The sequence below is a fragment of the Arachis ipaensis genome, chromosome B3 (genome assembly GCF_059453495.1).
Source record: "Arachis ipaensis isolate K30076 ecotype BB chromosome B3, ASM5945349v1, whole genome shotgun sequence".
Taxonomy (NCBI): domain Eukaryota; kingdom Viridiplantae; phylum Streptophyta; class Magnoliopsida; order Fabales; family Fabaceae; genus Arachis; species Arachis ipaensis.
Genome location: NC_142438.1, coordinates 108,736,990 through 108,809,078, shown reverse-complemented (window position 1 = coordinate 108,809,078; position 72,089 = coordinate 108,736,990). Strand labels below are relative to the sequence as shown.

Sequence of the window (72,089 nt, the reverse complement as noted above, 5' to 3'; positions counted from 1 at the left end):
AGCAATTTCTGAAGCCCTTTTGGCCCAGATCCAAGTACAGAACACACAGATTAAAGGCTATAAAGTGGGGGAATGCATCCATTCAAAAGGGAGCTCGCATTTTTATTACTCTCCATGATTTAGATTTAGTTTGAGAGAGGTTCTCTCCTCTCTCTCTTAGGATTAGGATTTAGGACTTCTCTTAGTTTTTAGGAGTGACTCTCGATCCAGGTTTAGTATTTACTTTAATTTATGTTTCTATGCTACTTTTACTTTAATGCTTTTATTCGTATCTATAAATGTTGCCAACTTGACTTATGAACCCTTTCCATGTTATGATTTGAATTAATGATTATTTGAGGTATTTCAGTTATTGATTGCTTTCTCTTTAATTTGTGTTACCATTGTTTTCCATCTGAGGACATTTTTATTCCAGCAATTTTACTTTTTTTCCCCTTTTGGTCTTGGTTAAGAAATTAGTAACTCAACATTATCAAACTCAACATAACTGATAATCGCTATCTTGCTAATTGAGCTGAACTTATATAATCCCAACTTTTTCTTAGGAATTAAATAGGATTTGAAGGTCAAACTAATTAGTCCCTTGACTTTCCTTTACTTTAGTAAAAGTTAACTAAGTGGAATTTAGATTCAACTTTCATTATTGTTGAGAGAGATAACTAAGTTTGACTTCTAATTTCTCTTACTTTGCCAAAAGTTGCTTTACAGTATTTATTTATTTCAATTGCCATCTACTTTACTTGTCATTCAAATCACTTGCTTCTCACCTTTTAAACCCCGATTACAACCTCCATAACCAATAATAAGAACATACTTCCTTGCACTTCCTTGAGAAGACGACCCAAGGTTTGAATACTCGGTTAACAATTTTTAAGGGGTTTGTTACTTGTGACAACCAAAACGGTTGTACGAAGGGATTTCTGTCGGTTTAGAGACTATATCTACAACGCGACTGTTTTTATGAACTTCTTTACTGGCAAAAATCTCGACGTCAAAATGGCGCCGTTGCCGGGGAACTGCTAACGTGTGCCTTATTATTGGTTATTGTAAATATTTTTCTTTTGTTTGTTTCTTTATTTTTGTTTTTCCTTTTTATCTTTATTTGCTACCATGAACTCTCACCCCTCTCGCTTTGAGTTTGGTTCTAACTTTGTTGAAAGAAATAGAAGTTACAGCAGGAATATGCGTCAAGGTCGGACCAATCAAGGATGGATGGAGCCAAGAGGATCTAATCAACCCTTTAGGCAGCAACACCCTCCGAGATATCCTGGACAAAGACCACTCTACCGTGCATACCCAGCTGAAAGATATGGTGGACAACCTTGTAACTACCAACAAGCCCCACCCCGTGCATATAAACCATCCTTTCAACATAACCTCGAACCACCACACTCACGAGCTTCTCTTCACCATTCGCCACCATATGATCCTTCCTTACCCCAGTACCAATCCAATCACTCCCAATCACCACCACTTTCCTATGTATCATGCCCAAGTCCGGCAACCTGAGAAGCAGAGGTTCGCCTAAAGGAAACAGTAAATAAATTTCAAACAACCATTCGACAACTGGAGCAAGTAGTAATTCAATGGGTTTCTAGGCACTCAAATACACAAGGATCAGCCACAGCCCCATGTGAACAGTCTAACGAAGAGCGTAACATAAAGGAGATACCAGAAACTCCAGTGGACAAGACAGAAAATGAATTCGTACTAGAACAAATAGAAGAAGCTGTCATTGTTCAAGAAGAAGAGTTGGTTGAAGATCTAGGAGATGCTGAACCTCCATGGGAATCCAGAACTGAGAAGAACTCCGTCAAGGACGCTACAGTTGATGCTAAGGAGGATATTGTACAATCTCCAAGGCAAGTTATTTATGAAGAATCAGACGGAATAACCCAGGACACAAATTCCCTTGATGATGATAGTCACAAGTCTAGCTCTCTTAGTAATGAACTTGCATCCGCAAGTGAATTCTCTGAGATCGAAGAATCTTTCCCAGATGAATACGAAGATGATGCAGAGGTAGATTTCTCTCAACCTCCAATTTATGACTCGAGTGATGAGGAAGACATAGAAGACTTTGACCAGGGTGATACTACATTTGAAGACTCTTGCAAGGAAGTGGAGAAATTCACAGAAGAACCCAAGGGAGAAGAACTTACAGAACCACCAGAAACACCTACCCCAAGGCCATTGCCACCTAATACAAGCTTCAAGTGGGTACAATCCTTAACCTTTAACTTTACTTATTCACTTGAATATGGTTTGCTTGAAACAGATGGCCAGCTTAGAGCTCTTTGCGGCTTTAAGAGTAAGAGGGAAATGGCTCGTACTCAGAGCTGGTGCACAAGGTTCAATAAGGTTCCACGCTTCACCTCGAAGTACATGGATTGGTATCATGCTCAATTGCATGGATCACAGAGAACGTTTGGTCACCATGGTGAGATTCTACTTTTTAAACCGCCCGGATGGAAACATATAGATCAAGATGGAGACGGATTTAATAGCAAAGCTTGGGATCCTGGAATCTATTCTGACATTCGTCACCCCGGGAGCCTGAAAATCTGTTTGAAGCTACTTAGAAGTTTATATGCTTGGTTTGGGACCCCGGAGGCTATTGGCATTCCAAGCACTGGTGGAGATTTTTGGACGAATTTAAACATAAGCCGCCATAGCAGGAAGCTCCTACAATGTCCAACTTAAGGACTTTAACTAAAAGTGCTAGGTGGGAGACAACCCACCATGGTATGATCGTTCCTTTTGCAATTTTGATTTTATTTCATTTTGTTTGTTTTTGAATTTTATTTTTTTCTTTTATTGAACCTGGAATCATGCATAGAATTCACATTAAGCATTGCATGCTGCATTCAGTTAAAAAAAAAAGGGGATGCACGACGAGACCGCATGTCCCATGCGATCGCGTCATGTGGCGAAAACACTATCCACGCGACCGCGTCATCCACGCGGCCGCGTGACCTGGAGATCAGCGTAAACATCCAACGTCCAGAAAGTTAGGCTGGAATCGTGCGGCCCTTGTGCGTTTTGCACAAATTGACCCACGCGATCGCATGCCCCATGCGATCGCGTCATTTGCACAACACCAATCCCACGCGACCGCATGAGCGACGCGATCGCGTCGCATGGATTGCACATCACCCCAGAAGGAGACAGAGAGTTGCGCTGAAACGGTGCTAGAGTCGTGCGTTTAGCACAATTTCCAGCGACGCGATCGCGCGACCCACGCGATTCTCGTCATCCCCTCTTCCACCCCTCTCATGCAATCGCGTGCCTCACGCGATCTCGTCACTCCCATTTTCACCCCAACCACATGACCGCGTGTCCCACGCGGCCGCGTGGATTCAAAAATATAACACTCTCTGTCACGCGAAACCCTACATTCGCGCAGCCCCCCCAATTCCTCTTCTCCCTCCCTTCTTCCCCAACCCTCAACCACCACCACCCAGCCACCACCGCGCCATCACCCAGACGCCGCCGCCGTCCAGACGCCGCCGCCACCTGCCCCCTTCCTCCCTCCCCTTCTTTCTTCTTCTTTCTTCCTCTCTTCCCCCCTCTCTGCCACTGCCCTCCGCGGACCACCACTCTCCACTCCGCCGGACGCCGCCGCAGCCACCACCCAGCCGCTTTCTTTCCCCGTTCTACTCCTCACGCCTACCAGGTTCCGATGAACGCCGCCTTTCGGTCCTTCACAATTATTTTACAATTTTTTTCTGTTTCTGTTCATAATTAGATAGATAGATATGCATGCTGTAGTGGATTTTAGGTTGTTAGGTAGATTAGGCTGTGGTTAGTGGATTTAGGTCTGTTTACTTGCACTGTTCATGTTTCTGTTTTATCTAAAACTGTAATTCTGCTATTCCTGTGACCTTGTTCATATACTGTGATTTACTGCATTTGCTGCTTGTTAATCTGAATTTCATGTTTCTATTAATTATAGGTAACTGCAGCTAGTTTTTTCTTAATTCATATGAACTGCCTTGTTTGCTATTTATTTTCTGGGACAATCCAATTTTAGCCGGAATGCTGCCCAAATTTTTTGTGAATTGTTTTCATTTATGTTTTGGTTTGAACTCTGTTGTCCTCTGCCTTAACCAAACCGTTTCATGAATGCTATGGCAGACTTTCTTATCCTCTTTGATTTCCTGGTTTATAAACTGCATTTGTGATATTCTGATTCCAACTCTTGCTTCCTTTATATCTATTTGAATCAACATCACCCTGTTTTTCTTGTTCGGTTATGAGTTATTTCTAGTCATAATTGTGAATCCTTGTTACATGGACTATTTTCTTTATGCCACTTACTTTAACCTGCATTTTACTGACCCACTAATTTTAATTTACTAACTTCTTTTTCAAATTCTAACCACACTAACCTTTTCAAAATCTCTTTTCTGATTTTTTTTCACTTTCCTCTAACTTTCTAACCATGGCATAATGACAATTTCTCTATTTAACTTGGATTCTGATACATTTTGGATTGTAAATTCTTCCTTTCAAACTTTTAAACTATTATACAATCCTTAATACACCATTACTTGACTCATTTACCTCATTCTAATTCTCCTTTGCCGCTTTGAGTTTTCTTTGTTTAAATTGCCTATTTACTTCCCTATTTTTATCCATATCCTGGTTTCCCATTTTTCAGGATGTCTGCCTCACAAAGGAAAGGAAAAGGCAAGGCTACTGGCAAGCGCAAGAGAGGAGATTCCTCCCAGTCCATCATTGCCCTCATGCATGATTCCTCATGGCGGGAGAAGAACTTTACACAGCAGGAAAAAGCTGACCAGCTGCTCCCTGCAAATGATTCAATAAAATTTGCAAACCGGTACTGTGAGCTGAAGTATCCGGCATTTGCAAACTCCAGTAATCTATACATGGAGAGAGCTCTGAAGATTCCAGAAGCACTCCAGCATTACACCACTGAGCAAATCAAGCAAAGAGGCTGGTTCTTTCTGGAGAGAACACTGACAGAGGTCAATGCATCTTGGGTCCGGGAATTCTACTGCAACTACTACATCACCACCCTAGATGTAGTAAACCTGAGAGGTAAACAAATTCTGGTTACTGAGGAGGCCATAGAGGACATTCTCCAGCTCCCAGCCAAGTCCGATCAGCCTGATGGTTATTCAAAGGCTGAGGAGGACATGCGCCTGATGCAGTTTGATTGGGATGCTGTAAAGGCCCGGATAGCTCTCGACTCGACTGTTCCTTGGGAGATGGGTCAGGACACCACCATGCCTAGAGGGATCAAGAGGGCGTACTTAAATGATGAGGCTCGGTTATGGCACCAGATCTTGAGTAATTATGTGATGCCGAGTACTCATGAGACGGAGATCCCAGCTGCTATGATCACCCTCCTATGGTGTGTGCTGGAGGGTAAGGACCTTTATCTGCCACGCTTTATCTGGCATTATATGGCCAGGGTCTATGTCCGAGGCACCCTCCCTTTTCCGTATCTGGTTACACAGCTAGGCTGTTGAGCTGACGTGCCATGGGAGGATGCCGATGAGAGACCACCAGCGGCAGACTGCAGGAAGATCATTCCTCACAGCAGAAACTTCCTAGCCTTGGGCTACAGACCACCACCCTTCACTGCTACTGATGAGACAGCCCCACCGTCTGCTGGACCCTCTTCATCCACGGCTGCCCCTGCTGCCACCACTGCACCTCCACCTGCCTTTGAGCCCGTATACCGCCTCGTGCACCGCCTATTCCGACAGCTTGATCAGATGGAGCGCCTGATAAACCCATATTTCATGAGTTCTTTTGTGCTTAACTAGAGTGATTTATTCAACTCTTCACCTACTTATTCACATTAATTGCATGGTTTTACTTTCCCTTCCTTATTATGTCATGTTGTGAAAAACATGTTTCCTAAGCTTTAAAAATTAATTATTTTAATTACCTTTATTTCCATTCGATGCCGTGATTAGTGTGTTGAGTAGTTTCATATTTTCTAAGGCAGAATGACTTAAAGGATGAAAAAGGAAAGATACTAAAATGGGAGGAGAAAGCAAAACGGAGCTTTAAAGAAACTGGTATCCACGCAATCGCATGGATGACGCGATCGCGTGCCAAGCACGAATCAGCAGCGACGCGGCCGCATGACTGACGCGACCGCGCGCCTTAAGCAGAACGCATATGATGCGGTCGCATGACTGACGCGACCGCGTGGCAAGGAAAAGCTCCGAATGACGCGACCGCGTGACCCACGCGGACGCGTGACAGAGGCCACGCACCAGAAATTACAGAATACTTTCCCAGCGAATTCTGAAGCCCTTTTTGGCCCAGATCCAAGTACAGACAGCATAGACCAGAGGTTATAAAGTGTGGGAATGCTTCCATTCAAAGAGAGCTCGCATATTTTTACCTTTCAATGATCTAGATTTAGTTGAGAAGGAGATCTTCTCTCTCCCCCTTTTAGGATTTAGGATTTCTTCTTGTTTTAAGAGTAACTCTGGATCCCAGGTTTAATGTTCTTTTAGTATTACTTCTATTTATTTATTCCAACATTTGAATTGATTATTATAATTTGATTTATGAATTCTCTCATGTTACAGACTATTATTTGAATTAATGATAATTGAGGTATTTTCAGTTTATAATTGTTCTCTTTGATTTAAGTTACCATTGCTTCCCATCTAAGGACCTCTTTATCATTCCAGCAATTTTACTTTTCCCCTTTTGGTTCTGGTTAAGAATTTAGTAACTCAACAGTTGTTAAACTCAACATAATTGATAATCGTTATCTTGCTAATTGAGCTGAACTTAAATAATCCCAACCTTTTCTGAGGAAATAATTAGGATTCGAAAGTTAATTTAATTAGTCCCTTAACTTTCCTTTGCCCTGGTGAAGGTTGACCAAGTGGAGTTTAGATTCAACTTTCATTATTGTTGAGAGAGATAACTAAGTTGGACCTCTAATTTCCCTACCTTGCTAAAAGTTGCTTTACAATTATTATTTATTCTTAATTGCCATTTAATTCACTCGTTATTTAAATTACTTGCTTCTCATCTTCTAAACCCCGATTACAACCTTTATAGCCAATAATAAGAACATACTTCCTCGCAGTTCCTTGAGAAGACGACCCGAGGTTTGAATACTCGGTTAACAATTTTTAAAGGGGTTTGTTACTTGTGACACCCAACACGTTTGTACGAAGGGATTTTTGCCGGTTTAGAAACTATATCTACAACGCAACCGTTTCTATGAATTTCTTTACTGGTAGAAAACCCGACGTCAAAATGGCGCCGTTGCCGAGGAACTCCTAATGTGTGCCTTATTATTGGTTATTGTAAATTTTTTTCTTTTGCTTGTTTATTTACTTTTGTTTTTCCTTTTTTATCTTTATTTGCTACTATGAACTCTCACCCCTCTCACTTTGAGTTTGGTTCTAATATTATTAAAGGAAATAGAAGTTACAGCAGGAATGTGCATCAAGGTCAGACCAATCAAGGATGGATGGAACCAAGAGGATCTAATCAACCCTTTTGGCAGTAACACCCTCCAAGATATCCTGGACAGAGACCATTCTACCATGCATACCCAGCTGAAAGACATGGTGGACAACCTTGTAATTACCAACAAGCCCCACCCCGTGCATATGAACCATCCTTTCAACATAACCTCGAACCACCACACTCACAAGCTTCTCTTCACCATTCGCCATCATATGATCCTTCCTTACCCCAAAACCAATCCAATCGTTCCCAATCATCACCACCTTCCTTTGTATCATGTCCAAGTCTGGCAAACCGCGAAGCAAAGGATCGCCTAAAAGAAACAGTAATTAAATTTCAAACAACCGTTCAACAACTGGAGCAAGCACTAATTCAATGGGCCACCAGGCGCTCAAATATACAAGGATCAACCACAGCTCCATGTGGACAGCCCGACGAAGAGTGTAGCATGAAAGAAATATTAGAGACTCCAGTGGACAAGACAGAGAATGAATTCGTACTAGAACAAGTGGAAGAAGCTGTCATTGTTCAAGAAGAAGAGTTGGTTGAAGATCTAGGCGATGCTGAACTTCCTTGGGAATCCAGAATTGAGGAAAACTCCATCCAAGATGCCACAGTTAATGCTAAGGAGGATACCGTACAATCTCCAAGGCAAGTCATTTACAAAGAATCAGACAGAATAATCCAAGAAGCAAATTTCCTTGATGATGATAGTCACAAGTCTAGTTCTCCTAGTGATGAACTTGCGTCCGCAAGTGAATTCTCTGAGATCGAAGAATCTTCCCCAAGTGAATATGAAGATGATGCGGAGGTAGATTTCTCTCAACCTCCAATATATGACTCGAGTGATGAGGAAGACATAGAAGACTTTGACCAGGATACAGATACAATTGAGGATCTTTGCAATGAAGTGGAAGAATTCACAGAAGAACACAAGGAAACGGAACTTGCAGAACCACCAAAAACACCTATCCCAAGGCCATTACCACCCAATACAAGCTTCAAGTGGGTACAATCCTTAACTTATAATTTTACTTATTCACTTGAATATGGTTTGCTTGAAACAGATGGCCAGCTTAGAGCTCTCTGCGGCTTTAAGAGTAAGAGGAAAATGGCTCGTATTCAGAGCTGGTGCACCAGGTTCAATAAGGTTTCACGCTTCACCTCGAAGTACACGGATTGGTATCATACTCAATTGCATGGATCACAGAGAATGTTTGGTCCCACGGTGAGATTCTACTTTTTAAGCCGCTCGGATGGAGACATGTAGACCAAGACGGAGGTGGATTTAAACGCAAGGCTTGGAATCCTGAGGTTTATTCTGACATTTGTTACCCCAGGAGCCTAAAAATTTGTTTGAAGCTGCTCAGAAGCTTTACATGCCTAGTTTGGGACCCTAGAGGCTATTGGCATTCCAAGCACTGGTGGAGATTTTTGGACGAATTTAAACACAAGCCACCATAACAGGATACTCTTCCAATGTCCAACTTAAGGACTTTAACTAAAAGTGCTAGGTGGGAGACAACCCACCATGGTATGGTCGCCTCTTTTTCAACTTATTTCTTGTTAATTGCTTTCATTTTTCCTTTTTCATTTTAATTTATGAAACCTGGAATCATGCATAGCATTCATGTCCATCACTGCATCTTGCATTTTTCAGTTTCAAAAAAAAAAGGGTTGCACGACGCGACCGCATGTCCCATGCGATCGCGTCATATCACGAAAAACACCACCCATGCGACCGCGTGACCCACGCGGCCGCGTGACCCACGCGGCCGCGTGATATATATATCGGCGTAAGGATCCAACGAATAGAAAGTTGGGCTGGAATCGTGCGGTCCTTGTGCGTTTCGCACAAATTAGCCCACGCGATCGCATGCCCCATGCGATCGTGTCACTTACCCAATACCAATCCCACGCGACCGCGTGAACGACGCGATCGCGTCGCATGGATTGCACATCACCCCAAAAGAAGACAGAGAGTTGCGCTAAAACGGCGCTGGAGTCGTGCGTTTAGCACAACTTTCAGCGACGTGATCGAGCGACCCATGCGATCGCGTCACCCTTCTTTCCCCCCTCTCATGCGATCGCGCACCCCACGCGATCGCGTCACTCCCATTCTCGTCCCAACCACGCAACCGCATGCCCCATGCGGCTGCGTGGATTCGAAAATATAACCCCCCCATCCCGCGAATCCTATCAGTCGCGAGCCCCCCACCCCCAACCCTCTTCTCCCTCTCTGCTCCCTCTCCCTCCAACACCACCCAACACCACCCAACACCACCCAGCCGCCACCGTCGGCCACCCAGACGCCGCCGCCACCCCGTACGCCGCCGCCCCAACCCCCTCCCCTCCCTTCTTCTTCCTTCCTCTTCTCCCCTTCCCCCTCCGCCACTGCCTCCGCGACCACCGCCCCCACCACCGCCACCCAGCCGCGCCCCCTCCCTCTCCGCCACCCAACCACACCCCCTTCTTCTATAACCAACCCAAAACCCTCGCCGCCACTGCCCCCTTTGCCAGCACCGCGTCGCCGTGCACCACCACCGTGCCGGACGCCACCGCAGCCACCTTCTTCCCTGTTCCACCCCTTCCGCTTACCAGGTTCCGCAACACGCAACCTTTTTATCCGTTCGTCACTTTTCTGTATTTTTTATTCCGTTTATGTTCATAATTAGGATAGCTAGACTTGCATGTTGTAGTGGATTTTTAGGTTGTTAGGTAGCTTAGGCTGTGGTTAGTGGATCTAGGTCTGTTTACTTGCACTGTTCTTACTTCTGTTTTATCCTATGTGCAAATCTGTTGCTGCTATAATCATGATTCATATGCTGCTTTCTTGTATGTTGCTGCTGTTTACATTAAGTTTTTCTGTTTATTTTATATCTATGTACATGTAGCTTGCTTTCTTTTAATTCATATGAACTGATCTGATTGCTGTTTATTTTCTGGGACAGTCCAATTTTAGCCGGAATGCTGCCCAAATTTTTTTGAAAATTGTTTTCATTCTTGTTTTGGTTTGGCAACTCTGTTTTACTCTACTTCCCCCAAACCATTTCATGAATGCTAAGGGCCACTTTCTTATCCTCTTTTGCTTTCCTGGTTCATAACATGCATTTGTGATTCACTGATTCCAATTTCTGCTTTCTTTATTTCTATTCGAATCAGCATCACCCTGTTTTCTTTATTCAATTATGAGTACTTCTATTCTTACCTGTGAATCCTTGTTATATGGAATTTTTCTATGCCACTTACCTTCCTAACTCACTAATTTTAATTTCCTAATTTCTTTTTCAAATCCTAACCATACTAACCCTTTTGATCTCTTTTCTGATTATTTTCACTTTCCTCTAACTTTCTAACCATGGCATATTGCTTATTTTCTTTCCATTTAACATTAATTCAATCACATTTCAATTACTCATTTTCCTTATTCTATTTCTCCCTTAGCGCTTTGAGTTTCCTTTGTTTAAATTGCCTATTTGCTTTCCTATTTTATCCATTTCCTGGTTTTCTATTTTTCGGGATGTCTGCATCACAAAGGAAAGGCAAAGGCAAGGCTACTGGCAAGCGCAAGAGAGGAGATTCCTCCCAGTCCATTATTGCTCTAATGCACGATTCATCATGGCGGGAGAAGAACTTCACATAGCAGGAGAAAGCTAACCAGCTGCTTCCTGCAGATGATCCTATAAAATTTGCAAACCGGTACTGTGAACTGAAGTACCCGGCTTTTGCAAACTCCAGAAATCTATACCTGGAATGTACCTTGAAGATTCCAGAAGCCCTCCAGCAGTACACTACTGAGCAAATCAAGCAACGGGACTGGTTCTTTCTGGAGAGACAACTGACAGAGGTGAATGCATCTTGGGTACGGGAATTCTATTGCAACTACTACCTTACTACCCTAGATGCAGTGAACCTGAGGGGAAAGCAAATTCTGGTCACTGAGGAGGCCATAGAGACCATTCTCCAGCTCCCAGCCAAGTCCGATCAGCCAGATGGTTTTGCACAGGCTTAGGAAAACATGGGCCAGATGCAGTTTGACTGGGATGCTGTGAAGGCAAGGATAGCTCTCGACCCTGCTGTTCCTTGGGAGATGGGTCAGAACACCACTATGCCTAGAGGGATCAAGAGAGTGTACTTAAATGATGAAGCTCGGCTATGGCATCAGATCTTGAGTAATTTTGTGATGCCAAGTACTCACGAGACGGAGATCCCGGCTACCATGATTACCCTCCTTTGGTGTGTGCTGGAGGGTAAGAACATTTATCTGCCTCGTTTTATCCGGCATTATATGGCCAGGGCCCACGTCCGAGGCACCCTCCCCTATCCTTACCTGGTTACACGGCTAGGCCGTCAGGCTGATGTGCCTTGGGAGGATGCCGATGAGCGACCACCAGCAGCGGACTGCAGGAAGATCATCCCGCACAGCAGGAACTTCCTTGCCTTGGGCTACAGACCACCACCTGTCACTGCTACTGATGAGACAGCCCCTCCGTCTGCTGGACCCTCTTCATCCACAGCTGCCCCAGCTGCCCTTACTGCCACCACTGTACCTCCACCCACCTCTGAGCCAGTTTATCGCCTCGTACACCGTCTTTTCCACCAGCTTGATCAGATGGAGCGCCGTAACAAGCGCCGGTATGAGAGATTGGAGCGCCGCAGCAGGCGACGCTATTCCCATCTGAAGCTGATGATCAGATAGGGCGCCGACATCCCCTCCGAGCTCGACACCCCTTCAGAGCCATTAGAGGAGGAGGAGGATGAGCACGAGGAGGAGACTCATTCCCAGGCGAAGACTCATCAGCAGGCAGCCACAGAGCAGACTGCCCCGCATCAGAAGGTTATGCCCCAGATTGAGGCTGCAGATCCAGAGATCCCGATCCAGTCAGTCTCCCCTCTACAGCAGCCAGACTCTCAGCCCACCACCGCCACAGAGACCCCAGCTGCCATCCCTACCAGTGATGACACTCCTTCACACCCGGCTTGATTGAGCATCGAGGACGATGCTTAATTTTAAGTGTGGGGAGGTCGCCATCTATGGCGTTTATTTTAGTGAACTACTACATACTTTTTCTTTTATTTTGGATATTTTTCTGTATTTTTCTCTTTTTCTTTTATTGTTATTTTCTGAGTACTTATACATTGCTACTTGTGTATTTTACTCTATTTTCTATATTTTGCATTTTTTGTTCATATTTTAGTTATTTAGCTCATTTTAGTCATTTAGTTTAGTTTGCAATTCTGATTTATTAGTGGATTAATTAGTATAGTTTACCCTTTTTTTTAGCATAAAGATAGTATAGTTTAAATAGAAAAATATAAAAGGAAGTAAACTAGAAACTTTAACAGAATCAAAATAACCCACACCTTGTATATATAGCATTACATGTTAGTTGACAACATTTCATCAAGGAGGAACATTAAAACTTTAAAAGCTACCCTAAATAATTTTTTTCAAGAGAATAATGGAAATTTTTAACTAAACCTGCATACAATATATGAATGATATATGATGCTTGAGTTAGAGAACACACAGCCTGTGAGTCTTGAGCTTAAATTGTATGGTTGCATTCAAACCATAATTTCATTTCTGTGTGTTACATTTCTTTTTATTCTGATGTTCTTTCTTTTGCTTTAATCTATATGTCCAATTATAGAATATAGAATAGATACATACCAAGAGAATGATTGAGGCCATCATTTGATTTTAGCTCACTCATCCCAAATTAGCCTACCTTTTACATCACCCTTGTTAGCCCCCTTGAGCCTTTTAAAACCCCTTTATTCTATTTAGCCAAATTACTAGCCTTAAGCAGAAAAACAAAAGAAAATCCCAAGTGAATCCTTGGTTAGCTTAAGATAGAAAATCATGAATAGAGTTAAATGTGGGAAACCTTCTGGGAACATGGATGATAGAAACAAAAGGTAGAGAAGTTAAAAGGAATAGAATAAAATTTGGGAAGCATGCTCATGAGAAAATCTAAGTGATTCAATTACCATGTGCATAAAAAAAAAGGGTTATTTTTTTCAGCATTTAAATAAAAGGGGATACAAAAAGAAATTCTCCAATGCAAAATAAAAACAATGCACATGGGATAAAAATAAAAAAAAAGTGAAACATGAGCATGTAACAATAAGTGGGAAATTATGGGAAATTAGGTATAGAAATTTTATTAGATATGTATGTTAGGTGAGATCTTAGTCTAATTAGGGATTCGCTTATTAGCTCACTTAAACCTATACATAAATCCTTACCTTTACCTTGGCCCCATTATAACCTTAATTAAGACCTCATGACTTTTTGGTATGACTATATTCTATAATTGTTGATTGGTTAGATGAAAAACAAGGTTATAGAAAGTAAGAATAAAAAGAAAAATAGAGTGAATAAACCCAATAAACACTGAGTGACTAGAGAGTAAACACAAAATTCAGTGAGGGTTCTATAACTCATCAACATATATCTGTGTTTATATTTACTAATTGTTTTGCAAGTTTTTACAATGTTTTCTTTCCCATCTCATTTGCTAAAATGCTTTATTATTTAAGGGTTAGCTATATATATATACATAACTCCTTGAGAATGTGAATTAACTTAGCTACATGTAAGCTTTATATATGAGTAGATGAATTAGAATTGCATGACCCATTAGGTAGATGCATTTAGCATAGGTTGCATTTCATAACATTCCATCTCTTTAACCTTAATTATTTACCTTGGATTTAGCATGAGGACATGCTAGGTGTTTAAGTGTGGGGAGGTTGATAAACCCATATTTCATGAGTTCTTTTGTGCTTAACTAGAGTGATTTATTCAACTCTTCACCTACTTATTCACATTAATTGCATGGTTTTACTTTCCCTTCCTTATTATGTCATGTTGTGAAAAACATGTTTTCTAAGCTTTAAAAATTAATTATTTTAATTACCTTTATTTCCATTCGATGCCGTGATTAGTGTGTTGAGTAGTTTCAGATTTTCTAAGGCAGAATGACTTAAAGGATGAAAAAGGAAACATACTAAAATGGGAGGAGAAAGCAAAATGGAGCTTTAAAGAAACTGGTATCCACGCGATCGCATGGATGACGCGATCGCGTGCCAAGCACGAATCAGCAGCGACGCGGCCGCATGACTGACGCGACCGCGTGGCAAGGAAAAGCTCCGAATGACGCGACCGCGTGACCCACGCGAATGCGTGACAGAGGCCACGCACCAGAAATTACAGAATACGCCCCCAGCGAATTCTGAAGCCCTTTTTGGCCCAGATCCAAGTACAGACAGCATAGACCAGAGGTTATAAAGTGTGGGAATGCTTCCATTCAAAGAGAGCTCGCATATTTTTACCTTTCAATGATCTAGATTTAGTTGAGAGGGAGATCTTCTCTCTCCCCCTTTTAGGATTTAGGATTTCTTCTTGTTTTAAGAGTAACTCTGGATCCCAAGTTTAATGTTCTTTTAGTATTACTTCTATTTATTTATTCCAACATTTGAATTGATTATTATAATTTGATTTATGAATTCTCTCATGTTACAGACTATTATTTGAATTAATGATAATTGAGGTATTTTCAGTTTATGATTGTTCTCTTTGATTTAAGTTACCATTGCTTCCCATCTAAGGACCTCTTTATCATTCCAGCAATTTTACTTTTCGCCTTTTGGTTCTGGTTAAGAATTTAGTAACTCAACAGTTGTTAAACTCAACATAATTGATAATCGTTATCTTGCTAATTGAGCTGAACTTAAATAATCCCAACCTTTTCTGAGGAAATAATTAGGATTCGAAAGTCAATTTAATTAGTCCCTTGACTTTCCTTTGCCCTAGTGAAGGTTGACCAAGTGGAGTTTAGATTCAACTTTCATTATTGTTGAGAGAGATAACTAAGTTGGACCTCTAATTTCCCTACCTTGCTAAAAGTTGCTTTACAGTTATTATTTATTCTTAATTGCCATTTAATTCACTCGTTATTTAAATTACTTGCTTCTCATCTTCTAAACCCCGATTACAACCTTTATAGCCAATAATAAGAACATACTTCCTCGCAGTTCCTTGAGAAGACGACCCGAGGTTTGAATACTTGGTTAATAATTTTTAAAGGGGTTTGTTACTTGTGACACCCAACACGTTTGTACGAAGGGATTTTTGCCGGTTTAGAAACTATATCTACAACGCAACCGTTTCTATGAATTTCTTTACTGGTAGAAAACCCGACGTCAGCGCCGTAACTGGTGCCGGTATGAGAGATTGGAGCGTCGCAGCCAGCGACGCTTTTCGCATATGAAGCTGATGATCCGACAGGGTGGTGACATCCCCTCCGAGCCCGACACACCATCTGAGCCATCAGAGGAGGAGGAGGATGAGTCCGAGGAGGAGACTCATTTCCAGGAGGAGACCCATCAGCAGGCAGACTCAGCGCAGGCTGCACCACATCAGGAGGTTACACATCAGATCGAGGCTGCAGATCCGGAGATCCCGATCCAGTCCGCACCGCCTCTACAGCAGCCAGACCCTCAGCCCACCACCACCACAGAGCCTCCAGCTACCATCCCTACCAGTGATGACACTCCTTCACACCCGGCTTGACTGAGCATCAGGGACGATACTTTATTTTAAGTGTGGGGTGGTCGCCATCTCTGGCGTTTTATTTTGGTGAACCACTATATCTTTTTTTTCTTTTATTTTGGATATTTTTCTGTATTTTTCTTTTTACTATTTTTTTCTGAGTACTTATACATTGCTATTCTTATGTATTTTTACTCTATTTCTGCATTTTGCATTTTTAGTTCATATTTTTAGTTATTTAGTTTAGTTGGCAATTCTGACTTATTAGTGGATTAATTAGTATAGTTTACCCTTTTTAGCATAAGATAGCATAGTTTAAATTGAAAAATATAAAAAGAAAGTAAGTTAGGAAATTGAACATAACAGATTTAAATCCATAAACCTTGTATATATAGCATTACATCAAATAGTTAAGTTGACAATATTTCATCAAGGAGGAACATTAGAACTTTAAAGGCTACCCTAAATAATTTTTTTATGAGAATAATGGGAATTTTTAACTAAACCTGCATAACATGTATGAATGATATATGATGCTTGAGTTAGAGAACACACAGCCTGTGAGTCTTGAGCTTAATTGTATGGTTGCATTCAAACCATAATTTCATTTCTGTGTGTTTCGCTTCTTTTTATTCTGATGTTCTTTACTTTGCTTTAATCTATATGTCCAATTATAGAATATAGATACGTGCCAAAAGAATGATTGAGGCCGTCATTTGATTTTAGCTCACTTACCCCAAAATAACCTGCCTTTCACATCACCCTTGTTAGCCCTCTTGAGCCTTTAAAACCCCTTTTATTCTATTTAGCCACACTACTAGCCTTAAGCAGAAAAACAAAATAAAATCCCAAGTTGAATCCTTGGTTAGCTTAAGATAGAAAAATTATGAATAGATTAAAATGTGGGAAACCTATTGGGAACATGGATGATAGAAACAAAAGGTAGAAAAGTTAAAAGAAATAAAATAAAAATTTGGGAAGCATGCTCATGAGAAATCAAAGTGATTCAATTACCATGTGCAATAAAAAAAAAGGGATACAAAAGAATTCCCCAATGTAAAATAAAAGCAATGCACATGGGATAAAAATAAAATTGAAACATGAGCATGTAACAACGAGTGGGATAATATGGGAAAATTGGTAAAGAAGCTTGTTCTACTAAACATGTATGTTAGGTGAGATCTTAGTCTAATTAAGGATTCACTTATTAGCTCACTTAGCCTTATACATATATCCTTACCTCTACCTTGGCCCCATTACAACCTTAATTAAAGACCTCATGACTTTTGGTATGACTGTACTCTATAATTGTTGATTGGTTAGATGAAGAACAAAGTTATAGAAAGTAAGAATAAAAAAGAAAAGTAGAGTGAATAAACCCAATAAACACTGAGTGACTAGAGGGTAAACACAAAATCCAGTGAGGGTTCAATAGCTCATCAACATATATCTGTGCTTAATTTACTAATTGTTTTGCAAGTTTGTACAATATTTTTATTTCCCATCTCATTTGCTAAAATGCTTTATTATTTAAGGGTTGGCTATATATATATATATATATATATATATATATATATATATATATGACTCCTTGAGAATGTGAATTAATTTGACTACATGTAAGCTTTATATATGAGTGGATAAATTGGAATTGCATGACTCATTTAGGTAGATACATTTAGAATAGGTTGCATTGCATAACATTCCACCACTTTAACCTTATTCTTTACCTTGGATTTAGCATGATGACATGCTATTGTTTAAGTGTGGGGAGGTTGATAAACCCATATTTTATGATATATTTTGTGCTTAATTTGAGTGATTTATTCAATCCTTCACCCACTTATTCATATTAATTGCATGGTTTTACTTTCCCTTCCTTATTATGTGATGTATGTGAAAAACATGTTTCCTATGCTTTAATATTAATTATTTTAATTACCTTTATTTCTATTCGATGCCGTGATTAGTGTGTTGAGTAGTTTCAGATCTTCTAAGGTAGGAATGACTTAAATGATGGAAAGAAAACATACAAAAATGGAAGAAAAGCACCAAACGGAGCTTCTGAAGAAACTGGCATCCACGCGATCGCATGGACGAAGCGATCGCGTGCCAAGCGCGAATCAGCAGCGACGCGGCCGCATGACTGACGCGACCGCGCGCCTTAAGCAGAACGCACATGACGCGATCGCATGACTGACGCGACCGCGTGGCAAGAAAAGCTCCGAATGACGCGACCGCGTGACAGAGTCCACATATCAGAATTTACAGAATACGCCCCCAGTGATTTCTGAAGCCCTTTTGGCCCAGATCCAAGTACAGAACACACAGACTAGAGGCTATAAAGTGGGAGAATGCATCCATTCAAAAGGGAGCTCGCATTTTTATTACTCTCCATGATTTAGATTTAGTTTGAGAGAGGTTCTCTCCTCTCTCTCTTAGGATTAGGATTTAGGACTTCTCTTAGTTTTTAGGAGTGACTCTCGATCCAGGTTTAGTATTTACTTTAATTTATGTTTCTATGCTACTTTTACTTTAATGCTTTTATTCGTATCTATAAATGTTGCCAACTTGACTTATGAACCCTTTCCATGTTATGATTTGAATTAATGATTATTTGAGGTATTTCAGTTATTGATTGCTTTCTCTTTAATTTGTGTTACCATTGTTTTCCATCTGAGGACATTTTTATTCCAGCAATTTTACTTTTTTTCCCCTTTTGGTCTTGGTTAAGAAATCAGTAACTCAACATTATCAAACTCAACATAACTGATAATCGCTATCTTGCTAATTGAGCTGAACTTCAATAATCCCAACTTTTTCTTAGGAATTAAATAGGATTTAAAGGTCAAACTAATTAGTCCCTTGACTTTCCTTTGCTTTAGTAAAGTTAACTAAGTGGAATTTAGATTCAACTTTCATTATTGTTGAGAGAGATAACTAAGTTGGACTTCTAATTTCTCTTACTTTGCCAAAAGTTGCTTTACAGTATTTATTTATTTCAATTGTCATCTACTTTACTTGTCATTCAAATCACTTGCTTCTCACCTTCTAAACCCCGATTACAACCTCCATAACCAATAATAAGAACATACTTCCTTGCAGTTCCTTGAGAAGACGACCCGAGGTTTGAATACTCGGTTAACAATTTTTAAGGGGTTTGTTACTTGTGACAACCAAAATGTTTCTACGAAGGAATTTCTGTCGGTTTAGAGACTATATCTACAACGCGACTGTTTTTATGAACTTCTTTATTGGCAAAAATCCCAACGTCATTTAGCATACTACATTGTTTATGCCATTGTTGTTCTTTTAAAAATGTTGGACTTGTAGTTTTCTTCTTATGAACGGACCCATTCTCTTTTAAGCTTTTTGATAAACTACTATTTTATGGTTTATCTTGTGTTTAATTGAGTGGTTTCATCAAGTCTTTACCTAATTATTCATATGATTTTCATGATTTTACAATCCCTTCCTAGTTTTGTTTTATCATTGAAAACTTGCTTCCTAGAGATCTTTAATTAGTATATTCTAATTCTCCTTTATACCATTCGATGCCGTGATCCATGTGTTAAGTATTTCAGGATTTATAGGGCAGGAATGGCTTAGAGAATGGAGAGGAAGCTTACAAAAATGGAAGAAACACAAGAAACCAAGGAGATAACCAGCGAGCATCGACGCACACGCATGGATCACGCGAGCGCGCGATATGGAGAAATTTGCAGCGATGCGTGCGCGTGCTTGACGCGTACGCGTGACAAGGAAATTCGCCAAATGACGCGCATACGTGACTGACGCGTACGCGTGACATGCGCGATCTGCAGAATTAACAGAAAACGCTGGGGGCGTTTTCGGGCCAAGTTTTGACCTAGTTTTCGGCCCAGAAACACATACTAGAGCCAGGGAACGTGCAGAGACTCAACACACATTCTCATTAGCGTAGTTTTAGGTTTTTAGATCTGAATCTAGAGAGAATATTACTCTTCCTCTAGGTTTTCTTTACATTCATAGTTTATTAGTTTTATGCTTTTGCTTTTGGATATTGAAGAGTGATCACCTCCGTTGAAAATACTATTCTAGTTTGTTTCCTTACTCTTTTATTTATTCCATATTCTTAATTCTTGTTTAGAGTTACAATTGGATTATTTTTATGAATTGTTAATGAAAAGGATTACTTTTATTTTTAATTAAATTGTAGTTATTGTCTATCGTGTCTTTCTTTTATTCCCTATTTAATTCTATGCAAGTAATTTTCATGTCAATGGAGTAGATTCCCAACTTGACATGGGGGTTGATTAAGAGGAGACACTTGAGTTGGAATGCTCAAGTGATTAGTTAAATTGGAAGTTGTTGGCTAATTCTGTATTTACTAACGCTAGACCTTCTCAAGGGAGATGACTAGGATTTGCGAATAAGAGTTAACTCAATCACTTGACTTTCCTTTATTTAGTAAGGGTTAACTAAGTGAAAACAACAACCTCTTTACACTACACTCGAGAAAATTCCATCAAGGATAGAAGTTCCAATTAATCATTCCCCCAGTCAAGGCTTTTTAATTAGAATATATATTTCTCTTTTAAATTACAATTATTTATTTTCTGTCATTCAACTCTCAAAATTCTCGGAAAACTTCTGATTAATAACTTAGCACCCTTTCTAGCAACTCGTTGGGAGACGACCTGGGACTCATACTCCCAGTATTTTTATTCTAAATTTTTGTGACAACCTTTCTAAATTGATGAGGCAGATTTTTACTGGTTAAGAGCTATACTCGCAACGCTGTTCTATTATATTATAATCTCTTAATTGGTCTAACTTTTGCCACGCACCACTTTTCATCTCCATGAATGTTATACTCGATTCTATTTTAATTATTCTTCTACCTCTTGTGAGCGCTACAATCAATCTCAGTTTCCCTTCTCTTGTGAATCTCATGCCTAGTGGATCTTGTTTGTACTGCTTTGATTTAAGATCCTTTCTTTTATAGCTTAACTCCTTTTTAAGTACATCCTAAACTTCTTGAATGTCCTTCTGAGATGGTGATTTTAAGTATACTTTTGGAGTCTTGTTTCGAACTTTTTGAAGTTTTGAATTCTCTTTGAAGAAGTTCTGAACTAAATTTTCTTTTTTGTTGCCTGATGGTAATTGAAGCTATTGTTCAATTTTGACAAAGTTGTTTTAAAGTTGGCATGCACCATTTTAAATAAAGTTTTGGAAAGCTTCCATATTTATCAGAAATCTGTCTGTTTGTAACGTACTACTTATTTCCTATACCAACTTATAAGCAAATTTTTACCTCGGAATTTCTTTTCTAAAAAGAATTCAACTTCCTCTTTCGTCCTTGTTATAAACTTTATACTGCTTGTTTGAATATGGACTTTGAGAATTTTTGAACAAGAATTTGATTTTTATTCCGAGTTTTATGATTGCTTTTGGTTAGGTTGTGCACCTAACTATCTTTCTAAAATATTTGAGGAAATATTTTAGCTCTTAGCCAAACCTGCATACCTTTGTTTTTAAAATTCTACATAATCTACTTCAACATAAAATTGTATTGAAGCAAAGCCACGTTTATGCTTTTGTTACTCTCTTGAAGGATGTTGTTACTTAACCTTTCTTTTAGACTGCGAAGTGGTTTTTCCGCAAGTTTTCGGTTCCTTTATGAACAATGTATTCGGAAGTATTTTTAATCGTGCTCTTGAGTTATGTGAGCTTTGTCTTGGGTTTGAAATATTCTCTTTTGTAAAACTCATACTTCTTCGACTTAGCTTGGATTTGTTTCAAACTAATGCGCTGATTTTCTTCTTATTGGTCCTGTTGGATTCCTCTGATCCAAGGGTTATCTTTGAAGTTGTCAATTAATTTATTTCTAGCAAACACCATTTCTTGAGCATCTTTGTTTACCTGAATTGGATACAGTCTCTCAAATCTATGAGTATTATCTTTGACATTTGTCTCTCCTTTTTAAAATCTTGTATCCTTCTGAATAGACTCGAGAATTGTCTTGATGTCACGTGCGATCTATAGATGTAGTAATGCGATGCGTTAGTTCGTTAAGATGTGATATGTGTGTATGGCAGGTGAAGCGGTAGGTGTACCACGTTATGAGTTGTGGGTGTTTTGTTCCTTGAGAAGAGTCTGCGGGTGTTAGACTTGTGACTGGTTATGGAGTTGTAAAGTGCTTGACGGAGTTGGAAAGCAAAGCTTTGAGGTTGATATGAGATTAATGTGCGGATGTTAAGCACGTCGTATTAACCCCATCCTGTTTTATAGCCTTCGATGCCTTGCCTTACTATCACATGTTTGAACCATGTCATCTTTTGCATTGAGCCTATCTTGTAACGTTTGCTTTGCAATCACACTCCTACCTTTCTATCCTTATGCATACGACAATCAAAGTAATTGAAAACCGTATATATGTATATATGTTGAGATATTTTTGCTTCTTCCTCAAATGTGTTCAAGAGTGAACTGTTATGAAATTTCTTTCGTTTTGTATCAATTTTCGAAGACAAAAATTTTTATAAGGTGTGTAGAATGTAAGACCCAGAACTTTTGAAAAAGGGCTATCATTAGCTAATTTCAAATTCATTATTTCTGTAGCTTTAATTTCAGAAATTTCCTTAATAAAGAAAATTAAAGCAAGTTTTGATTAATTGAATTTGAAATAAATCCAGATTATTATCCAATTTTACAATTATGGAACTATTTTCTATTTTCAAATTATGAAATTAGTAATTGTGAAATAATAAGGATTTTTATATGATTTGGACTAAATAATTAGTATTTTAAAATATTGATACTACTGTTTTGGGAAAATAAAGGATTTAATTATATTATTTCTAATTATTTGATTTGGACATTTTATTAAAAATAATTTGTAAAATTGATGAGCAAATAGTATTTCTATATACAATTAGTGTTGGATTTAATTTGGGTTTCAATTACTATACTATTCCCAATTTTATTTGAAATTACTAATTTGCCCCTAACCCTAATTTTACTCAAAAACCCTAACCCAGTGACCCGATTTCCTTCTCACCCAACCCAGTAGCTACACACACTAATGACCATAGTAGCAATAGCAGCCGTCACCCCTAACCCCCCTCTTCCTCACTCTCAGTGGCACACACACACACACACACACACACACACACACACACACACACACACACACACACACACACACAGAGGAGGGCGCGCCGGCCAAGAAGGTTGCTGTTGCCGCCAGCTGGTCGCCGTCGATTCCATCACTGGCGTTGTTGCCAGCCGTGCCATCAGAGAGAGAGATCAGGAAGAAATGGGGGAAACAGAGGAAGGGACCGCGGAGAAGGGGAGGAGGAGAGGAAGAAATCGCGCCGGCGTGCTGGGCTCCACCGCCGCCATCACGTGATCGCCGTCACCCATGGAGCCACGAACTGCGCCCAGTCGCCGCTGCGTCGTGTCGAGGAGGAAGGCCGAGACTGGGCGACGCTGGGAGAGAAGGAGACGCGTGCTGGATGAGCTGCGTCCAGTCACCGCCGTCGCGCCACTGACCGCCACCGTTCTTCCGTCGCCGTTAATAGGGGTTTTGCCAGGAGAGAGAGGATGCACAAGGAGGAGCCCGATGTGCGTGAAGAAGAAAGGGAGAGGTCCGAGGCTGAGGTGGTTCCCGTCACTACCGTCTGCCTCCGTCGGAACTGTCGCCGTCAGAAAAGGTGTTCATGCCGCCGTAGGTGTCGCTGTCGGAGAAGGGAGCTGCATCTCTGTGATTCTGGCCACTGGAAGTGGTTTTGTGACTTCCGAGACCACCACCAAAGCCTCTGGCTGTTTCTCCCGTCGCCGAAAAACTCTGCCGGTAAGGGTTTTAATTGTGGTTTCTGTCCTTTTTGAATTCCAAAAATACTATAGTCACTGCGTGTTGGTTTCAGTTGTCGTGATCGGAATTTGTCACCGCTGCCGCTTGAGGTGGCTGCCGGGCTACCGCCGAACCAGCTCGGAGTCCGCCGCTGTTTCGGTTCAGCCGTTCTTTCCTAGTTTTGGTAGGTATATGTTTCGAAATGCCTTGCGTTAGTGTCCCATACGTGTATTAAAGCTTTTACGGTATTAATGTTCTTAGGATTTAGTAACTGAGGTTGCTTGTTGTAATTTAGAGCTGTTTATGCTACTGCGAAAATGTATGGGGTGTGCTTTGAAGCTTCCTTTGGTTTTGGGTCGAGACGAAAGGATTTTTCAGAGGCGTTTGGATTATAGTTTCAATTTGTCGAGGTAGGGGCGCTTTTCGAAAACTATATTTTATATATTAAAATTATTACATATGGATACTGATGTGAGACATGTATATTTGGTGATTGTATCAGTCCTATGTATTGTTTGGTTGCCCTGAATGATTGTGAATGTTTGTTTGATTGGATTGTTGTGCGGCTTTGTGAAACGGAAAGTTTTTGAGGTTGTTTCATTTAAAGATTTGAGATCGAGTTAATCCGTTTGGGACTTGATTTGAGTTGAGTTGATTTTCTTGATAATGTGAAAAATAGAATGCACTTTTGGATTCAGCCTGATTTGCTTTAATTAATTTGGTTTTGATAAACGAATTGTTGCTGAACCATTTCTCTAAAGTTTTGGAAATGGGTTAATTGGTTGATAATGATTTGATTTTGAAATGGCTTCCTTGAGATATGAAAACCAGGTGACTGTTGGATTTAACTTGCTCTCGAATTGATTTTTGATCTGAACCATTGAAAAGGATTGTGGAATGGTTTTGTTGGGAACCAAACCGGGTGGTAAAGTCCAAGTTTTAGGCGAGGTGCTGCCGCAATTCCAGTAGAATCTGGGACATTATTGAAAGGTTATCTGGAAAAATTATGAGTTAAAGGCTTCTACTGTTTTATTTGAATTATCAAGAAAGGGATGATTCATGCTTTTGAAATGAATTATTAAAGAGGAAATTGTGATTAGTCTTGTTTTTTAAGAAAAGCATTGTATCTCTTTTGGGAGAGAGTTATTTAGATGAAACTTATGTTTTAAAGCTGTTTTAAATGTGACAAGGGCTATGCCTTTGAATTTGACTTGAGGGTTCTGATTAGAGGAGTTTCAGTGACTTTGAAAGAACCTGAACGTCTATTGACAAGTTTCATTTTAAAAATGTTTTGGGAAAGGTTTTAAGTACTCTTTAAATTTTAAATTTCTACAAGACTAAAACAATTTCGAGCAGTTTGAAACGCTTTAGAATTTATCATGGGGATTGAAGCTGGTTTTACTTAAGTAAAGGAAACGGCTTTGAAAGAAGTAAATGATTACATGACTCGGTTTGACTTAGATCCTATTTTTATTATTCAAATTCAGGAAGCCAATGTTTTAATGATTTTAACTGAATTTGAGAAAATGAGTTATGTTATTCTCCCCTAAAGACTTGAGACTCTGCCGAGGCACTTTTGTTATAAAATTCCGTTGTTGGGTGGATGGTTTTGAATATTTCAAAAGAGATCTTTAACTTGCCATGGTTTTGGAAGTTTTGGAAAGAGAACGCTGAGAGTGGCTTCATTTTAAAAAGGGGACTTACTTTGAGTAAGGGTGGCTTATGAGCCTGAGATGATTTGAGAAATGAGATCTTTAAAGCCAAGGCTGAAAAGAGTTGAAATTTGATTTCAAAGTGAAATGAATTGAGAAAAAGTGATTTATGGCTTGAATGCCGATTTTATGAATTTGATGATGTTGGATGGTGGAAGTGCTATTTTGTTGTGAGCCGAAATGACTGTGTATGATTATGAATTTTGGCTGGTTCCGGATTGAACTATGAGCCGTATGGCTGACTATTAATTATGAATTTAAGCCAGAATGGCTGAGATGAATGTTGATTCATGGCTGAGAATGAATGCATATATGCTGAAATATTGATAATTGTGATTTTGCACTTCCACTATCTGAGATACGGATTTCCCTGGGTAGTAGCAGTGGCTAGCCACCACGTGCTCCAGGTTGAGAGTTGATACTCTGCTGACCCTATGTCGTAAATGTGGCCGGGCACTGTGAAAGTCCCTGATGAGCTCGCTCCCGTGAATATACACCAGTGAGGGTGTTGGATATGGATTATGATTATGATCATGATGATGATCGAGAAATAACTCAAGTTGGGGATGCACGACAGAGGGATAGTCCAATGGTTAGCTACCAGGACTTGTCGGGTTGGCTATATAACCGACAGATGATATCATCAGCCACTAGGACAGGCATGCATCATTTGCATCTATGTGACATTGTTTGGGTGTGCATATTGTACTTGGTTTGTCTTTGTGATTACTTGTGATTAACTGCTAATTGTTCTACTTACTGTAACTGTTTGTTTGTGCTTGAACCTTCCTACTTGTGTTTGTGACTGAAACTCTGTTGGATTGGCTGCTGTTGGATTGTTTGGGCCTAGGGCCGTGATTGAAATGAGATGGACCGATGGTTGGTTTCGGTTTTGTGTTTCTGGTTTGGAAAAAAATAGGAAAGGCTAATTTGGTTCATCATAGATAAACCTTTTCGAAAGGCTTTTGAGTTTTTGAGAATTGAACAGTTCCTCTTTCAGAAAAGATTTCAAACTTTACTTTTATTGTAAACCGTTGTTTTTGAAAAAGAGGAATAAGACGGTTATTAATTACTAGTACAGTTTACCTTCACGTATCCTATTACAGTAATTCCCAAAAACCCTCTACTGAGAACCCTTTCAAGGATGATGTTCTCACCCCCCTACAATTTTTTCCCTTTCAGGATACGGACGCAGAAGTCACGAAGAGCTTATCTAGTTGTTGTCGTGATGTTTTGTATTTCTTTAGTTACTGTTTATTGTTCCCTCGCCTTTATCTTTATACATTATGTAAGAGGGATAGAAATTGTTTTGGTTAATGCTTATAAAGTTTTATATATGTACGTACTCTTTAAGAGTTTTTTTAAGTTGTATGGTATGTATGGATGTATGTTACATAGCAAAGGTATTTTCTTTGGAGCGATGTTGCGGTTTAAAGTTTTAAACAGGCTCGTATTTTAGTATTAAATAGTATAAGAGTCGTCGTAATGTCCGAGCTATCAGAGTCGCGCAACCGGAAGCGTGAGCTATGATAGTTAGGGTGTTACAAAGAATAGTTTTAACTAGGAGCCTTGAGGAAAAAGTTGAACAAAAAGAACTCGAGAGTCGCATCACACGAAACGGTTAAACGTAGAAGAGACAGATAATGGCGTAGAGAAAGTTAATGTACATATGTATATGGAGTTCCAAAAAGATACATGTAGCAAGCTCCAGACTCGACTTGCGAAGTAAAGGCCAACCAGAGTATATATATATATATATACAAACCAAAATAAACCAAAAACATAAATACATATTCTCGTTCTCCAAAGTCATCCTCTAAAAAGGACAATACAAGCTCTATACAAAAGTGAGAGTACTACATATATATACAAAATACAAAACATAATATACCTAAAAGTATATCTTCGCTTTCGCAGAGTCTCTAACACACTCAACGAGGTGCGTCACGTCCTACATCTGAAAAACAACAAAATATGTATGGAATGAGAACCGGTGGTTCTCAATATGGTAAATGTGCTCATATAGATAATATATAAGGTCCTGGGAAGCCAAAGGCATTTCAAAATCTCCAATAATTCAAATTAAATCCTAGAGTTCTTACTAAGCCAGAAATAAGGTGATTATATCTAAGGATTCTAGTTTAACTCTTCCTATTTCATTCTCTGCAAAACCTCTTAATCAACAAGTAGAACAACTTTCGGCGTCTTTTCCACCCACCTGAGGAATCTCTCAGAAACAAACACAAACAAGACAAACAGAAAAAAATACAAATACGAGAAACAGATACAACAAATAGGTCAAGTAGCAATTAATTATAGTTAAGCAAATAAGCAAGTTCAAACAACTGCATACTCAAACAAAATATACAAGTGTATATGATATATGTCTACCCTATGGCCGATGATATCATCTATCAGCTATATAGCCAAATCCAACATGTCCAGTAACGAACCTTGGATAGCCAAACACAACAGCAATAATAGTTAGGTAATTATTCTGGTATTTCTTTTAAAGATAGAAGATAAACTATTTTACTTATATATTATTATATATCTTATTTGTACGTACACCTTTAATGCATGGAATAATCATATATTAACAAATCAAAATACATTTAGAATTTGGATCAAAATAAAATTTTAAAATACGTCTTAAATATCCTTTAAAATTACGTAATAATTTCTTAAGTCTTATAGCGAGAATAGAAATGATACGATAAATTCAGAAGAGGAACTAGGACGTTTGTTTGGAAGATTTTACTATAAAAAAAAAAACATAACTATTTAGTATTTACGAAATCAAATAAAACCATAAAATTTTATATGTAAAATTATTAATTTGGGAGGGACAATTGTACCCTTTTATATATACTATATGAATAAGTTAATTATTTAGAGTTCAATATAATAATTTATATTCAAATAAAATATATAAAAATTTTATTTAATATATTAAATATACATATAATTAGATTTATTATACAATAATATATATATATATATATATATATATATATATATATATATAAAACTTACTTTATCCATTTTAAAATATACGAGAATAATTACTTAATATTTATTGCCCAATTAACCAATTATTTTTACTCCCTATTAATAAAATCTTAACTGCCAATATATGAGGTGTTTTTAAGTAAATACAAAACATATTTTAATTAACAAAGTATGCACTCATTTAAAAAAAAAATGCTACCTATTTTTTAAAATTTAGTCTTTCGTTGATCTTTTAATTTAAATAATATTATTTAATTATTTTTTAAATAATACATTATTAATTAGATTTAATTTAAATCTTATCAACTAAAATTTTTTTAATTTTTTTCAACAAAATAAAGTAATTATTTTCATTTTATTTTTTTTAATTTTCTTTCTCTTTCATACAGTAACGTCACCATGACGCATTCAAGCTCTTTCTTTCCTTGAGTCTCGACATTACTTCAGGTAAGAAAACTCAAATTATTATTATTATTATTATTATTATTATTATTATTATAACGCTAAATATTTTATTAACACATTTAAAACTCATGTCAACATGACAAAGTTTAGTGTTTACATCATAAGATTAAAAATAAAATTTTGACTGTAAACACATTTAAAATTAAATGAACATAAATACATCTAAAATTAAGTATTTACACATATAAATTATATTTATTCTATTATGTGTGCATATTCTGGAAAGAACACAAGTCCTTCAAAATTCAAGGCTGATACTGATTTTTCAGAAAATTTATGGCTGCAGTCTCTACTCCTGCTAATAGTTTAGCACACTCTTTATTGTTACTATGGGTCCTGAAGCACAAGGAGATTTTACCCGTTGGTTATATAAAAATCGAATTTTTGCACTTAAATAATAGAGCTGACGTGGCATACTTCTGAGAGTATTTCTCGAATTATTTCATTTAACTCATTAAATACAAGTTATTATGGTAAATTAATTATAGAAACTAATTGATTTGATTATATATTTAAATATCACACAATTTATTATAATTTATATCAAACAATTAATTGTTAAAAGTGTTTTTCAATTTATTTCTTTTTAATTCATTAAACACAATTCATTATAATAAATTAATTATATCAACTAATTGATTTGATTAGATATTTAAATATTACACAATTTATTATAATTTATATCAATTAATTAATTATAATTCCTTACATCGATTATTTTAATTTGTTAATTTATAAGGTGCATATTAAAGTAGATAATTTGTTATTTATTCTAATTGAATATAATAAACACATATTAAATTAGTTAAGAAAATCATTGTCTCCTAAGAGAGTATTTCGCTATTTGTCTTTTTAATTTATTAAATTTAATCAACTATTTTTTGATTTATTTTTTTGAATTCAATAAATTAAATCAAATCAATTATACTAATTATTTGTATCAACTAATTAATTTAATTAATTCTTAAAAATATTTTTATTTCATATATTTTATTTATTTAAATATATTAATTATAACTAATTCATTATTTAATTTTATTAGGATAAATATTAAATTCTATCTCTAATATAAAAATATAAAATTTTATTCTTTCTATTTTTTTTATTATTATAAAAGATCATATATACTAGAAGAGGATCTCATTTTTTTATCAATTACTCTTTTATTTGGTAGTTTTTACAACAATTTTTTTTTCTTCCTATGAGACGTCGTGACAAGAAGGCAACTATCGACTTATCGTGGATACAAGCCACTAGACCCTCCAACTCCCACTCGGAGCTATATATAATATGTTAACCATGAAGTATTCATGGACCATGGTTGACAAATTCTCAAGTTGGAGTTTATGAAAAGCCTATCTCTGACAATTTTAGCATGGACTATGAACACTGAAAACGTGTTGGGATAGAAATTTAATGGCGAAATATTCAAAATGTTATGGATATAAGATCAATCTACAGAGGATAAGAAAAATCACTTTTGAAATGTTAATCCAAATTATATAAATCTATCGTTGTCACTACCTTTGTTTTATAATTATTTTTTGGTCTCCAAGTTTGTTACAGCTATGAAAGATTTGAATATTTAGGTCATAAATGTGGTTTCAGTAGATACTCTAGATACACTTCCTATTATACATGAACGTGATCTTTTTGGCATGTGTCATAATTGGTGTAAATCGTTTAGCACTTATCCTAGGTCCTACGATTTTCTCCATGCAGATTATCTGTTTTCAAGACTCAAGAAAATGTGTGTATAATTATTTCATTTCTCATTTATCAAAATCAATAGTTTTTCGAATCATATCAACAGACAATAATTATCTGTGTCATTTTGCTAATATATTTATTAGTCTCTTAGGTGCAATTTTCAAGTTGTTGTGGCTGAGATTGATCAGATTCTGAGACCCAGAAGTATGCTTATTGTTCGAGACACTGCTGAGGTAATTAATGAGCTTGAGAGCATGATAAAGTCTATGAATTGGGAGGTTTGCATGACTTACACTAAAGAAAATGAGGACTTTTTAGGTGTTCAAAACTCTACGTGGCAGCCTACAGAAATTGTGACGCTCTAATATGTTGTTTGATTGAGAGAATGGATAGGTGAATTTTGAATTATGGGTTAGAAAAATTCTTGTGTAATTGTACTTCCACATTTATCTATGTATCATAGTAGTTAGACATTCATGTATTTGTTTTTTTTTTTTAATTTGGTTATTGATTTCGATCTCCATTTAGAGGTTGGTGTATTTTGCTATAACATGATGATATAGATAAAGAAATTTCATTACATTCTTAAAAATGTAGAGGTCCTTGCCTTAGAAGCCAAATAATTAAGATTTTGGACTGTTGTATAAGGAAGTAGATAGTATTTATGTAATTGAATATTTCTAAAGGAACAATATATCCGGGAACATAGACTAAAAAAGTTAGAAGAATTAATATTATTAGTATAGAAATTGAAAAATTATTAAATTATACCGTTTAAAAATAAGACCATTTAAATTTATAGTTAAATTTTTTCAATTCATATTTATAATCTAAACTTATCAATAGTTTATAATATGATTTCCAAGTTATAAAATGTGATATTAGTCATTGTTATATATATGAAAAATGTGACTCATTTAATATTTAAATATTTATTTTTTATTAATATTATTATAATAAGATATATATAATTTTATGAGAATGATATAATTTGGATTTTGGTTATCTAAGAATTGACTAAGTGGCTGATATAATTCCACGTCAAGAATCGATGAATGCTAGTAATTGGAATGATAAAAAAAACAGCCAAATAGATATTCGTAAGGATTAATCGCAATTTGAGACTTAATGGAAATATGTCAAATTTTCATGGGTGAGATTGTGGGAACCTATCCACATGAAATGGATGGGGATGGGACATAGTTACCCTCTCTATAAGACCTGTTGAAACAACACGAATATAAAATTACCCATTTTTTCTAATATATATATTTTTGAATTTAGTAACCTTAATTCTTGCCTCCAATTCGAACATTTTTTTCTAGACACATCCTTGGTCTTGATTTTGCATCTCTTTCTCTCTAACTCACTTTCTCTGCCTCTTAAGTTTGTCACTACATCACTCAGTTTCGTTCAAAAAATTATGTTATGTAATTTGTTGGAAGATGTTTTTATATTTTTTTAAATGTTATTTATTATAATGAATATATTATGAATTGTGTTGAATTATATTGAATTAATTGTTTTATAATTATTATATTATAATTTTTTTATTTAAAAGAAAATTCAAAAAATATCTATAGATAACTGTGGGTATTTTGCATTTCTTAAGGGGATAATTAAAGAGGGACTTGCGACGAAAATGGAGAGAGGACAGAAGGTATTTTTTTAAAAAAAATAGGAGCAAAGAATGGGAATGGAAGTTTGCCCTGTCTACACGAGTATCTATTATCATCTCTAACTAACAACGAAAAATCAATTTGAGCCGATTTGAGATGAGACACGTAAACTTCATCTGCATTAAGTCCTAAAATAATGAACCTAATTCGGATTTAGAATCTGGACAATAAACCTAAGTTGATCTTACTCACTTGAGTTAATATTTTGAGTCATTGTTGCAAAACATACTATACTATTAAATATTATTACATTTAAATATTTAATATATATAAAGTTAGATATGCTTACAAGAGATTTTTTAATCAAACTAAAAAATTTTAATTATATTTTTTCTCTTTTAGTCTAAATATTATTTACTAATGTAATAAAACAAACAAATAACTAATAATAATAATAATAATAATTAAAATGTTATCCTAATATATACATGATACTTATATTAAAGATGATTATATATAAAAACATTTTTATTTTTAATAAAATTAATTTATGTGTAAATTAACTAATTTTTATAACATATGATTTATTACATAATTTTTCCTCTTAATATGGGTAAATTAATGAATTTAATATACAAAATATAATTTATATTATTAATATACGAAATAAGCAACTCAAGCTATTATCTAGGACAATAAATATAATATAAATACCCACTTATTTATTAGTATTAAAAATATATATAAATAGTTGAAATATAATTTTTTTGGTAAAAAAATAATAAAAGTTATTAATTAAGTTAATTACGTAATAAAAAAATTATGAATAAGTTTTTAAATAATAATAGAAGAATAAGACTACTATTTTCACATATTATAATAATGTTTATAAAAGAATTTGGATAATAAATCAACCCTTAATAAATTATACATTAATCTTTTCAAAAAAATAAATAAATTATATATTAATCTTGTCAAAAAAATAAATAAATTATACATCAGATATTATTATTTGTGTACTAATATATATATATATTATCGATTATTAAGTTATAATTAATTTCTAACTCCAATTTTTGTTAACTGAAATTTAAATAATTGAAATTATTAAATACCGAATATTTTGCACTTAACTAATTTTGTTTTTGTTATTAAAATTTAAAAAAGGTGAGTTGTTAATCAATTTTAAAGTCAAATTTAATTTGTGTAAAAAAATTTTTTAATTTTATTTTATTAACCAAAATTAATTTTAAAATAAAAAAATTATTTTATACATCATATTATAAGATAGTGTAGTCATTCATTTTTTAACGGTAGTTATTGCCAAATAAACTGGTATAAAAATGGGAGAAAAATACATTTACCAATCTAGGAATAATAATTTTTTTAATAGAATAAATTATATATATATATATATATATATATATATATATATATATATATATATATATATTTGTTAGGATTTGGTTGAATTAGTCCCACATTGCTTAGGATAGCAAATGGAGTGGGTGGCCTAGGTTATAAATATGAGGCTAAGTTCTCCATTTGTTTTTGCACCAGTCAGAAACACTTTAAGCTTGTATCTGATTTTTCTTTTCCTCTGTACTCTTTGATTAGAGAGTGTTGTGAGGTGTAATTAGATATTTGCTTTGAGAGAGTGTGGGTGTACTGGGGTGCCGGTGTTAGAGAGAAAGAAGTCTATGTGTTGTAATAATTTTCACATAGTGATATTCTCTGGTTGTCATTTGACAACGGCCGTGGTTTTTTCTCCGGTAATTGGAGTTTCCACGTTAAATTCTTGTGTTGTGATTGTGTCTATTTTATTTCTCTGTCAAAGGTGTTTTCTCAAGGGGGAATGGTGTCTTATTCCCAACAATATTGAATACCAAAGTTATTATGGTTTGTTTTTTCACACAAATTAATACTCAACGATAGTATTTTAGTAATATTACTAAGGAATATTAATCAATCTAATAGCTTTTGTAAAGAAATAAGTCTATATATAGGTTTAAAAACTTAAAAATCATGTCATAAAATGTGAAATATTAACCAGTAACAACGTTGATCATATTGTTTTGACTTATGAATGAATATGATACCAATAAATAAAGTTGTCACATTTAAATTTTAACAAAGACAAATCTCCATAAGTATTACTATCAATGATAATTGTTCTACTTTCAAGACAAATACTATTTTTTTACCGTATTTTTCAACTCGGCATGCCGAGAACTAATCCACCACGGATTAAAGCTCCATTTATTAAGGGTCTGTAGCTAACCAATGAGTTGTTATATACATAAGCGAGATTCGAAAATACTTCCGTAAGTAGACGAGTGAGATAACTACTCAACCAACTCAAATTAATTAAAATAAATACTAATTATTTTTAATATTTTTAACATTAAAAATCATTAACCTTTGATTTTAATTATAACTTTATAAAATATTTATAGTAATAATTGTTATATATATTTTTTGTTTAATTTTTTAATTAAAACTTCATATATTTTTATATTAATTATTTTGTGCATTGCATGAGAATATGGCCAAATAAAATGGTGTAAGAAATTAAAAGAAAATGTATTTAGCAAATAATAATTTATTTTATAATAGAATAAATTATATATCGAATAACAAAAATTGTTATTGGTTTCTTTTCCCACAAACTAATACTCAACAATGGTGTTCCAATAATGTTATTAAGGAATATCAACTAACTTAATAGCTTTTGTAATGGCATAAGTCTGAGTTTGAAAATTTGAAAATCATATCATAAAATGTGAAATTTTAACAGGTAACAATATTGATGATATTATTTTGACTTCAAGAATGAATATGATGCTAACACATAAAATTGTCGCAGATAAATTCTAACAAAAACAAATTTCCATAAATATTGTTATCAATGAGAAATTATTCTACTTTAAAACAAACTATTTTTTTCTATGGTGTTTTTTTAACTGGACAGATCGAGAACTAATCCACTACGTATAGGGTTGGTAGTGAGGCGGGTTTTTGCCTTATCCGGCTCTACCTGCCGTCCTTAAACTTCTCAGCTACTCGCTCCACCTATACCTGTGAGTAGTAAAATATTGTACCCTAACCCTTTCCTGTGGGTAGTAAAATGTGTACCCTAATCCTTTCCTGTGGGTACCCTCCTAACTCTTACCTGTCCTATAACAATTAAATAATACTTTAAGATTTACATATTCATACATAAATTAAGATAAAAAAATTAAAATTTATACATAAATTAAAGTGCAAACATAAAATTCATATAATGTCAAATAACGTGAAATAAAAAAATTAATGTCTGATCACTACAAATTTAACATAAAGTGTATTAGCATTACTCTAAATGTCATTCTCAATATTATTAAGAGCAACACTTGTTTTGTGCGTCCTCTCTAACATTATTAGCCATGAAATAATCTTAAAGCACCTATATTGAAAAAATTAAAAAACTAAGCAAACCATTCCAATATCAGCAATTAGATCCATTGTATATATATAAATCAACCAAAATCACAAAAGCTCTAATTCTCGATCAACATATATAAACTTCAGTAATTAGAACCTAAATTCAATAACGATTTAAAATAAAAAATACAAAATGAACTTTATGTAATGAGAGCATTCACACCTCAATGAAAAATCAATCATGAAACATATTTATTTTGATATAAAATAATCTTAGAATCAATCATGAAAAATATTAGTACATAATATGGACAGAAATCATTGAAATGTAAATTAGACCCACTGCACATATATAAACAAAATTGTAACACAAATTCACAACTTCACCAATAAAATTACAACACAAACTCACAACTTCACCAAGTAGAGATTCAATGAAATACAGATTTAGTCATTCATAATGTGAGAGAGAGAGAAAATTTTATCTACGGAGAGATAAATAGAGGAGGAAGACAACGACACCATCAGAAGAAAGGGGCTCCGGTGACAGACTCACACAAAGCTGCAGCGACGGCCAAGTGATGAGTCTGTGGAAGAAGAAAAGAAGAACTTAACAAACTCACAATGTGATGGGGGAGAGAGAGAGAGAGAGAGAGAGAGAGAGAGAGAGAGAGAGAGAGAGAGAGAGAGAGAGAGAAGGCGGCGAAATTTACCTAGAGAAAAGGGGCTCAACAGGAGGAAGGCGGCGATGGGCTTAAGGAATTTACCTAGAAGAAAAGGGGCTCAGCAGGAAGGTAGCGACTGGCTCAACAACGACGGTGACGGACTCAGCAGCGACGACGACGAGAGCTGTGAAGGTAGGCAGTAACGGGCTCAGTAGTGAAACGATGGAAGCTGTGACGACAATGAGAGCTGTGAGGTTTTTTGTAGAGAAGCCGAGAAGAAGAAGACTCTGGGTGAGGATGACTGAGTCTCTCTGGCATGGCTATGGAGTATGGACTTAGACTAATAATTGAATCTGTGATGTAAGGCAAATTCTAATCCATAAAAGGTGTTTATATGTATATACTCTGGGGCGGGTACACCTTAAACCTAACCGCGGGGTCAGCCCCGCTCGAACACTCGCCTTGAAAGAAACCTGCCTCGCCTTGGGTCAAGTTATCATTCGTCTTGACTGGGTAGGAATGGGTCGGGTACTCACGGGTTTCGACACTCCTGCAAAGTCTAACCATGTATTGATACTCCATTTATTAAAGGTCAATCGCTTGCCAATGGATTGCTACGCATGCAAAACGAGATTCGAACATCCTAATACTTGCTTAAGCGGATGACTGAGATGGTCACTCAACAAACTCAAATTGATTAAGATAAATATTAATTATTTTTAATAATTATTATTATATAAATTTTTATTTATTTTTTTAATAAAAAATTTTATATAATTTTATATATTATTCCGTACAGGGTACGAGATCATACACTAGGTAATATTAAAAATTCCAAATCAATCAAAAGCGTAAAAAACAACACAAATACATAAAAAAAATCATAGACACATCCAAATATCTATGTAAAGCATTGCATATATATGGTCTAAACTTCAAAGACAGAGATACATCCACAGAAGCCTACCACTACAGCAAAGGCAGAGGATAGCGGCAAAAAATTACCGGCCGTTAATCCAACCGCTGCAGCTAACGGAGATACCAGCCATTGATACTCTGCTGCCGCAACTTCTGCTTGAATAGCGGCCACTACATGAAGAACCGCCAGTAATCAAGATCTTTATCCTAATTAACTCATTTATTCAATCTTATTTTATCCAATAACCAACAATTTCTCCCACAGCTGTAGCTCTAGAAACCTGCAAAAATAGATTGAAAGCACGCGAAACCTTGAAGTCGCTGCTCCACCGTGCGCCATTGCTGCCCATCCATCATCCTCTCTCCAGCATCGACTTCGTGCCTCCTCCACAGTGCGTGAAACCCATACTCTATCCTCCACGGTGTGTAAGAAATCCCTAAGATCTGCTCTACCCTTTGCGTTTATGTGGTTGTGGAGTAGCGTGGCTGCTATCCGTCCTTATCTCCCCGGCGTCGACCTTTCACCTCTCCTTCACAGTCCGTGAAACCCCTGCTTCCCCCACCACGGTGCGTGAAATCCCTAATCTCTTCTCCACTTACTTTCATCCCATTCTTTGATGAGCAGGCACCATATTGTGGAACTCATATTTGGAATTTTTTCAATTATTACTTGTGAACACAATAAACATTGCTGATAATAAATCTAATTGAAACCTGTAGTTAGCAGTATATTCCAAGTGGCATTTCATTCTATTCCTAAAATGCATTTTAATTTAAAGGTTTAACCTCTCCTCAGTCCTCTGTCTTTGATCTTTCTACTTTCTTCCTAAACCTTTAGTTCGTTCTTCTCCATTACTCTTTCTTTCTTGTTTTCACTCTTGATCACTTACAAATTTTGAATACTATTTTTCTCAAAATTTGGCTATATCTTCGTGGTTCAGATTATGATTTCAGATTATTTTGATTCAATTTTTGTCTATATCTTGTATTAGTTGGGGTTAATTGTGGCTTTTTAGAGTTAGGAATTTGAATGTACATTTATCTGGATTTATTGTGTGCTTTGTAATTTCTTTGTCTCTCATATTTTCATTAATGGATTGCTCAAGTGAAGTCTCTATCTTCAAATTGATACTACACCTGTGATTTAGATATTATCTTTGCTTTTGGTTTGTGAGCAATTTTATGTAATTTTAATGGTCACTTTACACTAAATTCCTAACCTTTTGCTAGTGTTTGCTAGAGAACTGTTGGTAATTCATACATTGTGGCTTAGCGAGTTAGGTGTCAAGTAGGCAAAAGTAATACCGTGTCCTTTTTTTCTTGTTAACGTGATATTTAGTTTTTACTTTTTGATTTTGGATTTTAAGTATGTTGATTGATTCTTTACAACTTATTCTGGACACTGTATGGGTTTTTCTTGACTATGTTGTTCTTGATCTTCTCTGCTGAACTGGTTAAATTTGCAAGCAAGCAAAAGATGCGTTAAATATACTTAAGAAGCGTTTGGGCAATAAAAGTCCCAAGATACAACTTTTGGCACTTTTTGTTAGTATTTCTCTTCTACTTTTTTGATAGTCATTGAATGTTTTAATACAATTTGATGTCGTGTGATAGATTATTGTATAGGTTAAAGTAACTTTTGTAAAGGTGTTCATATTTTTTAAACTCTTTTGCTGTTATAAGATATGAAGCATAGAGTACTACCAAAATTTTTATTCATAGTTTCAGTTATGTACACATAGTAAATAATGCTAACTCACATGCATGGTTTGTATTTGATGTAGGCACTGGAGAGCCTTAGTCCATGAAACCCTTACTTTTCCTTCTACGGTGTGCAAAATCTCTAATCTCTTATCCACTTATTTTTATCACATTCTTTGATAAACAGACACCATATTGTGGAACTCATATTTGAGATTTTTTTAATTATTACTTGTGAACACAATAAACATTGCTAATAATAAAACTAATTGAAACCTGTAGTTAGCAGTATATTGCAATTGGCATTCCATTCTATTCCTATAATGCAAGAAAGAGAGAGTAATGGGATTTGACTGATTTTTCTTGTTCTTCATAATTCAATCTGAAAAAAATTAAGCCTCATATATCTAGAATTGATATTTAAGTTTGACTAGCAAATAGATTGGACTCAACTTAGAAACAAGTGGGTAAACTCATTGTATGTAACCTTAGCAAAAATGTAAAAATTTAAATTTAATATTTAAGAGTATAAAGCTTTATATCATAAATTGCAGACATTCAGCACCCAATAACACCATTAATTAATATGTATATCTTTGCATATTTCTGCGATCAACTATGTATGATTGATTATATTCATAGAGCGAATAAACTTTATGCCATTTTATTAAGGTTGATTAGGAAGATGCATGAGGTAAATACTACATTATTCTCCACGTTTCCATCATGTATTAGATTCTTTTAGTTTCGTCTTTTAGTTTTGTCTCTTATATAATAACACTTGTCACTTTCATTGCACACAACCAAATTACTATGTATGATATATATCCACACATACAGTACCATCTTCTTAGACGACACATCTCAAGTTGTAATATAAAATTTTCCGTGCTAGAGTAATTAAAAAATAATAAATAAATAAATAAGACTATAGTGAACAATGCAAATTTCTGGTCATATTGACAATTTGAAGCTTTAACATTGGCGGCCAAGTAGACCAAAGAATAGATAAAATAATAAAAACTAGACAAAAATTTCTTGGAAATAAATGAGTGCACAAAAAAATAGAAGGAGAAATATGTATACTCACACAATTGTATATGTCTTCTCTATCAATAATTTAAAAAAAAAAAGTATATTAATAAGAATTATTTTCATATTTCAATAATGACATGTTTTTCATTTGATTTTTTTTTAACATACATTTCAGTGCTATGCTTGACTAACTGAGATATGTCAGTTTGTGATTAATTGATAACATTTTGTGATTCATATACCAAAATTGTATTTTCTCTGCTTTTATTATTTATTTTTCTTGATTTAATTTCTATTCATAATCATGTTAATATTAAAGTTAAAAATATAAAAGAGAAATATATATAAAGATGGCTCACATAGCATTAATCCATCTAATTTTATTAGCATTCACATGTGCTAGTTCTTTGCCTCTGATCAACTGTTATATATATATATTTATATCTCTCTGATATAGTTGGACATTGTTTATAAAGCTAGTAAATTTATATTTTCTGATTTAACATAATTCCATAAAGAAATAAAAAGGTTAATTTCATTATATACGTTCAAACTATTTCAAAATAAACATAATAGAGGATATTTAATTCCTCTATTCTCTTCTTTTTTGAGTTAACAAATAAAGAAGGGCTAAAAATATAATTTGAAGATTCTATTCTTTATTCATTATTATTATAGTTATATTTTTTGTTTTAATTATTTTCTAATTCTAATTTTTACTCCTATTTTCTTTTTCACTTTTTAAGGAAGCTTTTCTTAATCTTTTCATTTCTTGAATTTGGAACCAGCAATTCTTTTTACCAGTAATTTTTTAGAAAGCTGATGAGCGGATAATTTATACGCTTTTTGGCATTATTTTTAGTATGTTTTCAGTATGATTTAGTTAGTTTTTAGTATATTTTTATTAGTTTTTAATTAAAAATCATATTTCTGGACTTTACTATGAGTTTGTGTGTTTTTCTGTGATTTCATGTATTTTCTGGCTAAAATTGAGGGACCTGAGCAAAAATCAGATTCAGAGGTTGAAGAAGGACTGCAGATGCTGTTGGATTCTGACCTCCCTGCATTCAAAGTGGATTTTCTGGAGCTACAAAACTCCAAATGGTGCGCTTCTAAGTGCGTTGGAAAGTAAACATCCAGGGCTTTCCAGAAATATATAATAGTCCATACTTTGAATAAGTATTGATGACATAAACTGGCGTTCAACGCCAGTTCCATGCTGCATTCTAGAGTCAAACGCCAGAAACAAGTTGCAAAGTGGAGTTCACCGCCAGAAACACGTTACAAACTGGCGTTCAACTCCAAGAATGACCTCTCCACGTGTAAACTTCAAGCTCAGCCCAAGCACACACCAAGTGGGCCCCGGAAGTGGATTTCTACATCATTTACTCAATTCTGTAAACCCTAGTAACTAGTTTAGTATAAATAGGACTTTTTACTATTGTATTAGACATCTTGGGACGTTTAGTTCTTAGATCATGGGGGCTGGCCATTCGGCCATGCCTGAACCTTTCACTTATGTATTTTTCAACGGTAGAGTTTCTACACACCATAGATTAAGGTGTGGAGCTCTGCTGTTCCTCAAAGATTAATGCAAAGTACTATTGTTTTTCTATTCAATTCAACTTATTCCGCTTCTAAGATATTCATTCACACTTCAATATGATGGATGTGATGATCGTGACAGTCATCATCATTCTCAACTTATGAACGCATGCCTGACAACTACTTTCGTTCTACCTTAGATTGAATGGATATCTCTTGGATATCTAATACAAGGGACTGAGTCCGAGTTATTAGCGTCTTTGTGGTATAAGTTAGAACCCATGGATGGCCATTCCTGAGATCCAGAAAGTCTAAACCTTGTCTGTGGTATTCCGAGTAGGATCTGGGAAGGGATGGCTGTGACGAGCTTCAAACTCGCGAGTGCTGGGCGTAGTGACAGACACAAAAGGATAGTAAATCCTATTCCAATATGATCGAGAACCGACAGATGATTAGCCATGCAGTGACAGCGCATTGGACCATTTTCACAGGAGGATGGGATGTAGCCATTGACAACAGTGATGCCCTACATAAAGCTTGCCATGGAAAGGAGTAGGATTGATTGGATGAAGACAGCAGGAAAGCAGAGATCAGCGGAACGAAAGCATCTCTATACGCTTATCTGAAATTCTCACCAATGAATTACATAAGTACCACTATCCTATTTTATATTTTATTTATTTTCATCCACTATAATTTCTTAATACAATTTAATCCGCCTGACTGAGATTTACAAGGTGACCATAGCTTGCTTCAAGCCGACAATCTCCGTGGGATCGACCCTTACTCACGTAAGGTTTATTACTTGGAAGACCTAGTGCACTTGCTGGTTAGTTGTACGAAGTTGTGAAACAGATATAAGATCATGAACGTGCGTATTGAGTTTTTAGCGCCGTTACCAAGGAATGGAATGATCACGATTTCGCACACCAAGTTTTTGGTGCCGTTGCCGGGGATTGTTCGAGTTTGGACAACTAACGGTTCATCTTGTTGCTCATATTAGGTAATTTTCTTTTTCGTTTTATTTTAAAAAAAAAATTGTTTTCAAAAATCTTTCAAAAAAATTTTTCCCTTTGTTTTCGAAAATTATTTTAAAATTTTTAAGAATGAATTCTAAAGTTTCAAAATGGTATGCTGAAATTTGGCTGGCCATCAAGCTTTAGACTAACCTGGTATGATTCCTGGAATCTTGATTGAGGACTTTGAATTCATTGCTTCCTTTTCCCTATATGTTTTCAAAAAAATAAAAAATAAAAATATACAAAAATCCAAAAAAAAAATTACTAAAATCATAAAATCAAAAATATTTTTTGTTTCTTGTTTAAGTCTAGAGTCAATTTTTAAGTTTGTTGTCAATTGCATTTTTTTTTCTAAAAATTTATGCATTTTTCGAAAATTCATGCATTCATAATGTTTTTTATGATCTTCAAGTTGTTCTTGGTAAGTCTTCTTGTTTGATCTTCATATTTTCTTGTTTTGTGTCTTTTCTTGTTTTTCATATGCATTTTTAATTTGTTAGTTTCTAAAGTTTAAAAATTTCTAAGTTTGGTGTCTTACATGTTTTTCTTTCATTAAAAATTTTCAAAAATAAGTCTTGATGTTCATCTTGATCTTCAAAGTGTTCTTGGTGTTCATCTTGACATTCATAGTGTTCTTGCATGTATTGTGTGTTTTGATTCATAATTTTTATGTTATGAGTCTTTTTCATGTTTTTCTCTTTCTTCATTAAAAATTCAAAAAAAAAAAAATATCTTTTCCTTCTTTTACTCAAAATTTTCGAAAATATGATTTGATTTAGTCAAAAAGTTTTTAAATTTAATTGTTTCTTATGGCTCAAATCAAATTTTCAATTTAAAAATCTTATCTTTTCAAAATCTTTTTCAAAAATCAAATCTTTTTCATTTTACCTTCATATTTTCGAAAAATTTTTAAATTTGATTTTCAAAATCTTTTTCTTATTTTATTTCTTAATTTTCAAAATCTTTACTAACATTTAATATGATTGATTGAAAAATTTCAAGTTGTTACTTGCTTATTAAGAAAGATTCAATCTTTAAACTCTAGAATCATATCTTTTTAGTTTCTTGTTAGTCAAGTAATCAACTTTAGTTTTCAAAATCAAAACTTTTTAAATTTTCTTTTCAAATCTTTTTCAAATTAAAATTTCAATTATATCTTTTTCAAATTCAATTTCAAAATCTTTTCTAACTTCTTATCCTTTTAAAAAAAATTGATTTTCAATTCTTATCTTTTTGTTTCAATCATATCTTTTTAAATTTCAATCAAATCTTTTTCAAAAACAAATTTCAAAACTTTTTCAATCAATCTTATCTTTTTGTTTCAATCATATCTTTTTCAAAACTACCTAACTAATCCTCTCTCTCTTATTTTCGAAAATTCCCTCTCTCCTTTTTCAAAATTCCTTTTTAATTAACTAATTGTTTTAATTTTAATTTAATTTCAACTTTAGTTTTTAAAATCTAACTTTCAATTTTAATTTTTATTTTAATTAAATTTCGAAATTCTCTCTCTCATCTCCTTCTATTTATTTATTCATCTACTAACACTTCTCTTCCATCCAAAAATTCGAACACCACCTCCCTCTCTGTGTTCGAGTTTTCCCTCTTCTCTTCTTTACATTACATTCTTTTCTTCTTCTACTCACACGAAGGAATCTCTATACTGTGACATAGAGGATTCCATATTTTCTTTGTTATTCCCTTCTTTGTCATATGAGCAGGAGCAAGGACAAGAACATTCTTGTTGAAGCAGATCCTGAACCTGAAAGGACTCTGAAAAGGAAATTAAGAGAAGTTAAAATACAACAATCTAGAGACAACCTTACAGGAATTTTCGAACAAGAAGAGGAGATGGCAGCCGAAAATAATAATAATGCAAGGAGGATGCTCGGTGACTTTACTGCACCTAATTCCAATTTACATGGAAGAAGCATCTCCATTCCTGCCATTGGAGCAAACAATTTTGAGATGAAACCTCAATTAGTTTCTCTGATGCAACAGAACTGCAAGTTTCATGGACTTCCATCTGAAGATCCTTTTCAGTTCTTAACTGAGTTCTTGCAGATCTGTGACACTGTTAAGACCAATGGGGTTGACCCCGAGGTCCACAGGCTTATGCTTTTCCCGTTTGCTGTAAGAGACAGAGCTAGAGTGTGGTTGAACTCTCAACCCAAAGATAGCCTGAACTCTTGGGATAAGCTGGTCACGGCTTTCTTAGCCAAGTTCTTTCCTCCTCAAAAGTTGAGTAAGCTTAGAGTGGATGTTCAAACCTTCAGACAGAAAGAAGGTGAATCCCTCTATGAAGCTTGGGAGAGATATAAGCAACTGACCAAAAAGTGTCCTTTTGACATGCTTTCAGAATGGACCATCCCGGATATATTCCATGATGGTCTGTCTGAATTAGCTAAGATGTCATTGGATACTTCTGCAGGTGGATCCATTCACCTAAAGAAAACACCTGCAGAAGCTCAAGAACTCATTGACATGGTTGCTAATAACCAGTTCATGTACACTTCTGAGAGGAATCCTGTGAGTAATGGGACGCCTCAGAAGAAGGGAGTTCTTGAAATTGATACTCTGAATGTCATATTGGCTCAGAATAAAATATTGACTCAGCAAGTCAATATGATTTCTTAGAGTCTGAATGGAATACAAGCTGCATCCAACAGTACTCAAGAGACATCTTCTGAGGAAGAAGCTTATGATCCTGAGAACCCTGTAATAGCAGAGGTGAATTACATGGGTGAACCCTATGGAAACATCTATAATTTCTCATGGAGAAATCACCTGAATCTCTCATGGAAGGATCAACAAAGGCCTCAAAATGGCTTTAATAATGGTGGAAGAAAAGGTTTAACAATAGTAAACCTTTTCCATCATCCACTCAGCAACAGACAGAGAATTCTGAGCAGAATCCATCTAGCTTAGCAAATTTAGTCTCTGATCTATCTAAGGCCACTCTGAGTTTCATGAATGAAACAAGGTCCTCCATTAGAAATTTGGAAGCACAAGTGGGCCAGCTGAGTAAAAGGATCACTGAAACCCCTCATAGTATTCTCCCAAGCAATACAGAAGAAAACCCAAAAAGAGAGTGCAAGGCCATTGAATTGATCATCATGGCCGAACCTACAAGGGAGGAGGAGGACGAGAATCCCAGTGAGGAAGACCTCCTGGGATGTCCAGAGATCAATAAGGAGTTTCCCTCTGAGGAACCAAAGGATTCTGAGGCTCATCTGGAGACCATAGAGATTCCATTAAACCTCCTTATGCCATTCATGAGCTCTGATGAATATTCTTCTTCTGAAGAGAATGAAGATGTTACTGAAGAGCAAGTTGCCAAGTACCTTGGTGCAATCATGAAGCTGAATGCCAAATTATTTGGTAATGAGACTTGGGACGATGAACCTCCCTTGCTCACCAATGAACTGAGTGATCTGGATCAACTGAAATTGCCTCAGAAGAAACAAGATCCTGGAAAGTTCTTAATACCTTGCACCATAGGAACCATGACCTTTGAGAAGGCTCTGTGTGACCTTGGGTCAGGGATAAACCTCATGCCCCTCTCTGTAATGGAGAAACTGGGAATCTTTAAGGTGCAAGCTGCCAGAATCTCATTAGAGATGGCAGACAACTCAAGAAAATAGGCTTATGGTCAGGTAGAGGACGTGTTAGTAAAGGTTGAAGGCCTTTACATCCCTGCTGATTTCATAATCCTGGATACTGGGAAGGATGAGGATGAATCCATCATTCTTGGAAGACCCTTCCTAGCCATAGCAAGAGCTGTGATTGATGTGGACAGAGGAGAATCGATCCTTCAATAGAATGAGGACTCCCTTGTGTTGAAAACTGAAGGTTCTCCTTCTGTAACCATGGAGAGGAAGCATGAAAAGCTTCTCTCACTACAGAGTCAAACAAAGCCCCCACAATCAAACTCTAAGTTTGGTGTTGGGAGGCCTCAGCCAAACTCTAAGTTTGGTGTTGAACTCCCATATCTAAACTCTAAGTTTGGTGTTGGGAGTCTATAAAATTGACCTGATCACTTGTGTGGCTCCATGAGAGCCCACTGCCAAGCTATTGACATTAAAAAAGCGCTTATTAGGAGGCAATCCAATGTTATTTAATTATTTTTATTTTATTTTCTCTTTGTTATTTCATGTTTTATTAGGTTGATGATCATGTGGAGTCACAAAAACTACTGAAAAATAAAAAACAGAATGAAAAACAGCATTGGAAATAGAACACCCTGGAGGAAGGGCTTACTGGCGTTTAAACGCCAGTAAGGAGCATCTGGCTGGCGTTCAACGCCAGAACAGAGCATGGAGCTGGTGCTGAACGCCAGAAACAAGCATGAAGCTGGCGTTCAACGCCAGAAATATGCTGCATATGGGCGTTGAACGCCCAGAACATGCATCACTTCGGCGTCTAAACGCCAGAAATGCATGCAAAGGCATTTTACATGCCTAATTGGTGCAGAAATGTAAATCCTTGACACCTCAGGATCTGTGGACCCCACAGGTTCACCTCAGGATCTGTGGACCCACTGGATCCCCACATACCTCTACTCACCTTCCCTCCTCCTAATCCTATATCACCCTCTCTCTCTCTCTCTCCATTCACAGTCATCCCTTCTGTTTTTCATTCACCACTCACATCCATACACCCCACCTACCTTCAAAATTCAAAATCTCTTTCCCACCCATATAGCCGAATACACACATCCCTCCATCTCCTCCATATCTTCTTCTTCTTCTACTATTCTTTCTTCTTTTGCTCGAGGGCGAGCAACATTCTAAGTTTGGTGTGGTAAAAGCATAGCTTTTTTTATTTTTCCATAACCATTGATGGCACCTAAGGCCAGAGAAACCTCTAGAAAGAGGAAAGGGAAGACAAAAGCTTCCACCTCCGAGTCATAGGAGATGGAGAGATTCATCTCAAGGGTCTATAGCTCAGTGGTAGAACATTTGACTGCAAATCAAGAGATCCCTGAGATACCTCAGGGGATACATTTCCTCCACACAATTATTGGGAGCAACTAAGGATAGGAGCATCAAGAGCACTCCATCATCCTCCATGAAATTAGAGAAGATCAAAGAGCTATGAGGGAGGAGCAACAAAGACAAGGAAGAGACATAGAAGAGCTCAAGGACATCATTGGTTCCTCAAGAAGAAAATGCCACCATCACTAAGGTGGACTCATTCCTTGTTCTTAAATTTACTGTTTTTCGATTTTTGAGCTTTATGTTTATTTATGTTTGAGTCTTATTACATGATCATTAGTATTTAAGTATCTATGCCTTAAAGTTATGAATGTCCTATGAATCCATCACCTCTCTTGAATGAAAAGTGTTTTAATTACAAAAGAACAAGAAGTACATGGTTTCAAATTCATCTTTGAAACTAGTTTAATTATTTTGATGTGGTGACAATACTTTTTTTTTCTGAATGAATGCTTGAACAGTGCATATGTCTTTTGAAGTTGTTGTTTATGAATGTTAAATATGTTGGCTCTTGAAAGAATGATGAACAGGAGAAATGTATTTGATAATCTGAAAAATCATAAAATTGATTCTTGAAGCAAGAAAAAGCAGTGAATACAGAAAGCTTGCAAAAAAAAAGAGAAAAATGGCGAAAAAAAATAATAATAGAAAGAAAAAGAAAAAGCAAGCAGAAAAAGCCAAAAGCTCTTAAAACCAAAAGGCAAGAGCAAAAAGCCAATAACCCTTAAAACCAAAAGGTAAGGGTAAATAAAAAGGATCCCAAGGCTTTGAGCATCAGTGGATAGGAGGGCCTAAAGGAATAAAATCCTGGCCTAAGCGGCTAAACCAAGCTGTCCCTAACCATGTGCTTGTGGCGTGAAGGTGTCAAGTGAAAACTTGAGACTGAGCGGTTAAAGTCAAGGTCCAAAGCAAAAGAAGAGTGTGCTTAAGAACCCTGGACACCTCTAATTGGGGACTTTAGCAAAGCTGAGTCACAATCTGAAAAGGTTCACCCAATTATGTATCTGTGGCATTTATCTATCCGGTGGTAATACTGGAAAACAAAGTGCTTAGGGCCACGGCCAAGACTCATAAAGTAGCTGTGTTCAAGAATCAACATACTGAACTAGGAGAATCAATAACACTATCTGAACTCTGAGTTCCTATAGATGCCAATCATTCTGAACTTCAATGGATAAAGTGAGATGCCAAAACTATTCAAGAGGCAAAAAGCTACAAGTCCCGCTCATCTAATTGGAGCTATGTTTCATTGATATTTTGGAATTTATAGTATATTCTCTTCTTTTTATCCTATTTGATTTTCAGTTGCTTGGGGACAAGCAACAATTTAAGTTTGGTGTTGTGATGAGCGGATAATTTATACGCTTTTTGGCATTGTTTTTAGTATGTTTTCAGTATGATTTAGTTAGTTTTTAGTATATTTTTATTAGTTTTTAATTAAAAATCACATTTCTGGACTTTACTATGAGTTTGTTTATTTTTTGTGATTTCAGGTATTTTCTGGCTGAAATTGAGGGACCTGAGCAAAAATCAGATTCAGAGGTTGAAGAAGGACTGCAGATGCTGTTGGATTCTGACCTCCCTGCATTCAAAGTGGATTTTATGTAGCTACAGAACTCCAAATGGTGCGCGTCCAATTGCGTTAGAAAGTAGACATCCAGGGCTTTCCAGAAATATATAATAGTTCATACTTTGAATAAGGATTGATGACGTAAACTGGCGTTCAACGCCAATTTCATGCTGCATTTTGGAGTCAAACGCCAGAAACAAGTTGCAAAGTGGAGTTCAACGCCAGAAACATGTTACAAACTGGCGTTCAACTCCAAGAATGACCTCTCCACGTGTAAAATTTAAGCTCAGTCCAAGCACACACCAAGTGGGCCCCGGAAGTGGATTTCTACATCATTTACTCAATTTTGTAAACCCTAGTAACTAGTTTAGTATAAATAGGACTTTTTACTATTGTATTAGACATCTTGGGACGTTTAGTTCTTAGATCATGGGGGCTGGCCATTTGGCCATGCCTGAACCTTTCACTTATGTATTTTTCAACGGTAGAGTTTCTACACACCATAGATTAAGGTGTGGAGCTCTGCTGTTCCTCAAAGATTAATGCAAAGTACTATTGTTTTTCTATTCAATTCAACTTATTCCGCTTCTAAGATATTCATTCACACTTCAATATGATGGATGTGATGATCGTGACAGTCATCATCATTCTCAACTTATGAACGCGTGCCTGACAACCACTTCCGTTCTACCTTAGATTGAATGGATATCTCTTGGATATCTAATACAGGGGACCGAGTCCGAGTTATTAGCGTCTTCGTGGTATAAGTTAGAACCCATGGATGGCCATTCCTGAGATCCGGAAAGTCTAAACCTTGTCTATGGTATTCTGAGTAGGATATGGGAAGGGATGGCTGTGACGAGCTTCAAACTCGTGAGTGCTAGGTGTAGTGACAGACGCAAAAGGATAGTAAATCCTATTCCAGTATGATCGAGAACCGACAGATGATTAGCCATGCAGTGACAGCGCGTTGGACCATTTTCACAGGAGGATGGGATGTAGCCATTGACAACAGTGATGCCCTACATAAAGCTTTCCATGGAAAGGAGTAGGATTGATTGGATGAAGACAGCAGGAAAGCAGAGATCAGAGGAACGAAAGCATCTCTATACGCTTATCTGAAATTCTCACCAATGAATTACATAAGTACCACTATCCTATTTTATATTTTATTTATTTTCATCCACTATAATTTCTTAATACAATTTAATCCGCCTGACTGAGATTTACAAGGTGACCATAGCTTGCTTCAAGCCGACAATCTCCGTGGGATCGACCCTTACTCACGTAAGGTTTATTACTTGGACGACCTAGTGCACTTGCTGGTTAGTTGTACGAAGTTGTGAAACAGATATAAGATCATGAACGTGCGTATTGAATTTTTAGCGCCGTTACCAAGGAATGGAATGATCACGATTTCGCACACCAAAAGCACAGAATTTTGTAAAGAGTAAGTGAAAGAGCAAAACCGTCGGCTTAAAATTTCTTCTCAGTAAGAAGAAATAACTTCGTTGCAAGTATAGTTCCAAACCGACAAGTAATTCTCAATCAAAGTTTAATTTTATTTGTCACAGGTCCAACCCAATAAAAATAACCGAGAGTATTAGTCCCGGGTCGTTCTCCCTAGGAATCATAATCGAGTGCTCAATTATTGGTTATGTGTTTCAAGGGGTTGGTTGATAAAAGGGCAAGAAAATAAATGACAAAAAAAAATCAAACAACTAAAGAAAGCAAGTAATAAAGAGAGACATAAATGGCAAGGATTGAGAATATAGGCTTTCTATCCTAGTCATTAATTATCATACAATCATTAATAAGAGCTAATCCTATTAAGTCATCTTCTACATCGGAAGAATGTACCATATTATCTTCAACATAGGAAGAAAGTCAAATAGGACTAGTTAATCTCAATTCAAAAGTCCTAATCAACTCACTAATTGAATTAGCAAGAGATTAGAGTCAATAGAAACAATATTAACTAACAAACCTAGATCACCAACATAAGTTGGGTATTAATGACTCAAGATTTCCTAATTTCTCTTTCCAAGCCAAGAATGCTCAAAAAGCTACTCTAACATCCAACCAAGTATTTTGTCAAACAATTGAAAGGTATAAAAGAAAAGCATAGTAAAATAGAAGAATAATAAATTCTACAACTACACAATGCAAGAAAATAACAACAAGATATCAAGCAAACATCAAAGAAACATAAAAAGACATCAATTGCATTAAAGGAAATTAAAATAAACAAAAGTGTTCATAAACTAAAAAGAGGCACAAAAGAGAAATTAACAAGAGGAACTATGAAAATTAAAGTAAATCAATAAGGAAAAGTAAAGGAGACTAAATCAAAACAAGTAATTAAACCTAAATCTAAGATGAAAATAAACTAAGAACCCTAATTTTAGAGAAAAGATGGAGCTTCTCTCTCTAGAAAACTACCTAAAGCATCATCCTAAGCTAATCTAATTGCTCCCCCTTTGTCCAATCTTGAATTCTGCATCAAATAGCCTCAGAAATCAGTTGGATTTGGGTCTGGAAAGCTCAGAAATTTCCCCCAGCGTATTGCCTTTAATGAGGTCACGCGACCAGCGTTACGCGTACGCGTGGTCGACGCGTGCGCATTGCCTGCAAATTCCCTCTTCACACGTGCGCGTGGGTGACGCGTACGCGTGGCCATGAATGTCCTTCTCATGTGTACGCGTGGATGATATGTGCGCGTTGTAAGATCCGGTTAATTAACGGCTAATTAACCCATAAATGAGAATTTATTCTAGAAAGCCAAAAATGTTATTTTTATGGCTTAATATGATAGAGGAAATTGAGACGAGAATTTCGGTACCAATTTTATAGAAATCGGACCAAGATTGGACCGAACGGGCCAAACCGGGCCAATCGGACCCAAAGTGGGCCCTTGGCCCAACTAAACTAAACCAAAACCCTAGTTTTCAGCACTCTCTCTCCTCATTTGAGACACTAAACACGCTGAAATGGAGGCCATGGAGGGGAGAACACTCTCTCAAGTTCTCTCCCTTGGTTGATCTTCAAACCACCATAACTTTTGATCTAGAGCTCCGATTGCCGCACCGTTTGCGGCCACGCGTTCACCGCGGAGAGCTCTACAAAACCCATACAATTAATCTTGAGATAAGCCACGTTTTACTGTTCGAAATTCCAGCCCTTGATTTCGAGTTTCATGAGCAAAAATGTTGAGATTTTGGGTTCTTTGATGTTATAGGACCCAACTCTCTTGAAGAAGAAGGTTAATCTTGTCTCTTTGGACCTTGGGTGTGGTAAGATTCTCAACCCTAGTATAATTTGTTGTTCTATGATGTTTGGGTATTGAGATGTTGTGTATGGGTATGATGATTGTGGCTTAGGTTGTGTATATGTGAATATTGGAGCTTGATTGGTGATTTTGGAAAGCTTGGAAGAGGGTTTTGTGTGATAAAATCTGTTCTTGGAGGTGTTGAGACCTTGAGAGCTTGAGGAAAAGTGGTTTGGAAGTGCTCCGGTTGAGCTTGGGAAATCGGCTAAGGTATGGTTTTAGTTTCCCGTATCTAATATGTAATGTGGTAGGAAATACTTAGGCTAGAGGCCCTAAGATAGGCATTGAATTGTTGGTGTTGTTGAATGGTTGAAATATATGATGTGTTCATATATGTGATTATGAATATTGATGCCTTGATTGTGTGAAATATGAGAAATGCATGTTGTGATATATGCTTGATGGATGATTGAGGTTGAATTGATGGGTGGTACCATGTTGATGGTGAGTATGATGTTGATTATGTATAATGATGGTTAATTGGAAATGGTATTATTGGAAATTGGGATGAGGAAGGATGTATGACATGATATTGTGTTTGTCCTTTAGCCATTTGATTGAGAAGTGTTAAAATGGTTGGATGTGGTTTTGGAAACCTTGGTAAAGTGTCAATGTGTGAGTTGAGGATGGCTTGTTGTTGATTTTGGTACATTTTGAATGATTTCAAAGAGAAGGATTGAAATTGGCATGTTTGATTGATTTTGAAAAGAGTTGAAAGTGGCTTGTTTTGAAAATGGCACCTTGTGGTTTTGTATGAAAACATGGTTTTTGGGCATACTTTGACGGGACATAACTTGGACTACGGATCTCTGATTTCTGCCAAATCTGTTTAGAAATGAAATTGGATCCAGGATGTCCATGCCGTTCGAAGAACGAGTGAAAAACGATTTAAAATGAGGAAGTTATGTCCGTCGGAAGATTGGGGTTTGAATCTGTAAATTCTGCAGCTTTTAACTTAGAAAATTTTTAGCAGAATGACCCCTCGCGCATAGGCGCACTTGGTGCGTACGCGCCGTTCTTCGAGAAAGCGCCATCCACGCGTGCGCGTGGAGTGCGCGTGGAGTGCGCGTACGCGTGGACCTGTTTTCATCCCAAAGTTGATTTTTGAGTTTTAAAAGCCAAATTTCATACTTCTAAGCCTCCGATCTCACCACTTATGTCTTAAATCATTATGATATGCCTAGCATGAGAAAAAGGGCTAGTGAATGTGGTAACTTGCGAGTGAAGCAAGGGAAAAATGAATGATCATTGAGGATCAAAGATGATTATGTGAGATGCGGATAATGGCGGTGGAAGTGCTTGTTGTGCCATGGGCCGAAGGGCCGTAATTGTTAATGAATTGGCTGGTTATGGATTTAACCGTGAGCTGGATGGCTAGATTATTGCCGTGTTACGGCGGAGCCATGTTTATGGCCAAGTATAAATGCATATATGATGTTGATTGAATTGTGAAGGTTTGCACTTCCACCATTGGAGATGAGGGTTTCCCTGGGTAGTAGCAATGGCTAGCCACCATGTGCTCCAGGTTGAGACTCGAAGCTCTTTTGACCCTATGTCGTAAGTGTGGCCGGGCACTGTGAAAGGCCCGGATGAGCTCGCCCCCATAAATATTCACCAGTGATGGTGATGGATAAATATTCACCAGTGAGGGTGATGGATATGGATCATGATTATGATCAAGTTTATGATGAGTATAACTCGAGTTGGGGATGCACGACAGAGGGACAGTCCAATGGCTAGCTACCAGGACTTGTCGGGTTGGCTCTATAACCGACAGATGATATCATCAGCCACTAGGGACAGGCATGCATCATAAGCATACTACATGAATTGTTTGAGATTGCCTATTTGACTGCATATTACTTGCTAATTGCCTAAATGCCTTATTTGTTCCTATTTGTAAATCTCTTGTCTGATATAACTGTGTTTGCTATATTATACTCCTGCTGGTTGTTGGGAGGTCTGAAGGAAGTAGAAAGGGAAGTATTAGTTAGACTGAAGGATCTTTAGTTAGTTGCCGCTTACGATTTAGCTTGTTTATAAGCTTTGATATTTCCTGGAGGAAGTTCTAGGATTGCCTTCGGCTTTCCTCTATTATTATGTATTATATATGTGGAAGCTGTTACCGTACTGGGGACCTCTGGTTCTCACCCATGCGGATTTTGTGGTTTTCAGATGCAGGACGCGAGGCTTCTCGTTGAGGCATGCTGGAGACTTCTGGATTAGCGAAGATCCTTTGTTCTTGGGACTCTGTTTTGGGTTATATATCTTGTTTAGATACTTTTATCTCCATTAAATAATACAAACTGTGACGACTCCTTCTAGAGGGGATTTTTGGAGAATAGGTTTTCTGTATTTATGTCCCTTTGGGTTTTCCTTGGGGTTTTCCTTATTTTATTATATGTATATATTGCTATGCTCGAACCGGTTACCTTCGCAGCCGGATTTTGAGTCTTGATATTCCTGTTTTTGATACTCTTTATATATATGATCTCGCGTTAGCTTATCCCGGTTCGTTACGTTGTCGATCGGAGTGTTGCCCGTTCGAGTTACGGTTTTTGTTTACCCCCTTTTTCTACAAAGGCTCCTAGTTATAATCAATTATTCATACTACTATACGTACTAAATTTTTGTTTTAGAGGTCGTAATACCTTGCCATCTCTGAATTATGACTTAAGCATAAGACTTTGTATGGTAGGGTGTTACATTATGGTATCAGAGCAGTTCGTTCCTATAGAGCCTGAGGGATGGACTGACTATGCTTCTGTGCATTCTCTGTGTGTGTGTTATGTGCTGTTAGTATATCTACTTGATATAATTGGCATAAACGTTCATGAGCATACATTTGGGACTTTGAAACACTAGACTTCCGATATTGAGACTGATCAACTTAATATCGATTGTTTGGTGTGTAGAGGAACCAGATGGCGTCTCGTGGACGCGGTAGAGGCCGTGGGAGAGGTCGTACTAATGCTCGTGCGCCGGAGACTAACCCTAATGACCCGTTGAACTTTATGACTGCGTTGGAGAATATGGCTGCTGCTATGCAAGCCACTGCTGAGGCTCTTGGTCAACAGATGAACAACCATGGTAATGACGGAGGTGGAGTTCAGGGCCCGATGACACTGGCGAACTTTTTGAAGGTTAATCCACCTAAGTTCAAGGGAACTACTAGCCCGACTGAAGCCGATACGTGGTTTCAGGCTATGGAATGAGCACTGCAAGCGCAGGTGGTACCTGAAGGGCAGCGTGTGGAGTTCGCTACCTATTTGCTCACTGGTGGAGCGTCGCATTGGTGGCAAGGAATCCGACGCCTCTTACAGCAGGGTGATGATTATATCATCTGGGATGTCTTCCAAGAGGAGTTCTATAAGAAGTACTTTCCGACTTCTGCTAGGACGGCCAAGGAGCTTGAATTATTGTAGCTGAAGCAGGGTACTATGTCCGTATCTGAGTATACTGACAAGTTTGAGGAGCTGTTCAGATTCTCTCGTATGTGTCAAGGGACTCCGGTGGAATATGAGGAATGGAAGTGTGTTAAGTACGAAGGAGGACTCCGGAGTGATATTTTCGGTTCGGTGGGGTCAATGGAGATTAGGACTTTCTCCGAGTTGGTGAACAAGTGTAGGGTTGCTGAAGAGTGTGTGAAGAGGGCAGCCACTGAGAAAGGGAGTCACAAAGGATCATTTTCACAAAATCGAGGGAAGAGCTTTGCACCTAGAGGTCCGCCCTTCAAGAGGGGAGGTTCTTTTAGGAGGCCCAACAACAACAACTCCCAATGGAAAAGGTTTGGGAAGCAGCCTCAGAATGATCAAGCTTGTACTAGGTGTGGAAGTCACCATCCGGGAGCACCATGCAAAGCCGGATGGGGTTTGTGCTACAATTGTGGAAAGGCGGGGCATAAAGCCGCAAGTTATCCAGAGAAGCAAAAGCAAGGTGCTGGGAAAGCACAACAGACTGGTCGGGTGTTCACCACCTCAGCTGTGGGTGCAGAGGGATCCGAGACACTCATTCGAGGTAACTGTGAAATGGCTGGTCAAACTTTAAATGCTTTATTTAATTCGGGAGCATCGCATTCATTTATTGCATTTGAGAAAGCCCATGAGTTAGGATTGAAGATCGTAACCTTAGGTTATGACCTAAAGGTACATAATGCTACCCATGAAGCCATGGTAACTAGGCTAGGATGCCCGAAAGTTTCGTTCAGGTTCAAGCAGCGTGATTTTGTCCATAATTTAATCTGCTTACCGATGATCGGTCTTGATCTTATCTTGGGATTGGACTGGTTATCTGAGAACCATGTCCTGCTTGATTGTTCTACAAAGTCGGTGTACTTTATGCCGGAAGATACAGAAGGGCCGGTCGTGGTGAATAATTATTACTTGAATTCGATGATGGTGAACTGTTCTGGAATCGAATGTCAGGGTATCCTGTTGTTAACCGCTGGTGTTTCGGGTGATGATCAAAAGTTGGATCAGATTCCGGTAGTGTGTGAGTTTCCGGAAGTGTTTCCCGATGATATTGAGGAATTTCCACCTAACCGAGAGGTCGAGTTTGCTATTGAGTTGGTGCCTGGGGCGGGACCAATCTCAAGTGCTCCTTATAGAATGTCACCATTAGAGATGGCCGAGCTAAAGTCTCAGTTAGAGGAATTGTTGGGTAAGAACTTTATCCGACCAAGTGTTTCCCCGTGGGGTGCTCCAGTGTTACTGGTAAAGAAGAAAGATGGAAGTATGCGACTCTGTGTGGATTACAGGCAGCTGAACAAGGTCACCATAAAGAATAAGTACCCATTGCCGAGGATTGATGATCTCATGGATCAGTTACAAGGAGCTGGGGTTTTCTCTAAGATTGATTTGCGATCCGGTTATCACCAGATAAGGGTGAGGGGTGAGGATATCCCTAAGACCGCTTTCAGGACTCGTTATGGTCATTACGAGTACACTGTAATGTCCTTTGGGTTGACGAACGCTCCTGCAGTATTCATGGATTACATGAATAGAGTATTCCGTCCGTTTTTGGATAAATTCATTGTTGTCTTCATTGACGACATACTGATTTACTCCAAGACTGAAGAAGAGCATGCGGAACACCTGAGGACCGTGTTGCAGATTCTAAAGGAGAAGAAACTCTATGCGAAACTGTCTAAGTGTGAGTTTTGGAAGGATAAGGTGAAGTTTTTGGGTCACGTGGTGAGTAAGAAGGGAATAGCCGTAGATCCAACTAAGGTAGAAGCTGTGATGGATTGGAAGCAACCAACCACAGTAACCGAGATAAGGAGTTTTCTGGGTTTAGCTGGCTATTACCGAAGGTTCATCAAAGGCTTTTCGCAATTAGCTTTGCCGTTGACAAAGTTAACTCGCAAAGACACTCTGTTTGTTTGGACTCCTGAGTGTGAGGAGAGCTTTCAGGCATTGAAGAAAAAGTTGACCACTGCACCTGTGTTAGTGTTACCTGAGCCGAACGAGTCTTTTGAGGTGTACTGTGATGCATCGTTGAAGGGTCTAGGGTGCGTGCTGATGCAGCATCATAATGTGGTGGCGTAGGCCTCACGACAGTTGAGACCTCATGAAGTTAGTTACCCTACGCACGATTTGGAACTCGCTGCGGTTGTGTTTGCCTTGAGGTGTGGAGGCATTATCTCTATGGGGTTAAGTTCCAAGTTTTCTCTGATCATAAGAGCTTGAAGTATCTCTTTGATCAGAAAGAGCTTAATATGAGGCAGAGAAGGTGGATGGAATTGTTGAAGGACTACGACTTTGAGTTAAATTACCATCCTGGAAAGGCGAATATAGTGGCGGATGCGTTAAGTCGAAAGTCGTTATATGCGTCTTGGATGATGCTTCAAGAGGAGAAGTTGCTCAAGGGATTCGAGAGTCTAAAAATTGGTGCTCGAGAAGTATCTGGAACCTTGTGTTTGAGCCGATTAGAAATCTCGAGCGACTTTAAGTCCGAACTCCTAAAGGCTCATGAAAATGATGAAGCATTATGGAAGGTGTTACCGGCTATCGAGCAAGGAAAACAGTGGAGAGTGTCGGAAGAAAAAGATGGGTTATGGAGATTCAAGGGTAGGATCATTGTGCCGGATGTTGGTACTTTGAGACAAGATATCTTAAGGGAGGCACACAAAAGTGGATTCTCCATTCACCCGGGAAGTACTAAGATGTACCATGATTTAAAGGCGATGTTTTGGTGGCCGGGTATGAAGAATGATGTGGCGGAATATGTTTCAAAGTGCTTAACTTGTCAAAAGGTAAAGATTGAACATCAAAGACCTTCCGGGATGTTGCAACCCTTAGAGGTTCCGCAATGGAAGTGGGAAAGTATTGCAATGGACTTTGTGTCGGGATTGCCAAGGACTAGGACTGGTTTTGATGCTATCTGGGTGATCTGGACCGACTGACGAAGTCAGCTCACTTTTTACCCGTTCGGATGACTTACACCCTTGAGGAGCTAGCTCGGTTATACATAAAGGAGATTGTGAGACTCCATGGTGTACCTGCTACTATAATCTCTGATAGAGATCCTCGTTTCACTTCGAGGTTCTGGGGTGCATTTCAGAAAGCTTTTGGAACTCGATTAAGCTTAAGTACAGCGTACCATCCTCAAACAGATGGTCAATCCGAGAGGACGATCCAAACACTAGAGGATATGTTGAGAGCTTGTGTTTTGGACCAACCAGCGAGTTGGGATCGGTATATGCCGTTAGTAGAGTTTGCATACAATAATAGTTACCATGCGAGCATCGGAATGGTTCCGTATGAGGCTTTGTATGGGAGAAAATGTCAATCTCCACTATGTTGGTATGAAGCTGGAGAGAAAGGCTTGTTGGGGCCAGAAATGATAGCTGAAACCACTGAACAAGTCAAGAAAATCCGAGACAGGATGCTTACGGCGCAAAGTCGCCAAAAGAGTTACGCCGATCAGAGGCGGAAGCCCTTGGAATTTGAGGAAGGAGATCATGTTTTCCTAAAAGTTACTCCGACCACAGGAGTAGGTAGAGCGATTAAAGAAAAGAAGTTGAATCCTCGATACATTGGTCCATTTCAGACCTTGGAGAGGATTGGGCCGGTGGCGTATCGGGTGGCTTTACCACCCCATCTTTCAAACCTGCACGACGTATTTCACGTGTCGCAGCTTCAAAAGTACACTCCTGATGCTAGCCATGTGTTAGAAACTGAATCAGTTCAGTTAAGAGAAGATTTGACGCTTCCAGTGGCTCCAGTCAGAATTGATGATACTAGTATCAAACGGTTGCGTGGAAAAGAGATTTCATTAGTCAAAGTGGCTTGGAGTCGAGGCGGTGTTGAGGAACACACTTGGAAACTTGAGTCGGAGATGCGAACGGATTATCCGCACTTATTCTCAGGTAATTGAATTTGAATTTGAATTTTGTGGGCAAAATTCCCAATTAGGTGGGTAGAATGTAAGATCCGGTTAATTAACGGCTAATTAACCCATAAATGAGAATTTATTCTAGAAAGCCAAAAATGTTATTTTTATGGCTTAATATGATAGAGGAAATTGAGACGAGAATTTCGGTACCAATTTTATAGAAATCGGACCAAGATTGGACCGAACGGGCCAAACCGGGCCAATCGGACCCAAAGTGGGCCCTTGGCCCAACTAAACTAAACCAAAACCCTAGTTTTCAGCACTCTCTCTCCTCATTTGAGACACTAAACACGCTGAAATGGAGGCCATGGAGGGGAGAACACTCTCTCAAGTTCTCTCCCTTGGTTGATCTTCAAACCACCATAACTTTTGATCTAGAGCTCCGATTGCCGCACCGTTTGCGGCCACGCGTTCACCGCGGAGAGCTCTACAAAACCCATACAATTAATCTTGAGATAAGCCACGTTTTACTGTTCGAAATTCCAGCCCTTGATTTCGAGTTTCATGAGCAAAAATGTTGAGATTTTGGGTTCTTTGATGTTATAGGACCCAACTCTCTTGAAGAAGAAGGTTAATCTTGTCTCTTTGGACCTTGGGTGTGGTAAGATTCTCAACCCTAGTATAATTTGTTGTTCTATGATGTTTGGGTATTGAGATGTTGTGTATGGGTATGATGATTGTGGCTTAGGTTGTGTATATGTGAATATTGGAGCTTGATTGGTGATTTTGGAAAGCTTGGAAGAGGGTTTTGTGTGATAAAATCTGTTCTTGGAGGTGTTGAGACCTTGAGAGCTTGAGGAAAAGTGGTTTGGAAGTGCTCCGGTTGAGCTTGGGAAATCGGCTAAGGTATGGTTTTAGTTTCCCGTATCTAATATGTAATGTGGTAGGAAATACTTAGGCTAGAGGCCCTAAGATAGGCATTGAATTGTTGGTGTTGTTGAATGGTTGAAATATATGATGTGTTCATATATGTGATTATGAATATTGATGCCTTGATTGTGTGAAATATGAGAAATGCATGTTGTGATATATGCTTGATGGATGATTGAGGTTGAATTGATGGGTGGTACCATGTTGATGGTGAGTATGATGTTGATTATGTATAATGATGGTTAATTGGAAATGGTATTATTGGAAATTGGGATGAGGAAGGATGTATGACATGATATTGTGTTTGTCCTTTAGCCATTTGATTGAGAAGTGTTAAAATGGTTGGATGTGGTTTTGGAAACCTTGGTAAAGTGTCAATGTGTGAGTTGAGGATGGCTTGTTGTTGATTTTGGTACATTTTGAATGATTTCAAAGAGAAGGATTGAAATTGGCATGTTTGATTGATTTTGAAAAGAGTTGAAAGTGGCTTGTTTTGAAAATGGCACCTTGTGGTTTTGTATGAAAACATGGTTTTTGGGCATACTTTGACGGGACATAACTTGGACTACGGATCTCTGATTTCTGCCAAATCTGTTTAGAAATGAAATTGGATCCAGGATGTCCATGCCGTTCGAAGAACGAGTGAAAAATGATTTAAAATGAGGAAGTTATGTCCGTCGGAAGATTGGGGTTTGAATCTGTAAATTCTGCAGCTTTTAACTTAGAAAATTTTTAGCAGAATGACCCCTCGCGCATAGGCGCACTTGGTGCGTACGCGCCGTTCTTCGAGAAAGCGCCATCCACGCGTGCGCGTGGAGTGCGCGTGGAGTGCGCGTACGCGTGGACCTGTTTTCATCCCAAAGTTGATTTTTGAGTTTTAAAAGCCAAATTTCATACTTCTAAGCCTCCGATCTCACCACTTATGTCTTAAATCATTATGATATGCCTAGCATGAGAAAAAGGGCTAGTGAATGTGGTAACTTGCGAGTGAAGCAAGGGAAAAATGAATGATCATTGAGGATCAAAGATGATTATGTGAGATGCGGATAATGGCGGTGGAAGTGCTTGTTGTGCCATGGGCCGAAGGGCCGTAATTGTTAATGAATTGGCTGGTTATGGATTTAACCGTGAGCTGGATGGCTAGATTATTGCCGTGTTACGGCGGAGCCATGTTTATGGCCAAGTATAAATGCATATATGATGTTGATTGAATTGTGAAGGTTTGCACTTCCACCATTGGAGATGAGGGTTTCCCTGGGTAGTAGCAATGGCTAGCCACCATGTGCTCCAGGTTGAGACTCGAAGCTCTTTTGACCCTATGTCGTAAGTGTGGCCGGGCACTGTGAAAGGCCCGGATGAGCTCGCCCCCATAAATATTCACCAGTGATGGTGATGGATAAATATTCACCAGTGAGGGTGATGGATATGGATCATGATTATGATCAAGTTTATGATGAGTATAACTCGAGTTGGGGATGCACGACAGAGGGACAGTCCAATGGCTAGCTACCAGGACTTGTCGGGTTGGCTCTATAACCGACAGATGATATCATCAGCCACTAGGGACAGGCATGCATCATAAGCATACTACATGAATTGTTTGAGATTGCCTATTTGACTGCATATTACTTGCTAATTGCCTAAATGCCTTATTTGTTCCTATTTGTAAATCTCTTGTCTGATATAACTGTGTTTGCTATATTATACTCCTGCTGGTTGTTGGGAGGTCTGAAGGAAGTAGAAAGGGAAGTATTAGTTAGACTGAAGGATCTTTAGTTAGTTGCCGCTTACGATTTAGCTTGTTTATAAGCTTTGATATTTCCTGGAGGAAGTTCTAGGATTGCCTTCGGCTTTCCTCTATTATTATGTATTATATATGTGGAAGCTGTTACCGTACTGGGGACCTCTGGTTCTCACCCATGCGGATTTTGTGGTTTTCAGATGCAGGACGCGAGGCTTCTCGTTGAGGCATGCTGGAGACTTCTGGATTAGCGAAGATCCTTTGTTCTTGGGACTCTGTTTTGGGTTATATATCTTGTTTAGATACTTTTATCTCCATTAAATAATACAAACTGTGACGACTCCTTCTAGAGGGGATTTTTGGAGAATAGGTTTTCTGTATTTATGTCCCTTTGGGTTTTCCTTGGGGTTTTCCTTATTTTATTATATGTATATATTGCTATGCTCGAACCGGTTACCTTCGCAGCCGGATTTTGAGTCTTGATATTCCTGTTTTTGATACTCTTTATATATATGATCTCGCGTTAGCTTATCCCGGTTCGTTACGTTGTCGATCGGAGTGTTGCCCGTTCGAGTTACGGTTTTTGTTTACCCCCTTTTTCTACAAAGGCTCCTAGTTATAATCAATTATTCATACTACTATACGTACTAAATTTTTGTTTTAGAGGTCGTAATACCTTGCCATCTCTGAATTATGACTTAAGCATAAGACTTTGTATGGTAGGGTGTTACACGCGTGGCCTTGAATTCTCCAAATGCTCATTTCTTCATGAATTCTCCACTTTGCATGCTTTTCTCTTCACTTCTTTCATCCAATACTTGCCTTATGAATCTGAAATCACTCAACAAACATATCAAGGCATCAAATGGAATTAAAGTGAAATAGATTTAGCTATTTAAGGCCTAAAAAGCATATTTTCACTTTTAAGCACAAATTTAGGGAGAATTACAAAAGCATGCTATTTCATTGAATAAATATGATATCAGTTGATAAAATCCCCTAAATTAAGCACAAGATAAACCACAAAATTGGGGTTTATCAGTAAGCAACCTCCCCAATATCTTTTGTGTGCTACATGTTATCCAGGATGCAAGTAACTTTATTTTGTCTCCATTTTAAGTTATTATGTTGCTCCCTACATGGTTTTGCTTGTAATAAATTGTCGAATTTAACTCGTATATTACTCTCCCATTTCATAATTGTGATAAACTGTTATTAGTTGCTTTGATACATAGCCCATTTTTTTTAGTTTTTTTAGTTGTATGAATTTATTATCTGTTTATTCATTTGTTTATGCAATTTCATTAAATTAGATATTGATAAAAGTTGGATTTGAAAGCCACGAGGTAGTTGTAACACCCTTACTATCAGAATGTCACACTTCCGGGTGCGCCACTTTTATAGCAGGGGTATTATGATGAATCTCATATATTAAAGAATAAGGTATGAGCCTTTACGCGTAAATCTATTGATGGTTTTACTAAAAACTTAAAAAATTTTCAACAAGAACAAATAACATATTTTCACATACTTAGTGTTAATAATACTTTATAATAACACATACAAAACCAATTACAAAACCCACCCCTCTGAATAAAACTCTAACTAACAAGGCGAGGGAAAAATAAATTCTAACAACTCCACTCGTAAACATATTCTTCTATGTTCCTGTAGCTCCGCACTAAACCTTCGCACCTATAGTTGAAAGGGGTAGAAATAAGAGGTAAGAATTGGGGAGTTCTTAGTAGGGTCGGGGTGTGTAGTTATGCTCATTTTATTACCATAGCCAATAGCAACGAGCAGTAGAATATATTTAGACTTAACAAATAAAGGATATAGAAATTAAACAATCATAACGCACACCCACAATCACAGGAAACACACTCATAAACAAATATGCGCAAACAAATATGATGCATGTCTGTCCTATGGCTAATGAGCTCATTTGTCGGTTATATAGCCAAACCCGACATGTCCGGTAGCTAATCCGGACACTATCTCTCTATTGTACATTAACATCATTAGAGGAAATATATGTCTTATCACTATTAGAGGGAATATGTGCCCTGTCACCATTAGAGGGACTATGTGCCATGTCACTGATGCAAAAAGAATTATGCCAATTTGAAATTAAATAAATTTCCGTTGTAAGTATAATCTGAACCGGCAATGAATCATCTCAATCAAATTTAATTCAAAAGGATAGTCACAATCGAAACACAATTAACCAAGAGTATTTAGACTCCCGGGTCGTTCTCCCTAGGAACTAGTGACTACAAGTGCATACAACTTTGGTTGTGAGAATCAAAGGGTTTTTAATTATTGAAAGCAAAAAAAATAAATAGAGAAATTAAAGGACAAGACAAAATTGCAATTAATAAAGTAATGAAAGAACAAAAGAACTATGTATGTAACATAAACAAGTAAGACTCAAAATTGATGGAAAAGTGGTTTAAAACATAAATGAAACCTTGGCTTGGGATGAGTTATGGAATCCCTTCCTTGCCATAACCACAACTATGATAATTATGATGGATTAATCTCACTAAGTCAACCCTCATATCAAAGAGTACGTTAAATAAGCATAAGTGTTCTTAACCCACAAATCCTAGCTCGCTTACTAATTACCTTAGCAACAAATTAGCGTTAGTGGGAACAAGAACAATTAACAACCCAAGAATTATCACTAAATGTTAGACATTATGGCTCTAGTAATCCATACACTCATTTCCCCCAAGCTAAGGGGTGGAAATTACCCCATAATCAAAATTGGCATTTCATCAAACACATAGAGGGATAAACATAAAACATGGTGAAATTGGGAAAATAGTGAAAGCTATGAACCATAAATGATAACAAGCAACCAAAGCAACTCAACAAGCATAAAATAAGCATCAAACATCAAATTCAACAACTAGAATTTCAAAATTGTAAACTATGCATATATTGACAAGAGAAATGGAAATAGGTGAAAGTGTAGAGCAAGCAATATAATTAAAAGAGAAATTAAAGGAATACTTACAATGCAATTGCTAGAATTCAAAATTAAACTTGAAGTATAAAATGCTACAAACCTTAATTAAAACTCTAAGAGAGAATTGCCTACTCTACACTACTCCTACTCCTACTATGTAAAACTATGAAAAAATAAAGTCTAAGTCCTAATGCCTTCATATGAGATGTTGCCCCCTTCATATAGTTCTTGATTTCAACCTCAAGCCTTCATAAATGGGCCAAAAAGAGCCCTAAAATGCGAGTGCACGTGCATTTTTAATGAAGGCATGTGCTAGGACCTGTGCGGACGCACAGATGTGTGCGTCCGCACACTTCGCTGAATTTTCACTTGTGTGTACACACAAAGGGTTGTGCGCACGCACACTTTGCGATGCTCTGGATTCGCTCTGCTTGGGTTCTTGTGCGTACGCATGGGTGGTTGTGCGTACACACGCATGCTGATTTTCTTCTTGTGCGTATGCACGCATTGTTGTGTGCACGCACGCATGACTGAGCTCTCCTCCTTTGTTTTCTTTATGCTTTCTCCCTTTTGCATGCTCCTCTTCCATTCCCACCACGCCATTCCTACCTTATTCATCTGAAATCACTCACAAATAACTTCCAGGTATCGAATGGAAGGTAAATGGAATAAAATTAGTCAAAATAAGTATAAAAGAGCATGTTTTCACATTTATGTCCAAATTAGGGAGATAACACAAAAGTATGCTATTTGAGTGCTTAAGTGTGAGTTTATGTGATGAAATCCATCCAATTATAACTAAAATATATCATCGAATATGGATTCATCAGTCACCATTGGAGAGAATAGGTGCCCTGTCACCCTTACAACCAGAGAGAAAACACAGACATACTCATCATCAATCATCCTCATTTATCATATTCATTCAATTTCATGATTCAAACTTAGCTTTCATCATTCTTCTTCCTCATCTCTTTCTCAGAGCAAGTGGACAGCACTACTGCCTCTTACCCGGGATCATATATCTCATTCATTTATAAATAGTCATTGCCATAATCATGTCTCATTCATTCTCATATTCCTCAAGCTAACTTCAAAACCGTTTTAGATGCACCACTATTTCGTGGTATATTTTGTACTTAATTGAGCAGATTTTATCCACTAAACTCACACTTATTTATATAATTCGCATGTTTTACATTTTCCTTCCTAATTCTGTGCTATGATTGAAAACATGCTTCTTTGGCCTTAAATTACTAATTATTAATCCTCTCTTATTAACATTCGATGTCTTGATATGTGTGTTAAGTGATTTCAGGGTTTATAGGGCAGGAATGGCTTAGAGGATGGAAAGGAAGCATGCAAAAGTGGAAGGAATACAAGAATTTGAAGGAATTGCTGAGCTGTCAAGTCTGACCTCTTCGTACTAAATCGATCATAACTTGAGCTACAGAGGTCCAAATGAGGCGGTTCTAGTTGCGTTGGAAAGCTAACATCCGAAGCTTTGAACTGATATATAATTTGCCATAGTTGCCATGCTGTTAGGTGATGCGCATGCGTGACCTTGCAAAAGTTCAATCGACGCATACTGATACATGCGAAATTGTTACTCTGAGGTTGTAAAATTTGTTGTTCGTTCTCTCCCTGGTAATGGCGCCAAAAATTGGTGCACAATACCATGGTCTAGATATAACTTCACAACTTCGCACAACTAACCAGCAAGTGCACTGGGTCGTCCAAGTAATAAAACCTTACGTGAGTAAGGGTCGATCCCACGGAGATTGTTGGTATGAAGCAAGCTATGGTCACCTTGTAAATCTCAATCAGGCGGATATCAAATGGTTATGGAGTTTTCGAATAATAATAATAATAAATAAACAGAAAATAAAGATAGAAATACTTATGTAATTCATTGGTGAGAATTTCAGATAAGCGTATAAAGATGCTTTCGTTCCTCTGAACCTCTGCTTTCCTGCTGTCTTCATCCAACCAGTCCTACTCCTTTCCATGGCAAGCTTTCTGTAAGGGCATCACCATTCTCAACGGCTACATCCCATCCTCTCTGTGAAAATGGTCCAAATGCTCTGTCACGGCATGGCTAATCATCTGGAGGTTCTCGATCATACTGGAATAGGATTTACTATCCTTTTGTGTCTGTCACTACGCCTAGCACTCGCGAGTTTGAAGTTCGTCACAGCCATCCCTTCCCAGATCCTACTCGGAATACCACAGACAAGGTTTAGACTTTCCGGATCTCAGGAATGGCCATCCATGGGTTCTAACTTATACCACGAAGATTCTGATTAAGAGATTCAAGAGATGTTCATTCAATCTAAGGTAGAACAGAAGTGGTTGTCAGGCACGCGTTCGGAAGGGAATGATGATGATTGTCACGTTCATCACATTCATATTGAAGTGCGAATGAATATCTTAGAAGCAGAATAAGTTGAATTGAATAGAAAAACAGTAGTACTTTGCATTAGTTCATAAGGAACAGCAGAGCTCCACACCTTAATCTATGGAGTGTAGAAACTCTACCATTGTAAATACATAAGTAAAAGGTTCAGGCATGGCCGAATGGCCAGCCCCCATGATCTAAGAACTAGATGTCCCAAGATGTCTAATACAATAGTAAAAAGTCCTATTTATACTAAACTAGTTACTAGGGTTTACAGAAGTAAGTAATTGATGCATAAATCCACTTCCGGGGCCCACTTGGTGTGTGCTTGGGCTGAGCTTGAAGTTTACACGTGCAGAGGCTTCTTTTGGAGTTGAACGCCAAGTTTTAACATGTTTTTGGCGTTCAACTCTGGTTCGTGACGTGTTTCTGGCGTTTAACTCCAGACTGCAGCATAGAACTGGCGTTCAACGCCCTTTTGCGTCGTCTAAACTCGGGCAAAGTATGGACTATTATATATTGATGGAAAGCCCTAGATGTCTACTTTCCAACGCCGTTGAGAGCGCGCCATTTGGAGTTTTGTAGCTCCAGAAAATCCACTTTGAGTGCAGGGAGGTCAGAATCCAACAGCATCAGCAGTCATTCTTCAACCTCTGAATCTGATTTTTTCTCAAGTCCCTCAATTTCAGCCAGAAAATACCTGAAATCACAGAAAAACACACAAACTCATAGTAAAGTCCAGAAATGTGAATTTTAATTAAAAACTAATAAAAATATAATGAAAACTAATTAAATCATACTAAAAACATACTAAAAACAATGCCAAAAAGCGTATAAATTATCCGCTCATCACAACACCAAACTTAAATTGTTGCTTGTCCTCAAGCAACTGAAAATCAAATAAGATAAAAAGAAGAGAATATACTATAAATTCCAAAATATCATTGAAACATAGCCCCAATCAAATGAGCGGGACTTGTAGCTTTTTGCCTCTTGAATAGTTTTGGCATCTCACTTTATCCATTGAGGTTCAGAATGATTGGCATCTATAGGAACTCAGAGTTCAGATAGTGTTATTGATTCTCCTAGTTCAGTATGTTGATTCTTGAACACAGCTACTTTATGAGTCTTGGCCGTGGCCCTAAGCACTTTGTTTTCCAGTATTACCACCGGATACATAAATGCCACAGACACATAACTGGGTGAACCTTTTCAGATTGTGACTCAGCTTTGCTAAAGTCCCCAATTAGAGGTTTCCAGGGTTCTTAAGCACACTCTTTTTTTGCTTTGGACCTTGACTTTAACCGCCCAGTCTCAAGTTTTCACTTGACACCTTCACGCCACAAGCACATGGTTGGGGACAGCTTGGTTTAGCCGCTTAGGCCAGGATTTTATTCCTTTAGGACCTCCTATCCACTGATGCTCAAAGCCTTGGATCCTTTTTATTTACCCTTGCCTTTTGGTTTGAAGGGTTATTGGCTTTTTGCTCTTGCCTTTTGGTTTTAAGAGCTTTATGCTTTTTCTGCTTGCTTTTTCTTTTTCTAATTTTTTTTTTGCCATTTTTTTCTGCAAGCTTTGTATTCACTGCTTTTTCTTGCTTCAAGAATCATTTTTATGATTTTTTAGATTATCAAATAACATGTCTCCTTGTCATCATTCTTTCAAGAGCCAACATATTTAACATTCATAAATAACAACTTCAAAAGACATATGCACTGTTCAAGCATTCATTCAGAAAACAAAAAGTATTGTCACCACATCAATATAATTAAACTAAGTTCAAGGATAAATTCGAAACTCATGTACTTCTTGTTCTTTTGAATTAAAAACATTTTTCATTTAAGAGAGGTGATGGATTCATAGGACATTCATAACTTTAAGACAAAGTTACTAAATACTAATGATCATGTAATAAGACACTAACATAGATAAGCACTTAACATAAAGAAAATGAAAGAAAATTTGAGAACAAGGAATGAGTCCACCTTAGTGATAGTGGCGTTTTCTTCTTGAGGAACCAATGATGTCCTTGAGCTCTTCTATGTCTCTTCCTTGTCTTTGTTGCTCCTCCCTCATAGCTCTTTGATCTTCTCTAATTTCATGGAGGATGATTGAGTGATCTTGATGTTCCACCCTTAATTGTCCCATGTTGGAACTTAATTCTCCTAGGGAGGTGTTGATTTGCTCCCAAAAATTCTGTGGAGGAAAGTGCATCCCTTAAGGCATCTCAGGGATTTCTTGGTGATGAGCTTCTTCATGCGTCTCTTGAGATCCATGAATAGGCTCTCTTGTTTGATCCATCCTTTTCTTAGTGATGGGCTTGTCCTCATCAATGAGGATATCTCCCTCTATGTCAATCCCAGCCGAATTGCATAGATGGCAAATGAGGTGAGGAAAAGCTAACCTTGCCATAGTGGAGGACTTGTCAGCCACCTTGTAGAGTTCTTGAGGTATAATCTCATGAACCTCCACTTCCTCCCCAATCATGATACTATAGATCATGATGGCCCGGTCTATAGTAACTTCAGACCAGTTGCTAGTGGGAATGATTGAGCGTTGAATGAACTCCAACCATCCTCTAGCTACAGGCTTAAGGTCCAATCTTCTCAGTTGAACCGATTTGCCTTTTGAGTCAATCTTCCATTGAGCTCCTTCCACACATATGTCCATGAGGACTTGGTCCAACCTTTGATCAAAGTTGACTCTTCTTGTGTAGGGGCGTGCGTTCTCTTCCATCATTGGCAAGTTGAACGCCAACCTCACAATTTCTGAACTAAAATCTAAGTATTTCCCCCGAACCATAGTGAGATAATTCTTTGGGTTCGGGTTCTTACTTTGATCATGGTTCCTAGTGATCCATGCATTAGCATAGAACTCTTGAACCATTAGAATTCCGACTTGTTGGATGGGGTTTGTTAGAACTTCCCAACCTCTTCTCTGGATCTCATGTCGGATCTACGGATACTCATTTTTCTTGAGTTTGAAAGGGACCTCGATGATCACCTTTTTCTTGGCCACAACATCATAAAAGTGGTCTTGATGGGTTTTGGAGATGAATCTTTCCATCTCCCATGACTCGGAGGTGGAAGTTTTTGTCTTCCCTTTCCCTTTTCTAGAGGATTCTCTGGTCTTAGGTACCATCAATGGTAATGGAAAAACAAAAAGCTTATGCTTTTACCACACCAAACTTAGAATATTGCTCACCCTCGAGCAAGAGAAGAAAGAAAAGAAGAAGAAGAAGAAGCAGAAGATATGGAAGAGAGGGAGAGAGGGTTGTGTTTCGGCCAAGAAGGGGATGAGAGGGTTGTGTTGTGTGAGAATGAAGAAGAATGGAGAGGTTTATATAGTGGAGGGAGAGGGGTTAAGGTTCGGCCATATGGGTGGGTTTGGGTGGGAAAGTGATTTTGAATTTTAAAGGTAGGTGGGGTTTATAAGGTAGGTTTATGGGAAAGAGTGGATGGATGTGAGTAGTGAAGGGGTAGTAGGGAAGTGAGCTTGAGGTGATTGGTGAAGGGTTTTGGAGAAGGGTGTTTATTGGGAAGAGAGGATGAATGAGAAGCGCGAAGAGTATGAGTGGAGGTAGGTGGGGATCCTGTGGGGTCCACAGATGCTGAGACGATCCTGTAGGGTCCACAGATCCTGAGGTGTCAAGGATTTACATCCCTACACCATTGAGGCATGTAAAATGCCTTTGCATGCAATTCTGGCGTTTAAGCGCCGAATTGATGCTTGTTCTGGGCGTTCAACGCCCATATGCAGCATGTTTCTAGCGTTGAACGCCAGTTCTATGCTTGTTTCTGGCGTTCAGTGCCAGCTTTCCTCAGTGTGCATTCCTGGCGTCTGAACGCCAGGATGCTGCTTGTTTCTGGCGTTCAACGCCAGATCCATGCTCTGTTCTGGCGTTGAACGCCAGCCAGATGCTCCTTACTGGCGTTTAAACGCCAGTCAGCCCTTCCTCCAGGGTGTGATTTTTCTTTTGCTGTTTTTGATTCTGTTTTTAATTTTTCTATTTATTTTGTGACTCCACATGATCATGAACCTAATAAAACATGAAAGAACAATAAGAATGAAAATAAAATTAGATAAATAAAAATTAGGTTGCCTCCCAACAAGCGT

General features: G+C 37.4%; 1 non-coding gene across 1 annotated transcript; it reads right to left on the bottom strand.

Moving 5' to 3' along the window:
* Nucleotides 1-44,947: 44,947 nt before the first annotated feature.
* On the bottom strand, nucleotides 44,948-45,055 carry LOC148571993 (small nucleolar RNA R71). Its single transcript, XR_015908206.1, has one exon. It is a non-coding gene; the product is annotated as a small nucleolar RNA R71 (small nucleolar RNA).
* Between the last annotated feature and the right edge of the window lie 27,034 nt (nucleotides 45,056-72,089).